Source organism: Pipistrellus kuhlii, unplaced genomic scaffold (assembly GCF_014108245.1).
Source record: "Pipistrellus kuhlii isolate mPipKuh1 unplaced genomic scaffold, mPipKuh1.p scaffold_m20_p_2, whole genome shotgun sequence".
Lineage (NCBI taxonomy): Eukaryota > Metazoa > Chordata > Mammalia > Chiroptera > Vespertilionidae > Pipistrellus > Pipistrellus kuhlii.
Window position 1 is genome coordinate 141,584,517 of NW_023425515.1, and position 72,089 is coordinate 141,656,605.

The following is a 72,089-nucleotide window of genomic DNA, read 5'->3' on the forward strand; positions in this document are numbered from 1 at the left end:
ATGCACCAGCCACAGCCAAACTGCCAAGCTCTGTCCAAGTTGCATATTTGTAAGCAAAATCAATAACATTGTTCAAACCACTGTGTTTTGGTGTGGTTTATTACACAGTAATAAATAACTGGAATAGCCATTCAACAAAATAAGTACATTTTATGTTAACAAAGCATTTGTGAAGTTGAATAAAGTTGAAGGATAAGGGACATTTCAGTATCAAGATAAAGTGAAGACATTTTTTCTCATTCTCTCTTTTTCTCTCTCTATCTTTAAGGTCCTGTCCTTTAGTCTTTTGTTTTTATATTGTGAAAGACACACACACACACACACACACACACACACACATACACAATAGCCTGTAACCAGAACCTTCTGGTTACATGTGGTTTATTGACTCACATGGCTCTCTGAGACCTCAAAACATTAGAAAGAATGACTAAGCTAGGCATGTAAATAGAGGCTCACATGTACTAGTCAGTTTGTTCCCAGTGTGCCTGTTTGCCATTTGTCACTGTAGTCTTCAGACAAGCCTTCCCGATAGAGGTGTCCCTAGAGGATGTTTAAACTGACATTATTTTTATTCTTGGTAGGCTCTGTGGCGCAATGGATAGCGCATTGGACTTCTAAACTGACATTATTTTTATTCTAAACAGCTAGTCCAAAACATTTCTATGAGCACCTTCCTAGACATTTGTGCAAGGCCTACTTGGTTTTCTTTATTGTTTTCAATTTGAAAATCAGCAACAAGAGAAAGAATCAAGGTAATCTGATAAGTTCATTGAATAGCCTATTTTGCTTCTGTGTGTAGAAACACTTGTATCTTTGCCCTCTCCACATAGTGTAGCGAGCTTCCCTAGGGCATTTCCCACAATGCTCTGCAATGTTTACTTATCCATCTCTCTCATTGGTCTGCCCATGCCTGGAGAGGAAGAGCCAGACCTCACAGTCTATGTATATCTAATTCTTAACAGTGGTTGGCATATAGTAAGTGCTCAACGTCAGTTTGTAAGTGATCTACCCAATAAAATAAATAATATGCATATTAAAAGGTAGTCTAAAGTTGCCTGCAGATGAGCAGGCATCTCCTGGAGAAGAAATAAGAAAGTAGCATTCTTTTAGAGCTCTGCAAATGACTCTAAACACAAATATGAATCCTATCCCTGACTCAATATCTTTGGGTTGTACTTTGATTTTAAGTTTTATGACTATGACCAAAATACAATATTTATTCTGTATAATATATCATTTTTACAAATTGGGGCCACTTTATTCTAACCAGAGCAGAGGATGAATTAGACATGTGAGAAGGTTAGACAATGGATCTGCATTTGACAGGTTTCTGGCTTCTATTTATATTTTTTTTTTATTTTTTAATTAAATTATTATCTGTGTACATATTTTAACATTGCCCCCCTTCCCATACATACCCTCCCTCCCCAGAGTTTTGTGTCCATTGATTGTACTTATATGCATGTATACAAGTCCTTCGGTTGATCTATTATCTCCCCCAGATCACCCTACCCTCCCTGCTGTAATTTGACAGTCTGCTTGTTGCTTTACTGTCTCTATATCTATCTTTTGGTGCATCAGTTTATAATGTTCTTTATTATCCATAAATGAGTGAGGTCATGTGGTGTTTCTCTTTTATTGACTGGCTTATTTCACTCAGCATGATGTTCTCTAATTCCATCCAGGTTGCTGCAAATGATGAGAATTCCTTCTTTTTTATGGCAGCATAGTATTCCATTGTGTAGATGTACCATAGTTTTTGGATCCAATCATCTGCTGACGGGTACCTAGGCTGTTTCCAAATTCTAGCTATTGTAGATTGTGCTGCTATAAACATAGGGGTGCATATATTCTTTCTGATTGGTGTTTCTAGTTTCTTAGGATATATTCTTAGGAGTGGGATTACTGGATCAAAGGGGAGTTCCATTTTCAGTTTTTTGAGGAAACTCCACATTGTTCTCCACAGTGGTTGCACCAGTCTGCATTCCCACCAGCAGTGCACGAGGGATCCTTTTTCTCCGCAACCTCACCAACACTTGTAGTTTGTTGATTTGTTGATGTTGGCCATTCTGACAGGTGTGAGATGGTACCGCATTGTTGTTTTGATTTGCATCTCTCGGATAATTAGTGACTTTGAGCATGTTTTCATGTGCCTTTTGGCCTACCTTCTGTATTCTTTTGAAAATATTCTATTTAGGTCCATTGCCCATTTTTTTAATTGGATCATTCATCTTCCTTTTATTTAGTTGTATAAGCTGTTTGTAGATGTTGGAGATTAAACCTTTATCAGTGGTAACATTTACAAATATGTTCTCCCACACAGTGGGCTTTCTTGTTGTTTTGTTGATGGTTTCTTTTGCTGTAAAAAAGCTTTTTATTTTGATGTAGTCACATTTGTTTATTTTCTCTTTAGCTTCCATTGCCCTAGGGGAAGTATCAGTGAAGAAGTTCTTTTGGCGTATGTCTGAGATTTTGCTGCCTGTGGATGCTTCTAGTATTTTTATGGTTTCCCGTCTTATGTTTAAGTCTTATATCCATTTTGAGTTTATTTTTGTACATGGTGTAAATTGGTGATCTAGTTTCATTCTTTTGCATGTATCTGTCCAATTTTCCCAACACCATTTATTGAAGAGACTGTCTTGACTCCATTGTATATTCGTGCCTCCTTTGTCAAATATTAATTGAGCATAGTGATTTGGGTTGATATCTGAGTTTTCGATTCTATTCCATTGATCTATATGTCTATTCTTGTGCCAGTACCAGGCTGTTTTGAGAACAGTGGCTTTGTAATACAGCTTGAAGTCTGGTATTGAGATCCCTCCTATTTATTCTTCTTTCTCAGGATTGCTGTGGCTATTCGGGTTCTTTTATTGTTCCAAATGAATTTTTGGAGAGTTCTTTCTAAGTCAGTGAAATATGTCATTGGTATTTTAATGGGGAGTGCATTGAACCTATAGATTGCTTTGGGAAGCATGGACATTTTGATGATGTTGATTCTACCAATCTATGAACATGGTATGTTCTTCCATCTGTTTACATCTTCCTCTATCTCTTTTTACAGTGTCATGTAGTTTTCCGCATATAGGTCCTTTACTTCCTTAGTTAAATTTATTCCTAGGTATCTTAATTTTTTTTGTGCAATGGTAAATGGAATTGCTTTTTTTAGTCTATGTTTCTGTAATTTCACTGTTGGTGTATAGAAATGCCATAGATTTCTTGGCGTTAATTTTGTATCCTGCTACATTGCCAAATTCATTTATTAAGTCAATTAGTTTTTTAATGGAATCTTTTGGGTTTTTTATGTACAGTATCAGGTCATCTGCAAATAAGGATAACTTAACTTCTTCTTTTCCAACTTGGATGCCTTTTATTTCCTTTTCTTGTCTAATTGCAATGGCTAGTACTTCCAGTACTATGTCAAACAGGAGTGGCAATAGTGGGCATCCCTGTCTTGTTCCTGTTCTTAGAGGGAATGATTTTAGTTTTTGCCCATTGAGTATGATGTTGGCTGTGGGTATATCATATATAGCTTTTATTATGTTGAGGTATGATTCTTGTACTCCCACCTTGTTGAGAGTTTTTATCAGGAAAAGGTGTTGGATTTTATCAAATGCTTTTTCTGCATCAATTGATATGACTATATGATTTTTATCTTTCATTTTGTTTATGTGATGTATCATGTTTATTGATTTATGGATATTGTACCATTCTTGCATTCCTGGAATAAATCCTTCTTGGTCATGGTGTATGATCTTTGTGATGTTCTGCTGGAGTCAATTTGCTAGAATTTTGTTGAGGATTTTGGCATCTATGTTCATGAGGGATGTTGGCCTGTAATTCTCTTTCTTTGAGTTGTCTTTATCTGGTTTTGGTATTAGGGTGATGCTGGCTTCATAGAAGGAGTTTGGAAGTGTTCCTTCCTCTTGAATTTTTTGGAATAGTCTAAGGAGGATAGGTTTTAGTTCTTCCTTGAATATTTGGTAAAACTCTCCTGTGAAGCCATCTGGCCCTGGGCATTTGTTTGCTGGAATATTTTTGATGACTGTTTCAATTTCTTCCCAAGTCACTGGTCTATTGAGATTTTTAGATTCTTTCTGATTGAGTTTTGGAAGTTTGTATTTTTCTAGGATTATGTCCATTTCCTCCAGGTTGTTCAGTTTGTTGGAATACAGTTGTTCGTAGTAGTTTGTAACAATTCTTTGTATTTCGGTGGGGTCTGTTGTTATTTCACCTCTTTCATTTCTGATTTTGTTTATTTGAGTCCTCTCTCTTTGTTTCTTGGTTAGCCTGGCTAGAGGTTCATCTATCTTGTTTATCCTTTCAAAGAACCAGCTCTTGGCTTTGTTGATCTTATATATTGTTTCTTTGGTCTCTATGTCGTTTATCTCTGCTCTGATTTTTGTTATTTCCTTCCTTCTACTTACACTGGGCTTTTCTTGTTGCTCTTTTTCTAACTCTTTGAGATGTAGAGTTAGATAATTTGTTACCATTTTTTCGTTTTTTGCAATAGGCTTGTAGGGATATGAACTTTCCTCTCAAAACTGCTTTTGCTGTGTCCCATAGATTTTGGATTGTTGTGTTTTCATTATCATTTGCTTCCAGGATGTTTTTAATTTCTTCCTTGATTCTCTGGTAATCCAGTCCTTGTTTAATAACATGCTGTTTAGTCTCCATGTGTTTGATTTCTTTGGATTATTTTTATTGTAGTTAATTTCCAGTTTTATGCCACTATGATCTGAGAAGATAATTGAGATGATTTCTATCTTCTTGAACTTGAAAAGACTTTGCCTATGTCCCAAAATGTGGTCTATCTTTGAGAATGTCCCATGTGCACTTGATAAGAATGTATATTCTGTGGCTTTGGGGTGGAATGTTCTGAAGATGTCGATTAATTCCATCTGGTCTAGTGAGTCATTTAGGATTGATATTTCTTTGCTGATTTTTTGTTTAGATGATTTGTCCAAGGGAGACAGTGGGGTATTAAAATCTCCTACTATGATTGTATTGCTATTAATCTCTCCCTTAATGTCCTCCAGCAGTTTTTTTTATTGTATTTGGGTGCTCCCATATTGGGTGCATATATATTTACCAGGGTTATTTCTTCTTGTTGGATTGCTCCCTTTAGTATTATGAAGTGGCCTTCATTATCTCTTGTTATGTCCTTCACTCTGAGATCTAATTTGTCAGATATAAGTATTGCTATCCCAGCTTTTTTTCATTTCCATTAGCCTGGAAAACCTTTTTCCATCCCTTCACCCTCAGACTGTATGTGTCTTTTTTTCTGAGGTGGGTTTCTTGTAGACAATAGATGTATGGGTCTTGTTTTCTTATCCAATCTTTTGATTGGAGCATTTTATCCATTTACATTTTGATTGGAGCATTTAATCCATTTACATTTAAAGATATCATTGATAGATACTCATTTGATGCCATTTTTATTCTATACCGCTGCGTTCCTTCTTCACTTCCTATTTCTTTATTTCTACAGAAGACTCTTTAGCATTTCTTGCATTGCTGGTTTGGTGGAGATAAATTCCTTTAGTCTTTTTTTGTCTGTGAAGCTCCTGATTACACTTCAATTTTGATTGATAGCCTTGCAGGGTACAGTATTCTTGGATTCAGACCCTTCCTTTGCATGACTTTGTATATTTCATCCCATTCCCTTTTGGCCTGATGAGTTTCTGTGGAGAAATCAGTTGCTAGTCTGATGGGGTTTCCTTTGTATGTAACTTTCTTTCTCTCTCTGGCTGCTTTTAAGATTCTTACTTTGTCATTGGTGTTTGCCAGTTTAATTATAATGTGCCTTGGTGTCGGTCTTCTGGGGTTCATTTTGCTTGGGACTCTGCGAGCATCTTGGATTTGTGTGGGTTTTTTCTTCTCTATCTCAGGAAAGTTTTCTGTCATTATTTCTTGAAATACATTTTCCAAGTCTTCCTCAGTTTCCTTTCCTTCTGGACCCCTATTATTCTAATACTGTTTTGTTTTGTGTTGTCTCAAAGTTCCCTTAGGCTCTTCTGCTTTTTAATTTTTTTTTCCAGAAGCTGCTCTAATTGGGTATTTTTTTCCATCTTGTCTTCTAGCTCACTGATGCGATCCTCTGCTTCTTCCAGGCTACTCTTGATGCTTTCTATTGAGTTCTTCATAGTAGCCATGTCATTTTTCATTTCTTCTTCGTTCTTCTTCATTTCCTCTTGTTTCTTATTCATATCATCAAATTTCTCTTCCATTCTTTTTAGCCATCCTATGAACATTACTCTGAATTTTTGCTCTGGTAGGTTACTTGCCTCTAACTTGTTTACTTCCTTTTCTGGTGATGCCTGCTTTTCTTTCATGTGCGGGCTATTTCTTTGTCTCCCCATGGTCTCTCTTTTTAGGATGTCTGGTTATGTGGTATTCCTTCTCCTTTCCGTGGGTGATTGAAAAACTCCCTTGAATTCATGTGTTTGTGCCGATTGGGGCGTCACAGCTACTCAGAGTGTTGTGGCCCACAAGACCTGGTCGAGGCAGGGCTCCAGATGGCTAGAACACCCTGTTGAGGCAGGACTCCTGGCCAGGGAGGAACCTCTATTTAGATTTCTTCGCATTTTATAGATAGTAGTATACATTATAAGAACATTAAAATTATAAAACATTTTCAACTGAAGAAAAATGTATTTCCAAAGGGTTATTCCCCCTAATTTTAGAACATAATCCAATTTTCAGAGGTAATTTTCATCAAGGAAAAAAATGTAATGATGATTTAGTGCTACAGTACTCTGACCCTTTTACAGAATAGTGATAGCAAATTTAATAGACTTTTCTCTATCCTAGGGGTGTCGAACTCAATCAGAGAAGGGGCCAAAATCTAAAATCCAGCCTAAATCGCGGGCCGAATGGTTTACTGAACAGTCATAAACTGTCATTGTGATGGAAACGCAGCGGAGTGCAGTGATGACAGCAAGGTGAGGGCCACATTGCAAGGCCTGGTGGGACGGATTTGGCCCGCGGGCCTTGTGTTTGACACATGTGCTCTATCCCTATAAATAACTGCCTCAAGTTTTTTTTGTATAATATTCATATTGCTTCCTGAACTTTCTTTTGGTTATTATTAGCCAGTATATCATTTCCATACCTTTAATTTTGGGTTTATGTATGGGTTTTCTTTAGATATTTGCTTTATAAGCATTACATAATGCTGGATTGTTTTACTCCAATCACATAAATGTTAATATATGTAAATATACTTACATTTATTGTGACTACTTACATATTTAGAGTGATTTCTACTGTCTTATCTTAAATTTTCTGTTTTGTACCCTCTTTCCTTAATATCTTTCCTTTTCTTCCTTCCATTGGCTGGATAAATATTTCTATGATCCCTTTATTCTTTCTGTAAGTTTGGAAGTTTTAGATTATAACTTTATTCTTGGTGCTACGTTTAATTTTTAAAATACATGCTTATGACAGAGACTAAGTATTTATAAAACCTGTTCCCTTTCTCTCCTGGGAACATAGCTAAACTATATTTTTCAGGCTTGCCTGAAGTTAGGTGGGTATGGCTATTGAACTGAGCTATAGTCAAGTCAATGGAAAGTGAGAAATGCCCCTCCTAAATTTGGTTCATTAAAAACCTCCGCCCTTCCCTCCCCCAAATCCTACCCCTCTTCAGCCTTATGTCAATGCCCTAGGGCTGTGGTTGGCAAATTTTGGCTCATGAGCCACATGCAGCCCCTTGAGTGTGGCTCTTCCACAAAATACCAACGCCTGGGCGAGTCTATTTTGAAGAAGTGGCATTAGAAGATGTTTAACTTTTAAAAATTTGGCTCTCAAAAGAAATTTCAATCGTTGTACTGTTGATATTTGCCTCTGTTGACTAGTGAGTTTGCCAACCACTGCTCTAGGAGACTCTGTATGCCTTATATTGAAAATGGAGCATTTATTAGCCTGGTTCACTGGATGAACATATGAAGCAGAGACATCACTACCACCTAGCTTTTCCACTAATTGGATTATAGGTTACCAAGAAACAAATCGCCTTGAACCACTAAATTTCCACAGGTCAAATTACTTCAAATAATCTAATACTTCATTGTAAATTTTCATTTAAACATTAGACTTATTATCTCTGGTTGACACTTAAACAAGAACTTAATTAGATATAACTACCCACTCAACTCTTTCTTCAAAGTATTATTATTATTATTATTATTATTATTATTACTATTATTTAGAACTTCTTGTCATAATCTTTTTCACAGTCATTAATTGCATACACTTAGAAAATTATGTTTTCTCTTTCAATTCTTATACCCTCTATCCTTTCTCTAGGTTCACTTTTTTACTGTTAAAGTATAAATAATTTTTCCATGAATGTCTATGAGTAATAAATTTTCTTATATTGTCTTCACCTTGAATGATAGCTAAGCCAATATGAAATATAGGTTAACAGTTATTTTCTCTCAGTTCTTTAGAGATAGTCTATTGTCATCTGGCAATCTGTTGTGACTGATGAGAAATCCGCTAGTGATCTGTTGTTCCTTTGTAAGTAAATTGTTTTTTTTCTTTGATAATTCTTTAGGTTTTCTTTGTGTATTTATGTTCTACAGTTTCATCACGGTGTTTCCAAGTATGGGCTTATTCCTATTATCCTATTAAGTATTCAGAGTGCACTTTTTAATAGAGATTTGTGTATTTCTTTAAATCTTAATAATTTTCTGCCATATTTTTTCTCTAATTATGCTTCCCCACTGTCTACCCTATTTCTTCTGAAATTCTCATTAGATGTATATTGAAGCCTATCTTTCTCTTAAACTGATTTTTATATGTTTTTAACCCATTGTTTGTCTGTAATGCATTCCAGTTGAATTCCTTATACTGATCAGTTATGTTCCAACTCATTTATTCTCTTGTCAATTAAGACCAATGTAGACTTTGTTCTCTTTGTTGAGTTTTCATTTCAATAATTACATTTTTTATTTCTAAGATTCTTAGTTGGTTCTTCTCACATTCACCCATTCTTCTTTTTTCATTTCTGCCTGCTTTATTTCAAGGTATGTCTTTTTGTCATTGTATTGTTGTTTTTGCACATCCATGTCAAGTATTTATTCTACAAATATTCTCACACATGTGACATAATGTTGAATAGGAAAAAACACAGATTCAAACATTGCAACAGAGACCAGTTACATGGATTACTTCTATTCACAGAACAAAATATTTTGCTATTGTTAGAAAGAATGAAACAAAATTATATGTTCTGTGTCAATATAATATTTCAAATATATTTTCTCTCTTTGTTATATATTTGGATCAGATGGTGAACTTCAAAGAATGAACTTGAAACCCTGTTTTGACTAAAGGTCTACAGAGGCCAAAGTGCAAAAAAAAAAAAAAAAAAAAAAAAAAAAAAAAAAAAAAAAAAGGAAATTCAGAGTATAGTGATTCAAACACAATGGAACTTTTGTCACTGTTCTTCTTTGTTTTCTCAAGTATAGGTGTGACATGTTGGCAAGGATCAGGAAGGCGGTAGGTCTTTTCTATCCAATCATTCAGAGACCTGGCTTTCAGAAGTACTGCAATCCTCAGCATATGGCTTCCATAATCACTCTGGATGTTGCCCTCCTGAGTGGTTCAATGGGAAAGCCCATGGAGGACCACACAAGAAAGGTTTTTTGGCCAGGCTTGGAAGTATCACGCCTTATTTCTACTCGTATCCTATTGGAGACAGCATGGTTATATGACCATCCTAACCACAGGCAGAAAGGGAAGCTAAAAACACAGGGTAGCTGTGCAGCTCTATGTCTTGCTAATAGAAGTGAAACAACTTTTACTAGCCATTAAATAGATTCTGCTACAATATCCAAAGAGCCATCCCACTGCAAAATGTACTAAGCATTACTTGAATGATTTCTTCTAACACTCTCCAGGACCTTAAAATAAAAGCAATTCAAGTATATTTTTGAGTATAGTGTCTGTGTATTCATATGTACATTCAAATATACTTTTTGTTGTTGTTGTTAATCCTAACCATGTGGTATCTTTACATTGATTTTGGATAGAGTGGAAGGGAGGGAGAAAAGGAAAAAGAGTCAGAGAGAGAGAGATAACATGGATGTGAGAGTGACACCTGGATTGGTTGCCTAGTTGCCTCCTGCATCTGCCCAACTGAAGCAGGGATGGAACCTGCAACTGAGGTACATATATTTGACCGGAAATCAAACCTGCAACCCTTCAGTGTGTGGACCAAAACTCTAACCACTGAGTCATGCCATCCAGGTCTCAAATATACTTTTTAATTTCCTATTTTAAAGTAATAAAATGTCCCCTAGGATAATTTTATGCTTATTCTTAAGATCATGAAATGTTTACATAAAACCAGATATGTTGTTCAAATGCCTGATCCTAATGTTGTTTTCCTAATATTCCCTCCATCCATCATGAAATGAAACCAGAAGAGTTGATCCAAAAGAAAGGCTACCCAAGATACATTTTTGGATTGAGTTCTCCTATTTCTTTTTTCTATGTATGTGTTCTCTGTAAGATCTTATATGTTATTTCTAAAATTACTTATTGCTTCCAATTAGTTTCTGAAAGTCTCATATCCTCATGACTCCCAGGAAGAATTTAACTGGTAACTAGGAACTCAGTTAAGTTATAATCATAATAGCGGCAATTTATTAAGAGCCCATTCCGAAGAAGGCACAGCTGTGCTAAGAGCTATCACAGTCATTTTCTCATTGAATTATCTCAGTAGTCCTCAGGATTCTCACTTTTATTCTCATTTCACAAATGAAAAACTAAGGTTCAGAAAGCTTAGGAAATTTGTTCAATGCCCTAGTTATATATGGCAAATCTGGAACTCAAAATCAGTACTGATCTAAATCATAAAGTTTACTTTACAAACTGCTCATGAACTTTCTAGGTAAATGATGGTCTTATTAGCTAAGATTTCAACTCCAAATTACTATCAGCTTCTTTTCTTTGTTGAACTAAGCTGAGCATTGTGTATTTCAAATATCCGTCTGACACAGTGGTCAGCAAACTGCAGCTCACGAGCCACATGCGGCTCTTTGGACCATTGAGTTTTAAGCAAAGGCCAGCTTAGGAGTACCCTAATTAAGTTAATAACAATGTACCTACATACTATATAGCTTAAGTTTAAAAAAATTTTGCTCTCAAAAGTAATTTCAATTGTTGTACTGTTGATATTTGGCTCTGTTGACTAATGAGTTTGCCCACCACTGGTCTGGCACATCTTATATAATAAAGAGGTAATACGCAAATTGACCATCATGCCTTCACACAAGATGGCCTCCCCCATATGGTCAAAGATGTCTGCTCCCATGTAGTCACAAGATGGCCAACAGGGGAGGGCAGTTGTGGGCCATCAGGCCAGCAAGGGAGGGCAGTTGAGGGCAACTGGGCCAGCAGGGGAGGACAGAAAGAGGTGACCAGGTCAGCAGGGGGGGCAGTTAGGGATGATTTGGCTGGCAGGGGAGGGCAGTTGGGGGCAATTTGGCTGGCAGGGGAGCAGTTAGGGGGTGATCAGGCTGATAGGCAGAAGCAGTTAGGGGCAATCAGTCAGGCAGGCAGGCGAGCAGTTGGGAGTCAGCAGTCCCAGATATAAGAAGGATATCCCAGATTGGAGAGGGTGCAGGCTGGGCTGAGGGACACCCCTTCACCCCCAGTGCACAAATTTGGTGCACCAGGCCTCTAGTTTAGAATAAGATGTAGACTAAACATACATCTGGTAGTTCTTAGCTGTCAGGATCTTTCCACTCTAATGTGAAAGGAAGGAAGGAAGGAAGGAAGGAAGGAAGGAAGGAAGGAAGGAAGGAAGGAAGGAAGGAAGGAAGGGAGGAAGGAAGGAAGGAAGGACAAAAAGAGAAGCTACCCTTCCTCCTAAGACTTCACTTTGAACATCCCAAGCAAGAGGAACCTGTAGGTTCCCCAAATGCTAAGAGCATGAGAGAGAAGAAAAGCCACAGAATAAATCATACAAATGTTAGTATTTTAACTCCACTGTATTATACCCTTTTGCATTGAAGACCCCTAATGTGACCTTGATAACTCCATTTTGTCCTTGACCAGGCCAGAGCTTCTCTATTTTGAGGTATAAAGAAAAAAGGAATGCCTTGAGGGCCCCTAGAGCAGAGCTGATGAAATATTTTCATCCCCATCTCCAGAGATTGTGACAATGATCTCTCTTGGAAGTAAGTGCCCCAACTGAGAATCACTGATGTCTCTATAACCACACCAACCAAGATTCTGTTGAATTTTACTTTTTTAATTTGTATCATTAAAACTATAGATTTCATTTTCAGAAATAAACTTATGTACTGAATGTAGTTTTCAAGCTATACATGCATCTCACAACAGAGACTAGTGTTATTGTTCCATGACAGAATCACTGCTCAGAAAGACAGAGTAAATAATGTTGTTGTGCCACTAAAATACATTACTTTATGAATTTTCCTTAAAGCTTTAGAAATGTGAGACTATAAAATGAGGTTACATAAAGAATTCTAAAAACAAAAAAATTCTGATTTTTTCTCTTAGCCTAAAATTGCCAAAACATCTTAAAGAGTCATGACATTCCTATTGTGGATTTTAGCACAAATAAGTTTAATTTCCATTATACAAAAAGTCTAATAAAGCTGACATTTATTAAGTGCTTATACGAGCCAGACATTGAACCATGGGCTTTCATACTAAGAGTTATTCGAAATTCTCTCTTTCCCTTACTTCTAACAACATGTCTATTAGCAAGTTCTGTGGGCTCTACCTACAACATATACTGAGTTCATTTCTACCTATCTTCACTTTAGCACTTAAGCTCCAGCCACCATCCTTTCCTGCCTGAATCACTATGATAACCTCCTAATTATTCTTTCTGCTTCCACACTGGATGCCCTACAATTTATTCTTTATAGTACATTTTTATACCATAAATAATATTATACCATGCACATAATCCCAATCCTTCATACACACATACACAACCCAATCACACCCACACAAGACTAAATGGCTAATTATAGCACTTTGAATAAAATCTAAACTTTCCCTGGTTTAGAAAGTCTGACGTAATCTAGCTCTCACTTACTTGTCTAACTTTATCTCATGCTACATTCCCCTAACCCCATGCCAGTTACCTAACTCCAATAAACGTTGTCTTTCTTAAATAAACTAAGTTCTTTCTGCCTCCATCATTTGCCCACCAGTTCTCTGTGCCTGGAATTCTTTCTCTGCTCATCTTTTAATAGTTGGCTCTCTCTCATCATCCAACTATCAGATCAAACATCACTTCCTCATAAAGATCTTTCTTATAGAATTGCCAGACTTAGAAAAAGTACAGGTCTCACCCTTGCCAGTTTAACTAAGTGGATAGCGCGTTGACTTGGGGTTTGATTCCTGTCATGGGCACGTACCTTGGTTTCAGGCTCCTCCCTAGCTTGGACCCTGGTTGGGTTTCATGCAGGAGGCAACCAATCAATCTGTTTCTCTCCCTTCAATATTTCTCTCTGTCTCTCTTCCACTTTCTCTAAAAATCAATGGGAAAATATCTTTGGGTAAGGATTAAAAAAAAAAAAAAAAAGTACAGGTCTCCCCAGTAAATTTGAATTTCAGATAAACAACAAAAAATTTCAGTATAAAAATTTAGTATGCCCTGTGAAAAGTTTGATATCTACTTATACTTTTTAAAATTTATCAATTATCTGAAATTTAACTTTAATTGGGAATGCTGTATTTTATCTGGCACCTTCTTCGTTGACCATCTAAAGTACTTCCCATGTAACTCTCCATCACGTCCTCTGGTTTTATGTTCCCAACTCACCAATGATATTATTTTGGGATTTATATGAAATTCAAATTCACTATAGTGAACCAATTTCTGTCTATTACACATATTCTTGTCCAGGGCTTGCTCAAGTTTGGGTGAGCTTTAATACACAGAAAGGTCTTGATAGCAAGATATATATAGAATACATATAACTCTAAAAAATTTAAAAGCTCATTTTTAGGATTTCATTTTAAAAACATTTGATATTTTCATATTCTCAAAAATATATGTTAACAATAAAACTTTTTAAATTACATAGTTATTCACCCAAAATTAACAAATAATTTTTTAATGATATATCAAATTAAGTTCTTGACATCTGGTAGAAAAAGTATATGGCAAGTCCTGCCAGCATAGCCCAGCCATTGAGCAATGACCTCTGAACCAGGAAGTTAAGGTTCAATTTCCTGTCAGGGCACTTACCCTGGTTGTGGACTAGATCCCCAATTTGGGGCTTGCAGGAGGCAACAATTCAATGATTCTTTTTCATCACTGATGTTTCTCTCTCTCTCTCTTATAGGACTCTCTTTCACGGCCCGCGTAGAAAGAGTTCCAATTCAGGGTTCAGCTTCTGGAGAAGGGCCGCACACAAATGAAGAGACTTGAAGAAATTCAATTTGGCGATTTGGGGGGCCAGGCGGTAGTCCAACTCTAGTGGGAGAACTACTCCTGCTCTGGCCCTGTCATCCCCTTTTATTGAGGCTTTGGGGAAAACATCTTAAGCAACATAAACAGAAATTTACATGTAGCCCTTGGGCAGGAAATAACAGAAATTTACACAGGACAAATAAGGTAGATTCTGCTTCAGCTAACATAATCTCAACTAAAGGTTTAGAGCAATTAAGGTTGTTGACCAGCCTTCCTGGCTTCCTGTCAACATCTCTTTTTCAGTGAAACTGATTTGGTTTCCAGCACTCTCTCTCTCTCTCCCTTCCTCTCTGAAATCAATAAAAATATTTTTTTTAAGTATATGGCAAAAATATTATCTTCAAGGGGATTTTAAAAAAAGAAAAAAGAAGCAACTCAGTCAGAAGAAAACATTTTAAAGGCATCTAAATGATAAATAATTAAATCAGATACCGTATTTACTGGGTCATTTCCAGGATTGTCAGTTCTCAACTTCCATCGTTCTGAACATGAAAAATATTCTAACCACAAGGCAATCAGAAAACAAAAGACTGCTATTCCTTACATGAGATCTAAAGATAGGCTGAAAGAAAACAATGTAAAAGAAACAAATGAATAAAATTCTGATGTCAAAAAAGAAAGTGTGCAAGGGAAATCACATAAAAGAGGGAAGGTCCTCTGGTAAAGTAGGCAAGGTTTTGATGAAACAACAACAAGTTGTTCACCTTAGAACCAGAAACTAAAAATGCAGGGAATAAAGTGGTTTTCATCATAGTCAGATTTCAATTTAAAACTATACAGTGAGATTGACAGGTTTTGTTCTCCAAAGGGACACTCCAAAAATATTGCACTACAAAAATATTTGCCCAAGCCCTCTTAAGCTTTAACACACACACACACACACTGCACAAAACACACAAAGGTCACATCTATTTGCATGATCCAAAACAGCTATTTTTCAACAAAATGTTTCCCTTGAATTTTATAAAGATAAAAGTATTTTGCACATAAAAACACATTTAATGTCTGTTACTTTGCTTTACAATAGGTAAATAAGATAATGAACCTATAAAAATGTTTTAAAGTTTGTTTTGAATGAATATACATGGGTATGCATGTGTGTACCTAGAAGAATCTTTAAAAATAACTTTATTAGAAAGTGAATCCAGAATTGAAATGACTTAAGAATCATATCAACTTATTCCTATGGATCACTTCTCTGTAGTGAACAATTTAATTTAAAAGTCATCATGTCGTCCTAACCCAGTGGTCGGCAAAGTCATTAGTCAACAAAGCCAAACATCAACAGTACAACTATTGAAATTTTTTTTTGAGAGCCAAATTTTTTTAACTTAAACTTCTTCTAATGCCACTTCTTCAAAATAGACTTGCCCAGGCCTTGGTATTTTGTGGAAGAGCCACACTCAAGGGGCCAAAGAGCTGCATGTGGCTCAAGAGCCTCAATTTGCCGACCATGATCCTAACTGGTTTGGATCAGTGGATAGAGTGTTGGTCTGTGGGCTCAAAGGTCCCGGGTTCGATTCCGGTCAAGGACATATACTTTGGTTGTGGTCTGATCAATGTTTCTAACTCTCTATCCCTCTCCCTTCCTCACTGCAAAATAATCAATAAAATATATATATTTTTTAAAATAAGTCATTATGTTAAATGTTAAAAAAGAAAAAAATTTTATATACAACTAATCCAATTTTTTTTATCCATGAATAGAAAATATGGGAGAGTAATTACCATCAAGAACTCTGGAGTGTAGTGTAGGTTTAATTCTGAATCCATCATACAATCTCTAAATTCTTGGAAAATTTATTTAACTTTTCTAAATCTCAATGACATCATTTTTAAAACAGTTCCTTACCATGTGTGTACATATTGTGATGAGTGTTAAATGAGGCATCACATATTAAATGTTTACCTGGTGCCCATCTTATTTTTCGTATTATCATCATAAAAGAAAGTGCATATCAGCCCAATAGACACCATGAAATTTATCATTTATAAGAAGAAAGTAACCCTCAACAAGTAGCTCACTTGATTAGAATGTCATCCCCATATGCCAAGATTGAAGGATCTCCGGTCAGGGCACATATAAGTAGTAACCAAAAAATGCATAAATAAGTGCAACAACAACAAATCAATCTCTTTCTCTCTCTCTCTCTTTCTCTCTCTAAAATAATTGAATATTTTTTAAAAGAAAAAGAAGAAGAAGAAGAAGAAGAAGAAGAAGAAGAAGAAGAAGAAGGAGAAGAAGAAGAATGTAACCAAAACTGGTTTGGCTCAGTGGATAGAGCGTCAGTCTGTGGACTGAAGGGTCCCAGGTTCGATTCCGGTCAAGGGCATGTACATTGGTTGTGGGCACATCCCTAGCAGGGGGTGTGCAGGAGGCAGCTGATTGATGTTTCTCTCTCACCTACATTTCTAGCTCTAGCTCTCTATCCCTCTTCCTTCCTCTCTGTGGAAAATCAATAAAATATATTAAAAAAAAAAAAAAAGCCAAAACCGGTTTGGCTCAATGGATAGAGCGTCGGCTTGGGGACTGAGAGGTCCCGGGTTCGATTCTGGTCAAGGGCATGTACCTTGGTTGCGGGCATATCCCCAGTGGGGGGTGTGCAAGAGGCAGCTGATCGATGACTCTCTCTCATCGACGTTTCTAGCTCTCTATCTCTCTCCCTTCCTCTCTGTACAAAATCAATAAAATATATTTTAAAAAAAAGAAAGAAAGTAAAACAAAAAAATTGACCACAACTGTCAGATTCAATCAACATATTTGACCACCTATTAGATAGCAAACAGTATCATACTTAGTAATTTTATATGTAATTTTATTTTATTTTTATTTTTTTAATATATTTTATTGATTTTTTACAGAGAGGAAGAGAGAGGGATAGAGAGTTAGAAACATCGATAAGAGAGAGTCATCAATCAGCCGCCCCTTGCACACCCCCTACCAGGGATGGGCCTGCAATGGAGGTACATGCCCTGGACCGGAATTGAACCTGGGACCTTTCAGTCCGCAGGCCGACACTCTATCACTGAGCCAAATCGGTTTTGGCTGCAATTTTATTTTTGATAATGTATGGATGAAACAGAAATTCTCATAACTTTATTCAAATATGGTAGAAATAATTTGAATTAAGGTCACATAAATAAGTAATAGTAAACTGGAATTAACTTTCTCATTCAATTTCAATCATCCTATATAATAAAAGCCTAATATGCTAAGTATCCAGTCAACCAGTTGGTCATTCAACCAATCAAAGTATAATATGCTAATGATATGCTAAGACTGCTCAACAGCTTGCTATGATATGCACTGATCACCAGAGGGCAGATGCTGAGACCAGTAGGTTAGCTTGCTGCTTGGGTCTGGCCAATAGGGACTGAACAAGATGGGCCAGACATGCCCTTGAGCCCTCCCACAGTCTCTCCCCAGCTGACCAACCTCCCTTGTCCCTCCCCGGCCCTGATCATACACTAGTGGGGATCCTTCAGCCTGGCCTGCACCTTCTCGAAATCTGGGACCCCTTGGGGGATGTCAGAAAGCCGGTTTTAGCCCAGATTCCACAGGCCAGGCCAAGGGACCCCACTGGTGCACAAATTCGTGCACTGTGCCTCTAGTAATTAATAATTAAGGATGTGGCATATATAACATGATAAAAATTTTAAAAATAGAAAAAATATGATAAATTTTCACATTTGCTTCTATTCAACATGATATGGTTATTTAAGAAAATATAAAGACATTGTAATCATGAATACAAAGTCAGCACTATATTATGGATAAAGCTTGAACTGAAAGTTATGAAACCCAGCTTTCAAAACAGCACTATAACAACATAAAACTTGGCCAAATCATGTCCTGGGCCTAAGTTTACTAATTTGTAAAACTAAGATATTGAACAAGCTATTTTCTCAGATTGTTTCTAGGTCAAATTCTAGGCCATTAACTGAAATTTGCAAATTAGAGCAAAATGTCAGTGATTGGATTTCAATCCAAACACCATGTCACAGTGGCTTAGCTTCATTACTCAACTGAGGGCAATGAGAAATGTAGTGTCTGGAGTCTGGAAAGGAAAATTTCTCTGCACTCTGCAAAGGAAAATCAGGCTCTCTGTTCCTGGTGATGTCTCTTTTCCAGTCACAGCAGGTGAGAACTCTTGTGAGTGCACCTCCCCTTCATTCAGAAATATCCACACCTTTTTATATACAAATAAGCCATTACCAAAAAGATATAGGGAAAAAAATATATATGTTTTAAATGTATCTCCTTTGAAAAAGCTCCTTACTCAGGACCCAATCAATTGAAGTTTTTCCATTCCACTGTCAAGTGAAGGTGTGTTCTAACTAATCGTCACCAAATTTTGGTGCAAGTAATGTTGAATTGGGCTAACTTCAGCTTTGTCATCATGCTTCTTTCTGTTAAGCAGCAATTACATAAATTCTGTGGACATCTATTTCCTGGAACACTAAAGTCCTACTCTGAAGCACAGAAAACCTTGTAATTAGTCTCTTTAGAACACTATTGTAATGCAAAAGAATCCAAAATTCAAAGACACTGAGTCATATTAATTCCTTTATTCTACCTTTATTATTAAAGCTCCCAACACCCACAAGCAATACCTTTTAGCCTGATAATAATAATACCTTCAGCACCAATATTCAATATTCATTTTCAGTAGTTATGGCTTTCCATTTCTGCCTCTTTGTTCTCTGAACCTTTTGTATTTCCTGCCTGTATTAGTTCCCTAGGGTGGTCCTAACTAAATATCCTAAACAAACTAGGTGACTTAAAATGAACTTACTCTCTTGCAATTCTGGAGGCTAGAAATAGACATCAAAATGTCAGCAAGGCTATGCTCCCTTTAAAAGCTCTACAGCTAATCCTCCCTTACTTCTTTCAGCTTCTAATAGGCCCAGCTTCCTTGGTTTGTGGCAGCATAACTCCAATCTAGTCTATGAGCTTCTCCTAAATGGTTGGAGCTGAAAGGATTAGAATGGCAGGATGGATGGGGACTAGAGATTCTGGTAGGAGAATTGTCCTAACTTCTTAGAAAGCTGATTAGCCTTGAGCTCTAACCCAGCCACATTGTGCTTTCCAAATAAGGTCTCCCCTCCCCACCTGCAACAGCTAAGTCATCCTAAGGGGTTGCAACCCTACACTATCTGCTTAGTAGTGACAATCACAATCCTAATAATAACCATCATTTACTGAATGCTCACTGTGTATCAAGCATTTGCTAAGTCTTGTGTTACATACATTATTTCATTCAGCCCTCACAAATGATCCTTAACTCTCACATTGCAATGTCTCCTATCCATTTCTCCCATAGGTGAGGGTCAGCGGGGAAGAGAATGCACTGCTAGATTTTTTTGTTTGTTTGTTTGTTTTGTTTTTTATATCTTATTGATTTTTACAGACAGGAAGGAAGAGAGAAAGTTAGGAACATTGATGAGAGAGAAACATCGATCAGCTGCCTCCTGCACACCCCATACTGGGGATGTGCCCGCAACCAAGGTACATGCCCTTGACTGGAATCGAACCTGGGACCCTTCAGTCCACAGTCCAACACTCTATCCACTGAGCCAAACCAGCTAGAGCTGCACTGCTAGTTTTTGTTTATTCCTCCCATTCACAGTGTTGCTGTCATTTTTTTGTCCCCATTTCCATCCCCATACATAGTGGTGTCCAGTGCAAAACCTGGAGAGATGAGCCACGCCTTCCCCAATCTTAGATCTTAGAAGGCTAATATGGACAAGCAATAGTCTTTCCTAGTCATTACGGATTCAATTTTTCAATTGAAAGCATCAGAGCAGATGTGATATTAAGGTAATTGAAATGATTAATAGTGTAAATGTTAAAAAGGTGGTGACTAAAGCTATAAACAGAAATTAAGATTGTTTCAGGCTGCAGTTAATTCAAGTATTTCAGAATATAAGCTTGTTATTTCAAGCTATTTTCCAAACTTGCCAAGCTAGTTATATTTAACCACATTTGCAAAAACTTGACTATTGGCCTCTATTGCTCATATTTTCAAAAGAATGTGGTTACAGAATCAGCCACAAAAAGATAAAGTTTATCTTGTGACCCAGAGATCTGGGCGCCTTGGGCTGGTTCCAGAGACCTGCTCTGCATCGTTTACTTAGCATCCCCTGCCCAAGGTGTAAATGCAGCCTACCTTCTTATTCGATGAAACCAGAGGCTTAAGGAATGCCTCTCAATGTGTGTGTGCTGAAAAACCTGAGAAGTTCATTAAGTTGGAGTCTCAGATTTAAAAGGGTCAATTGGGCAAACTACTCATTCTCTGTAGCATCACTGCCTGAGTAACTGGCTAACCCATTCTTAAATATTTGCTTCTGTAGAATTCTTCTTTGTGTTGAGCTGAAACCTATCATCACATTAGGTCCACCACTGAACCTAACACAACATTCACTGCGTTATAGTTCTTCAGACGTCTGAGGACAACTCTCATCTCAACTCTCATGGTTCCTTGTCCCCCACCCAGACACTTTCTCTCTTACTGTGCATCAATCTTTATTTGTGTTTAATACTTGTCACTACAATACATCATGTGGAACTTGGCAAATATTAAATAATAAATGACTACTACTTCCCTCATTCTGGACACTGTAATATTCCTAATGTAACAACTAATAGAGTTTATTTTCTTGGTAGCCATCTGTTGATTCACACTGAAGTTACTGACATCTTCTAGATAATTTTTAGATGGGCTTCAAACTACCAGTTATGCTATTTAGTTAGTGAAAATATATATATAATTTACATTTATTTTCATCAAACTTTATCATAGCAGATCTTGTTATATTTTTATATGAAGTCTCTCACACAATTTATTTCTATTACTTATCAAAGGCAAATTGAATAAGTATCAAATACCTATTCTGAGGTTACTGATAAAATTTGAACAGTTTAAACCAGCAGGAGAATTTTGCCACTATTTGCCTTAAAGCTCAAATTAATTCATTTATAGTAACTTTGGATATTGTCTGACAATTACACATTTATATAATTTAACAAATATCCAGACCACCATTTCTCTATTCTAATGCTTAATAAAAGAAAGTATTAATGTAAGCCAACAAAACCACACTGGTTCCAAACACCCTTTTAATAACACATAGAAATTTTCCTGAACCAACCCCTCAGTCTAACATCTGCAAAATCTCCCCCTGGCCCTTTTTGAAAAGCAAAACCATATTTACTTATTGCCACTCTATTTGCTCTACTTCTTCGACAACTAGTCAAGAAAAACTAAAGTTAAGAGTTTTTTCTAGTCATTTTCTAGTCTTTAACTGGTTGTCTCAGAATGTTAGCTAATTCAAGACAGAAAAAAACATTAGAAGTCAACCAATTTCTTTACTCTTCCTGAAAATTTGTTTCTCTAGTGCACACTTTATATTTCTAGTCCAAAGTTTGCTTTCCTTGACATTGATGTTAAAAACAAAAAGATCATTGAGAAATTCTGTTTCATATAATACCCATAAGCATTACACTTCAGTAGGTAAATATTCACTCAAAAGATGATGGAAGGCAGGCCTTCCCAAACATGGCACTGGCACCAAAGGCAGATATAAAGAAATTAACCTGCATACTTAAAACTCAAAATCACTGTGCACCAGAAATTGTCATATACACAAAATTTTCAAGAAAATGACAAATTTTTAAATGTTTACATGTTCATATTTTTATAGATATTTAATAATTTTATATAAAGTTTTTACAACTCAGCTGGAAAATATAGACACAACAATAAAGTTCAAGAAAAAAAATCAAAAAAAGGAGCCAAACAGATGGTCTTCTTTATTAGTAATCAAATAAATTAAAATCTGAGCAAAATATTTATAGTTAACAAATTAGAACAGTATTTTGTTAAATTCAAAACATTTTGTCCTTTCAAAAGTCAAAGATCTAGAAGCACTGACATTCCCACATACACTGCTATACAATGAAACTCTAAGAAGTAATTGAATATCTACCTAAAACCTATACAAAGTGTTTGACATGCATAATCTTATTTATTTTATTTTTAGATATACATTTATTTATTTTTTACAGAAAGGAAGGGATCGATGAGAAAGAAACATTGATCAGCTGCCTCCTGCAACCAAGGTACATGCTCTTGACCGGAATCAAACCTGGGACACTTTAGTCCGCAGGCCAATGCTCTGTCTGCTGAGCCAAACCGGTTACGGCCATAATCTTATTCAATGTATCATCAAGCACTCAGTTCTCTTATAGCTAATGTTTATTTTATGAACCAGAGGTCTGGGCACTAAGATGACAGTCACTTTGTCATACAGTTCTTATTATTACCACTTCATCAATCAGGTCAATTCTCATACCTATTGAGAAATGAAACTGTCACCAACATAAGTCCAATATTCTTCAATAGATGTTCTTGGTTTAGCTGAATAAGATTTTCAGTGTATGTCTTGACAGTCAAAGTGCCCCCAACTCTTGACACCCAATCTTATATTTTGTATTAGAGGAATATTAATCACTTTTTCTGTCTGCTTATATTGTCCCTAATAAAATCTTAAAATGGTAGTTCTTCTATGATGTTCTCACTTTTATCTTATAATTTTCAAAGCATGTGTAAACTCTACCATGGATTTCCACCTAGGTACTTTATGTATAGACTATTTCTTCTCTATTTTTTATTAAATCTGTATATTTTCCAACACAATATAATACCATAATTCATAATAAGAAATGTATAATTGGTCTTATGTTTCTGTCACAGAACTCCTAAAACTTTGGAAGGTCTTGTGATTAAAATGATTGAAATGTATTTTGTTACATCAATGAGGTTTTGGAAAGAATGGGGGCTGGTCAATAAAGGAACCAATCTCATAATTATAGAGTTGAATTTTCAGTCCCATGCCCCTATCTTCCAGAAAAGGAAGAGGGGCTGGCATCAGAGTTCAGTTACCAATGACCAATTATTTTTTAATCAACCATGTCTATATAATGAAGCCTCAGTTTAAAAAAAGAAAAAGACCAGGTTTAAAGAGCTTTCAGGTTGAAGTGTCATGTTTAGAGAGAGCATGGAAGCTCCACTTCTTTTCCCCATATCTTGTCCTATGCATTTCTTCCACATGGCTGTTCCTGAGTTAATGTCTTTTTATAATAAACTCATAATCTAAAATATTTTTTCTGAGTTATGTGAGCTGCTCTTGTAAATTAATTGAATCCAAGGCTGCTGGGAATGGCAATCGTTGAACCTTCAATCTATAGCCGTTAGGTCAGTAGCAAAGGTGACAACTGGATTTTGATTGGCATCTGAAGGGGAAGGGGGCACTTTTGTGGGACTGAATGGAGCCCTTAATCTTTGGATGTGTCAAAATTGAGTTAAATTGTAGGACACCCAGCTGGGGTCCAAGAATTGCTTGCAAGTGTGGGAAAACCACCTCCTCACATTGAAATTGTGTGTAGAATCATTATATAAATTCTTCATTTTATGTTCCATATCACTGTATATCATTTTCTTCTACTTACTACCCTGTGTTATAAGTCAAGTATATTTCATAATTAACTGTGTGCCTTTAGAGATATTGGAGACATAACTATTTTTATGCATTTCCTAGAAATTATTTTTTAGGTGGATTACCACAAACATTTCCTACTGCTGTTTTTATTTCTATAAAAAGCTGTTGTATAGCTTTACATGGTTGGCTTTCTCCTTCTGCATCTTGAATTGTTCTTTCTTAGGATGGAGAAAATCATTCAAAAAAGAAAGAAAAAAGATTAGAAGAAGGCAAACAAAAGTCAAGTCAGGATATGAGTAAAAATTTTCATGGCAAGTTAAAAGAAGGGACGTAATGTTGGAATAATTGAATATGAGTAAAATATTGCCCATGAAAGACTAATTACACTTTCTAAATAAGAGGCAATGGTCAATTCTACATGAAACATGAAGCAGATTGCACACACAAGGAAAAAGAAAACATCATGTCACCAGCTCAAGTTTTACTGGAACAGTTATTTCACATATAGTAGGGAAATAAAAACTAATATCCTATAATATTTCACACAAAAACTTTAACATAAATATTTTACTTAAGACTCTTAAAAACTGGACAAGGAACATACTATCTTGCAGGTAGCTTTCTTAGAGTTTTTATGATGCTAAGGCTATTTAGTGCTAAAGCTAGATAAAATTCTAATCCAAACTAAATTAATCCTGTTTATGTGATTATATCACTATACAAGACTGCCCTTTAAAAAAAAGCAATAGTAATAAATTAATAAATAATTTTTTAAAAAATCTAGTCCCAAGTTTTCTACCAATCACCTCTCCCAAATAATTCATTAGTAGTAGGTGACACAAATAATGCAATCAATCAGAATGGAAAGTAAACAAACCACCATGTGGGTAGATTTTGGATGCTTTTGTTGTTGTTGTTGTCATTGTTTTTTGTTGTTTTCATTGTTTGCTAAATGAACCAGTCTTTTGACAAAAATATTAATTCATCATTTTATGTGCTCCCAAAGATTTCAACAGTCATCTATAATATTTATGCCCTTGGATAACCTGAGCTAAGTACTTTCACTGTGAAAGAGTTTTCACTGTGGGCAGAATTTATTGTCCAGGAAATAAACACACTCTTGTTTGTATACCTCAAGTATCACTCCAAGATATCACATTGCGTGTGACCATGAAAACATAATTCAGTGTTTACTTTTATGCTTATTCATGCAATAATTAAATATCATTTATCCTAGAGTTAAGTGACTGATTTTAAGACTAGTAACCTATTGGTTCTGCACTAATTTTGGACAAGGCTTACACTGTTGCATTGGACTGTTGATTTTTAAAGTACCGCTAAGGATGAAATTCTGTGTTTCAGAGCTGGGCTAACCTGCAATTATTTTTATAGCATAATTTGGCCGGCAGTTGATTCTGTCTCTTATTCAGATCACCTGCTAGAGAGCGCACTCTGACCCCAGAGATGAAAGGGAAGTTGAAAACAAAGACATTTGGTCTTTCTGCATGTAGCTGGGCAGCAGAAGACAATCACACTCTGCTTTGCTAGTACTTGCCTTGTCCCACCAGTGTGTCCTGAGTTTTTCCTCAGTGCCCTGGCTCTCTGGAATCTAAATTCTAAATCTTTGTGGAGAACCCTAAGCTTCAAACAAAATTCCTAACACTGTGTGCTGAAGGGAAGCTGTTTCTCATCTAGTGCATCTTACAAACAACATTCCTTTTATGTGGTGCTGATGATGTGCCAAATTCTGTACTTCTGAGTACTGTTGATGCAATGCACAGAATCTGTAGCAAGAGACAAGCTTATTCTTGCCATCATTAAGGGCATTTTGCCTTAAATTAATTTCCTAAACTCCTTCAGTTCTCCAACAGCTTTCTAGTCACTCTCCATGGTTCCCCACCTCCATCATGATGGAAAGAGACCACTGGACTAAGAAGAGAATATAAAACACTGATACTGCTTCTTATATTGAGTAGTTGTGCAACCATGGATGTCATTTAACCTCTCTGTGCCTCTTTTTCTTCCACTGCAAAATCAGAGGTCAGACAAGATAGATGGTTTTCAAGTTGTTCTCCCTGGACTATAGAGACCAGGGTCTGGAAACAGCTATGGATTGTCTGTGGAAAAAAAGAAAAGGGAGAGTAAGGGAAGGAGAAGGACAATGAAGACAAGGAGAAGAAGGAAACTTATTCCACCCAAGAGACCTATCTATTGCTTTTATCTTTTTTTGTAGATTGAGGTTTTCATGATATTCTAATTAAATTTTATGGGGGACTATATGCATGTAGTTCTGCTGCTGAATATAGTATAATAAAGCACTGGATACAGTCATCTCTGGGGTTTGTCTTAGCTTCAAAATTCACTTAATTATCATGATAGCTACCTTTAACTATCATTTATTTAGTGTCTCCTTTGTGTCAGGCACTGGACTAGACCCTCTTTTTTCATTATTTTATTTAATCCTCATGGCAACTCTGCAAGGTACACATTTATTATCCCATTTTCCTTTCCCAAGGTTTACAGTTTGTTAGGTAAGGAGCCAGGATGTCCGCCATGATCTGTCAAGTCCAAAGCTTATATATTTTCTATTCTCGCTATAGGACCCTATAATTGGGGTTAAATTAAAATTATCTACAAGGAAATTACTTAGAATATTAGCAGGATGTGACAGGTAGGCTAATGACTTCCCAAAAATGTGCATATCCTAATCCCCAGGATATGTGAAACGGACCTAAAAGATTGATTAAGTTAATGGATTTAAGAAGGGAAGATTATCCTAGATTGTCAAGGTGGGTTCCAATAATCAAAAGGGTCTTTATAAATGAAGAGTGGGGCAGAAGAGTCAAAGGAGAATGTCATGATGAAAGGTGAGAACCAGATTAATCAGTGTAACAAAGACTCTGACCACCATTCCTGGCTTTGAAGATGGGGGAATGGGTCCATAAGCCAAGGAATAAGGGCAGACACTGATAAAGGCAAGGAAATGGATTCTCCCCTAGAGCTGTAGAAAGAGCAAAGCCCTGCCAACAACTCCTTGCTTTTATCTTGGTGAGATAATTTTATTCTTCAGAATTGTAAAATAATAATTTTGTATTGTTTAAGCCACTAAGTTTGTGGTAACTTATAACAGCAATAGAAAACTTGCCCGGACAGGTTTGGCTCAGTGGATAGAGCGTCAGCCTGAGGACTGAAAGGTCCCGGGTTCAATTCCGGTCAAGGGCAGGTACCTTGGTTGCGGGCACATCCCCAGTAAGGGGTGTGCAAGAGGCAGCTGATCGATGGTTCTCTCTCATCGATGTTTCTAACTCTCTATCCCTCTCTCTTCCTCTCTGTAAAATATCAATAAAATATATATATTTTAAAAAAAAGAAAGAAAACTAATACACACAGTACATTTACTAGTAAGTTATGGTCTGTGATTTTCCTTAAAGGACATCAGAATAGATGGCATGATATCACATTATTAAGCTGAGTTACAAGCCAGGTACAATTAGATGTTGTAATCAGGAATTTGTACCTCAGACGAGGTCAGCTGGCTTAATACACCTTAAGGCCATACTTTAGAGGTAGCTATTACAGTACTTCTGTTACCAGTTTCACTGATTATCAACAGATGTTTTATGTATTAAAATACATCACGTCAAAAAGAGGATTTTATTGTTAAAATTCAGGCTTGTTGGTTAGCGATGTGAATGTTAGACTACCATAAAGTCTAAAAGCCAAAATGTTTGTCAAGAAACCTGCAAGACAGACTGGTGCAACCACTGTGGAGGACAGTATGGAGTTTCCTCAAAAAACTGAAAATGGAACTCCCATTTGACCTAGGAGCCCCACTCCTAGGAATATATCCCAAGAAACTAGAAACACCAATCAGAAAGGATATATGCACCCCTATGTTCATAGCAGCACAATCTACAATAGCCAGAATTTGGAAACAGCCTAGGTGCCCATCAGCAGAGGATTGGATCCAAAAACTATGGTACATCTACACAATGGAATACTATGCTGCCATAAAAAAGAAGGAATTCTCATCATTTGCAGCAACCTGGATAGAATTAGAGAACATCATGCTGAGTGAAATAAGCCAGTCAATGAAAGAGAAATACCACATGACCTCACTCATTTATGGATATTAAAGAACATTATAAACTGATGAACCAAAAGACAGAAATAAAGACAGTAAAGAAACAAGCAGACTGTCAAATTACAGCGGGAAGGTTAGGGATATCTGGGGGAGATAAGAGGTCAACCGAAGTACTTGTATACATGCATATAAGTACAACCAATGGACACAAAACTCTGGAGAGGGAGGGTATGTTTGGGGGGGAGCAATGTTAAAATATGTACACAGATAATAATTTTAAAAATAAATAAAAATAAATAAAAAATAAAAAAGAAACCTTCAAGAGGCTAAGGAAAAAGGAAGTAGCTAAAAGCTCAGATATAAGAAAGCTCACATGTGAATATCTTCCAAATAAAAAAAAAAAAAAAAAAAAAAAAAAAAAAAAAAACTTGTCTACCTGTCTCATGTACTCCTGGGAAAAATATATCAAAAGCCAAGCCCAACTAAGATAAAATATAATTGACAAAGCAGTCACCTGTGTGAAGGCACACAGATCCTTAAGAAAAAAGTAGAGGAGATGACAGAGGAGATGATAAATTAGATTTTTCACACACACACACGAAATCATCCTAACAAATGTTGCATTGCAACATGCTGTTTCAATTCTCATTCTTTGCAATATTTTAGGAGACATTTCCAGGCAAAACACCCTATAATGGCTACCAACAGGCCATGTGGAAATGATGAACAAAGTGTCCGTGTTTGCTGTCACATGCATGAACCATCTAAATGAATTAACTTTACCAGACTTCTCAGTCAAAAAGAGAAACTGGAGTGAGTTGCTGGTTTGTTTTGTTTCATAGACATTAGACTAGAAAGAATCTTAAAATTCACCTGCCCAGCCCTTTTATTTTACTAAGTAATTAACTTGGCCAAAGCCTCATAATCCGGTAGTGTCAAAATGAAGTGAACATTCTATATTCCACTATATTTTTATCATATCTATGTGATGTATTTGTACTATTTGGTTATTTTTTCACTTGTTATTTGTATAAAACTAATAGTTAATCTGATGTGATCTAAAATAAACCTTTTCTTAACCTATTGACACTTTAAATAAACAAGAAATTATATTCCATTGTGGAGACATCTACTTTTATTCAAATACTACATGCAACACACTCTGCCACTTTCCTGTCTTGCCTATGATTTTTCATCTGCCGGGAATGTCATTGACCCTGTTCTTTTTCTGGTCAACTCCCTTCCTCACAAAGACCCAGGTCACATGTCAGTCTCTCTGTGCAGCCTTCCTGGAGTGCCTCAGGAAGAGTAAGCTTCCTCTGTTCTCCTTTTGTGCTCTGCACATCCTCCATAGTGTCCCTCCTGCAGGTTTTAGACATCTACATCTCCAACTCAACCATGAACTCCGAAAGTCTGAGATTGTTACTAACTGTTCTTTGTTCTACCCACCCTCTACCTCTTCCCTAGTACTTCAAACCCTGCTGATTATGTAACAAGGATCACAAAGTGAGTTAATCTTGATGATAAAGAGACACATTTTAATATCATTACAATTAACATTTAAAATGCAAAAATAAATAAATAAAACTCATTTATTTATGCAACATATGAAAAAAGGAAATACATTGACCCTCCCCATAGGAGCTCATATTAGTGGAGGTAAATAAACTGCAAACACCTGTAATATTGGTGTTAAACATGTAAAACTCTACAAAACTAATTAATTTCAAAACCTTTTCTCCTTGTTTGTCTATTTTCTTTATTTTCATACTTTAACATCAGAACACAGTGACTATTTATAAAATAAGGTAACCAATCACATTCTTAAAAGAATATAAATTTGAGCAATAGTATGCATATGTCTTTTTACATTTACATAATTTCTATTCCAAATTTACATTAAAAACTATTTTGGTATATATAATAGACACAATAATGTCTCCCAAAGATGTATTACATACCCTAATCCCCCAGCAGCAATATTAAATTATAAGATGAGAATTTAGCGAAGTAAATGCAATTGTGCATATAGGTCTTTCCAAATCTGAGTAAAGATAACCAGCACTTTTTGAATTACCATATTTCACAAATCACTATGATCATTTTATTCTTTAATTTTTTGACAAATATTTATCAACAGAATTTTACTTTTTTGTGGCAGTGCCCTGATTTTCCTGATGAGGGGTAGCTTATAAAACTATTAAAATTGAAAAATCAGTTGGGAGCCGAGAACCAGGTATTACAGGCTTTATTAGGAGAAAGACTTGCCGGGCTGTATTGCAACCAGAGAGAAGTGGCCCTGGCATAAGTGAGAAATGAAGAAAGAATGAGGTCTTAGGGTACTCGACGGGCACTGATAAGTGATTCAATATATAGTCCATATAAGGTACAGAATTGGGCTGCAGGCCGCAGGCTGCATCATGATTACCATTACTCCACCCATCACTTCGGGGAGGGATGATCTATCAAAAATGTCAATGGTATCTGGTATCACTAAGCAACTCTACTAATAAATCTTTGTAGACATGAAAAGGGAAACAATTTTTAGGAATAATTATGAGGTGTGAAGATTGGTTAGTAAAAGGAGCACTATAGAAGATCGTCTTTTTATTAATGATATGTATCTTAATCTATAAAGAAACTATGTTCTAATATGAGTTACTCTGATATGATCATTTTCATAGATTTTTCTACATGTATATATTAAAAAATACAATAAAGAAAACCCAAACAACCTCTGTACTTATTATATATATATATTTCTGCTTCCATGGCCAGTGTTGTAAAAATTGTCTCCAAAACTTTTTGAGAGTATGTTACCATCCTGTTAAAATAACATACTATTATTTCTTTTAATTTATAAATGCAGACATAACTAGTTTTTCTTTAATAGGAAAGTTTTGGCCTTGGCTCCTCAATCTATGGTATTTCACAGCTCCTGATCCACATTGAAATATATAATTATTGAGATTATAAATAATAAGAATAATTGATAGCCAACATTCATCCATCACTCTCTGGAATTAGATCAGTCAATAATGGTAATTACTTTGATTTCCATGCTCTGAATTCTAAAGTTTAAGTTATCTTGATTAAAAAGACATTCATACTCAACCCTCATCTTCCAAATATGTCAAAAACCACTAATATATGATATTTCAGTTATGCAAATGTCTTAGCCCATTTGGGCTAATATAATAAATACCACAGACTCTGTAGCTTATATACAACAACAATTTATTTCTCACAGTTAGAAGCTGTAAGTCTGAGAACAAATTATCAGCATAGTTGGGTAAAGGCCATCTTTTGGGTTGCAGACTTTCTGTTATATATTTACATCGCAGAAGGAGTTAGGGAGGTCTGTGAGATCTCCCTTATAAGACCATTAAAACTATTCATAAGGACTTCACCCTCATGTCCCAGTCACCTCCCAAGGACCTCACCTCCTAACCCCATCACATTAAGTATTAAAATTCCAACATGTGACGATGGGAAGCATAAACATTCAGACCACAGCAATATACTAGCCAACAGAATTATCAGCTTCCTCACTATTCTACCTGCACCCAAAACCCAATTAGTCATCCTCAATTTATGTCAGCATTGTTTCTCAAATCTATTCCCCAAGTTCATCCCATTATCAATGTTTTAGTTCAAGCTGTTTTCTTTTACCTCTAAACTTCTAATTGAGTCAATCACCCATACAACTCGAAATCACCTTTCTTCTCTGCTTTGATATTTCTATTGGTTATCTTTCCTATAAATTAATCACCAAATTCTTTATGGAAGCATGTAAAACTTGTACAATTTGGTGTCAATCTACTTTCCTAGCAGCAGCATTCATTTTTCCTTACCTCCTCCCTCCAACCAAGTAAAACTTCCCATTAAATCCTTCAAATAAGTAGCATCCTTCCACACCTTTGTGCTTCTACACATAGTGCTTCATATTCATAGATGACCTGTTTAGCAAAATCCTGGCATCCTTTTAGATTTGACTCAAATGAGACATCTTTGAGAAGAATATCTCTAGTTTCCCTAAGTATCAAATCCCTTCTCTGTGATTCCACAGATTTTGTTAATACTGTTATGGTAATTAACACATCAAATTATAATTGTCCTTTTACATATTGTCTTAATGAAATACAGAAAAATAAAACCTTAACTTGAACTGAGATCCCTTTCACTTGGACTAAATACCAAATGATTATTAAATATTTTACAGCTTACCTCTAGTTGTACAGAATATATAGAATATGGGATGGCCTCATGAAAGAATGCCAAGCCAAAGATTAAATTTGTATTTCTTTTTCACTTTTTTAGTAAAGCAAGTTCCAGTTATAGCTACCATGTGGGTGTGTGTGTGTGGGTGTGTGTGGGTGTGTAAATTACATATATGTCAAAATATCACTAAAGCTGAAACCAGTTTGGCTCAGTAGATAGAGTATCGGCCTGCAGACTGAAAGGTCCCAGGTTCGATTCTGGTCAAGGGCATGTACCTTGGTTGCGGGCATATCCCTGGTAGGGGGTGTGCAGGAGGCAGCTGATCAATGTTGCTCTCTCATTGATGTTTCTAGCTCTCTTTCCCTCTCTTCCTCTCTGTAAAAAAATCAATAAAATATATTTTTTTAAATATCACTAAAGGCAGCTTCCTTTGGAGGGTAGGCATAGTGGGAATAGTTTGGTAATCTGGGGAAGGATATGTATTCCTTTCGAGGTCTACTGCAAAAAAAAATTTACCACAAACTTGGTAACTTAACACAACAGAAATTTATTTTCTCACAGTTTTGAAGTCCAGAGGCCTGAAATCAGTTTCACTGAGCCCAAAATCAAGGTGTTAGCAGAGCAGCACTCCCTCCACAGGCTTGGAGGAGAGTATGCTTTTCCACCTCTTTCAGCAACTGGTAGCTACTGGCATGACTTGCCTCTGATTACATCATTCCAATCATTGCTCTTGTGGTCAGGATGACTTCTGGATGTAACCTTGAAGTGTCCCCTTCTTTTTATTTTATTATATAATTCTACATATTCCAGAAAATTATCTTCATTTGTCCAAATTTTTAATTTAATCACACCTGCAAAGAACTTTTTTTCTTATAAGGTAACATTTGCAGGTCCTAGGGATTTTGTTGGTGGCCCTTATTCAGTCAAATATAAGTATGCTTTAAAAAACAACTTTTGCTGATTAAGAAGAAAGCAGGAACAGGTGTTGTCAACAAAAATGGCAGAAGAAAAAAATCCTAATTTTTGTCCTTCCACAGTGTAATGAATAAGTTTATAAAAACTGTTATAATTACCTTGTTTGGAACTCTGTAATAAAAAACTTACAGCATCCAGAAATATGCTAAATGAAAAAAGATGCTTCTTCAGTGTTTAAGAAGTCTTTGTTAAAATCACTAACTGATGAAACAAAGACTTCAGTGGCTACACAAATCAAAGAATATGGAATTTTTAAAAATTGTTTAGAAAAGTCCCTAAACAAACAAACATTAACAACCTACAACAAGCAGCACACAGATGAAAGAGTATAATTTGAATTCCATAGTTGCCACATTATAACAATAAAATGTTCTTTTTCAGTAACATTTGCAAGTCATGCAAGAATCAAGAAAATATAGCTCACTCATAGGAAAAAATAAATTAATAGAATTGTCCATGAGGAAGCCCAGACATTGGACTTAGTAGACAAAGAATTTAAGTCAACTGTTTTAAATGGACTCAAGGATATAAAGAAAACCAAGTGAACAATGTCTTATCAAAAAAAAGAATATCAATAAAAAAATGAAATTATAAAAAGGTACCAAAAGAAATTTCTGGTTATAAAAAGTACAATAACTGAAATGAAATATTCACTACAGGGGTTAAACAAAGATTTGAGCTTGCAAAAGAATTAACAAAACTGAAGATGGGTCAATTGACATTATCCAATTGAGAAGAAAAAAGAATAAACACAGAAAAATAAACAGAGCCTAAGAGAGCTGTAGGGCACCATTAAGCATACCAACATATATACAATGGTAGTCCCAGGAATGGAATGTAAAATTTGAATATTTGAAGAAATAATGATCGAAAATTTCAAACTTTTAAAGATGTGAATCTGCACACCTAAGAAACTCAATGGGTTCCAAGTTGGGTAAATTCAAAGAGATCCCCAGCCAGGCACATTATAATCAAATGACATAAAAGAGAATCTTGAAAGCAACAAGAGGAAAGGAATTCATCACATACAGGAAGTCTCAATAATATTAACAATCTGTTTCTCATTAAAAAGCATGGTGATCAGAAGAAACTGGGTGATATTTTTTATTGCTGAAAGAAAAAAAAACTGTCACTTTAGACTTCTATATATTGCAAAACTATCCTTTAAGAATGAATGAGATTTTAAAACATTCTAAGAAAAACAAAATCTAAGGAAATTCATTAACAGTAAAACTTCCCTACAAAAAATGCTAGTGAGAGTCCTTCAAGCTAATACTGATAAAGGGTTAATATCCAAAATATATACTAAGAAACTCATGGAACTTAACAAAAAGAATACAAGCAATCCAATTAAAAAAAAGACTTAAATAGACACTTCTCCAAAGAGGGTATACAGATGACAAAGAAACATGAAAAAATGCTCAAAATCACTAATCATCTGAGAGATGTAAATCAAAACAACAATGAGGTACCATCTCACACCTGTCAGAGTAGCTATCATCAACAAATCAACAAACCATAAGTGCTGGTGAGGATGTTGACAAAAGGGAACCCTGGTATACTGCTAGTGAAAATTCAGACTCGTACAGCCACTATGGAAAACAGTATGGAGTTCCCTCCAAGATACTAAAAAAGTACAAGGGGGCCCTGCCTAAACTAGATTTGGGGATTTCATCCTCTTTCTGACAGGTGGGGTGCTCTAGCTTTTACACTCTATTAACTGAAATTGTTATGCTTACACTGTGTAGAGTGATGCCAAGTGACAGGAGAGGACTCGTTCGCTATCAGTTCCCCAAACAGTTGAGCTTGCCACTTTGTGTAAGCATTTATTTTTCATTTTGCTGAAACTGTGTATGAGAACATCACATCTTACGTGTGTTGCTTTGTGGCATCTGCGATCATCAAGGTTAAGTTACTCTAATGTTAACCACAACTAGAAAAAACAGAAAGTCAGAAATAGGTCAAGTAAGCCTTCAGTGCTTTTGTGCCCTTTGTCATCAGTCCTATAAGAATTAATAAAACTAATAAGTTATTTCCCCAAAATGGAGAAAATACAACAAAGAGTGCAGAAATGGCTGAGTAATGAGGCTTGCCCAAATGTCACCATGCTCATCCACCAGAGGGTCCAACTGAGGAGATGAGGAGCTGTATTCTCCTGAATTCAGAAAGACATCCACACTACCAGCCAAATTGCTTTCGCTGCTTCCTCCCTCTCTCCCTTTCCAGAGGCACTGTAAGGGTGCTTTGTTATGCTTTTCTTTGTTGCTGTTGTTGTGGTTGCTGTTATTGTTTGCAATAATGAAAAGAAAAATGCAAAGATAATTAATAATTTAATATTTTTCTCTGGATCTAACACAAAGACTAATTAATGTATTATATGTCTCAAAGTCTAGTACATACATAAGAATTACCTGGGATACTTGCTAATAATGTAGATTTCTGGGCTTTGCCCCAGGTCTACTAATCTATTGATAGAATCTGATATACAGAATGAGATCTCTGTATATCAGATTCTAGAATTTGCCTACTTGCTGTACTTCATAGGCCAACCTATTACATACTAAAGTTTAAAGCAAAGTCAATAGGCATAAAAGAGGTTCTCAAAGAAACCTTTATATGTGTCCTCCCACCTATTTATTTGACCCACTGATGTATAAACTCCTAGAAGTCATAGACCATGTATTTTTCACTTACCACTCATTCCTCAACCCATCACACAAATCTCCTTCATGAAGCACCAATTATATGCCAATCATTGGATTAGATGCTGAGTGTGCAAAGCAAAATAACCATAACAGATTCTCAATAAATGTTTGTTGAATGGATGTGTGAAAAAAAAAATGAACAAACTGAATCTTATTGGTAACAATCTTGGAAACATTATTTCCTTCTCCTATTGGGAAACCAACTCATCATTAATCTCCTGGTCAACTACTTATTTCATTAGACATCATTCCAAATAATTTTGGTGAATAAAAATAGCAACTATATGAGAACATGTATCCAAAATCTTATCAATGTCTCACTCTAAATGTCTAAGTGGAAATGAGCATTGCTGTCATTTATGAAATTTATTATCATGCTACACATTTTATAAGGGTAATGCTAACTAGAACTGTTCTTTACAGAGTGTGTAAGGTAAACATCATTCACCCAGATATCTTTATCTGGTTTGTGAAGACCTCAAGCAGCCTACACATTTTGAAAACTCATCTTCCTGGAAGGAGTACCCTCTTCCCCATTCTACTTGCATTGAGAAGGACATATCCATGGGTTAAACTTAAGAAAAATGTATAATTCATTCTTACACATCGCTTGCCTTATCTAACATAAGAATTTCTAGAGAGTTCTGTATAAATTGATTCATTTAAATGAGCACAGCATTTAAAGGAAATCTGTGGCAAGCCCCTTTATAATAAATAATATTGATACTTACTGATCACTTATTATATGCCAGATATTACGAAGCTAGGTGTTTTTTATATGCATTATCTCATTGAAACCTCAATAAAGTAAGAAATATTATTAGGGAGGGAGGGGATGTGTGGAAGGGAAGGAGGGGGGCAAAAAAAATCAATAAAATATATTAAAAAAAAGAAAAAATATTCATTGTTATTAAAATGTTCTATTATTTAAAAAAAAGAAATATTATTAAATAGAGTTTGTTGGTGGAGAAATTTAGGTTCAAAAGCCCAAAAGTCTAGCTACAAAAGAAAAAAGAAGTCAGAATTTAAACCCAGATCAGTCTATTCTTGAGCCTTAGCTCTTAACCATTAGGGTGTTTTGTTTTTTTAATAATTCCCGTTAATAAAACGCACCTCCTTATTATTACCTGTTTCACTTAACAGGAAGATAAATACTTCTAGAAATATAGTATAAGCTACATAAATAGTAGATTCCTTCCCATTTAGGAAAGACTTGTCTAAGTATTTTTTTTTTTCATAAAAAGCTAAGTCCCAAATAATTGATAAAGTAGTTGACTTGTAGATGTAATAATAAGGGTAAAAACAAAATTATGATGCAAAATACCTTCTTACAATAATCCTCATTTAGTCATCTGGAAGGCATATTATTGAATTACTTAATCACTGCAACAATCTTCTATATATATATAAAAGTCTAAGCAACCTATTTGACTGGTAGCTATTATGTGCATTGACCACCAAGGGGCATACAGTTCAGGAGCAGAAACCACAGGCATGGAAACATGGAACAGACTGATAAATCTCAGAGGGAAGGAGAGAAGTAGGAGGGCAAGAATAGATTAACCAAAGATTTTATATGCATACTAGAGGCCTGGTTCATGGATTCATGCACTAGTGAGGTACTTTGGCCTGGCCTGCAGGGATTGGGCTGAAACTGGCTCTCCAACATCCCCAGAGGGGTCCTGATTGCAAGATGGTGCAGGCCAGGCCAAGGGACCCCACTGGTGCATGAATCCGTGTACCTGGTTTCTAGCTTTCTTATAAATGGCTGTGTTTTATCACCATAGCTATTTGAATTTTACTTATGTGGGTGAGAAAAGAAGATATTCAGTCAGCAAAATTGTCCTGTGAGGCATCATCTACTTGCATCTTCTTGCTTCTAAAAGGACTTCAAAGTTTTGTACTGCCATCCAGCTATCTGTTTCTTAGGTGATTTACTGTTTCACCAACCAGAAAGGTTTGAATTATAATCACAATAAAGAATAGTGTCTATTTCTATGGAGGGAGTCCACAATTAATAAAGATTGTTGCAAATAAAATATTTGACATATCACAGAATGATGCTCCTTGAGAATTATCTTGGGAATGTTTTAAGACATGAACACCTTTCCAGGTTATGAAGAAGAAAAAAAAATCTGCAATGTCTCTCACTGACTGATAATGACTTCTGAAAAAAGTCTAGAACTGTCTTCCTTCATTCATTTATCTCAAGAATACTTATTAAAAGTCTAAAATATTCCTAATCACTTTGGCTCAGTGGATAGAGCGTTGGCCTGCGGACGGAAGGGTCCCAGGTTTGATTCCAGTCAAGGACATGTACCTTGGTTGTGGGCACATCCCCAGTAGGGGGTGTGCAGGAGGCAACTGATCAATGTTTCTCTCTCATCAATGTTTCTAACTCTCTATCCCTCTCCCTTCCTCTCTGTAAAAAAAATCAATAAAATATATATATTTTTTTAAAGTCCAAAATATGTCAAACACAGTGCCAAGGATACAGTGCTGAATAAAATAAACATATATGCTATCCACATGTTCAGAGAATTTGCCAATCTAAACAAGGTCACCTCCTCAGAAAGTTTCTCTCAGAAAATAACTTCAATTTTAAGTATTTAGCAATCCAAGTGACAGCTCTGTGTTTTCCAAAGATCCTTTCCCACAGTCTTTGTAAAAATCCCCTAACACTACTATTGTCAGAATAAACTATCCATCCAAAAGTTAACTAAAACAGAAGAGACAAGCCTACCTTTAACCTACCATAAACTCCAAATTCAAGCAAAATGGTAGTCAGATGATTTGACAGGCAGTATAGATGAATCACTTGGTTTGACTCAATCTATTGAGTCATTCTTACGGTAACAAGTCATTTTTCAATGTCATACTTCTTAGTTTACCCCAGGTCTGTAATAATACCACTATTGTTCCAATTTAAATTGAGGACACAGAATTGAGTCAAGTTCTCAATGAAATTAGTCACTTAGGCAATTACTTCCAAGTTTTCCATGCTGCAGATTAGTCAAAGATCTCTCTAATTCCTTTTCTTCCTTTTTCAGACCCCTAAATATAAACACATGAACACTCTTCCCAAGTTATTATCTATTTTCCTCTTCTTTTTCCTCACTTTCAACCTCCTCCACGGCTATTGTTTCTCTCCTGAAGAGAAAAAGAGTTGTGGTTGCTATAGAAGCAGATTTAATGAGTATGGAACTGACCCTGAGCCGCTGTCTAGCAGCCTAGAGGTGAGATGGGGATGTGGTACTGGAAGAGTTTAAGCCAGGCACATGTTTACTGGGCACAGATAGGGCCAAGCAAACCACAGCAGGAATTAGTAAGAAATCATGATGGCCTGGCAAGATTCAATGAGCAGGCAAATTGACTAAGGTTAGTCAGCACTGGAGACAAAAACCGAGATTAGGGGCAAATTTCAGTGCAAATAATTGTCCATTTCCATTTTCCTTCTCTTCTTTTCCTAAACAATGCCATTCTAAAGTCGTTAGTGAGGGCATAATAATAGAGTCATTTATGCTGAAAGTTGGACGTAGCCTTGATGACCTTGAAAAGGATGTTAAAGCACAGCCAGGTTGAGAAAGACATCTACCCAGAGGGGCAGACTCCTGTGGGGTATCATTATCTGGACAGATTAAGGAGGACAACCATGTGAAAGGAAAATTGGATGAGAAAAGCATCTGCACTGATCAGAGTGGGGTTTCAAAGCCCAAACAATATGCTGAAGACATCAACAAAAAGAGCAAATTGGCATGAGATGTTGGGGCCCAAGCAGGGTAAGGAGGGTATCTAGGCAAAATGACCCACTGTGGTGACACACTGTAAGGCAGTGTAGAGAGGGCATCCATATGAAGGGGGTGATAGGGAATGGTAGCCTACCATGAAATATTAAAGTCCATGGAAAGGTAGAAGGGGAGCCTGATATGTGGTGTCAAAATCTGTGTAGACCCAGAGGGCAGCCCTGCAGGGGAAAGGGTGACATCTGAAGTAGGAGGTTAGTTATATTCAGGGGACCCTATCACATAAGTCAAAATATTAGCATTAAAAGGAGCCAGGTCAGAAAAGGGAGGTACAAATACGGAAAAGAGAAAAATAGAATGATCCATGGTATTGAGTTGGAATTAAAGAAATCTGTGTCATGTAGGGAGCGGTTATAGGGTTAAGCCTGGGACTGACCTGCTGGCAAAGCCGTAAACAAGTCCCAGTTTAGAGGGCACAGCTCTTTTAACATAATTAAGCTTGATCTTGTGACTGCTCCCTAGATCTTTCCTGGGTAGCTAATGGGCTGTGAGAGGTGCAGCAAGTGCTGCCAAAACAAGTGAAACTAACAAGAATGTTGTAAATTACCTTGTTTATCTCTGAGTATAAAATAAAGCTTACAGTCTGAATCTGTTCTGTGGTCTCAGTCATGCACAGAAGATCCACCATGATCCAGCTTATTCTCTTTGTCTTTTCTTCATCCTTTGCCACTCCTCACTGAACCTTTGGCTGTGCTGGCGTGGCACATTGTCAATTCTTGATTTTCGTTATACAGATCTATATTAAAATATCGATATCAATGTATACGCATATATGCATTTTGTGTACATATATACACATTTATATGGAGATGTGCATGTGTGTATATATGTGTGTATTTATATATATGTGTATATATATCACCTAGCCTTGTCCACTAATAAGGCCTGGCAGCAACACTGTAATAGTAATGAGTATGCCTAATGCCCAGGTCTTGCCTTTAAATACTATTCTCCAGTAAAAGGAAGATGGAATAAATTTCTTTTGTTTGTGTCTTTGTTGGTATTTTTTCATCAGTGTTTTGTAGTTTTCAATCTTTTGGCTCCTTGGTTAGTTTATTCCTAGATATTTTTTATGCTGTTATAAATGGGATTATTTTCCTAATTACCTTTGTAGATAGTATATTGCTAGTGTATACAAATGCAACTAATTTTTGTATATTGATTATGTATCCTACCTCTTTACTGAGTTCATTGACTAGTTCTATCAAGTTTGTTTTGTTTTGGTACAATAACTTTAGGATTCTACATTAAAGATTATGTCATATGTGAAGACAAATCATTTTATTTCTTCCTTTCTGATTTAGATGTTTTTATTTTTTCTTATCTAATTGCTCTAGTTATGTTTTCTATATGTTGAATAGAAGTGGAAAGAGAGAAAAATTTTGCCTTATTCCTGATCTTAGAGGAAAAGCTTCCACTGTTTCACTGTTGAATATGATGTTAGTTATGGGCTTTTCTATCTGAATTAATTATGTTGAGATAATTTTCTTCTATTCCTAATGGTGTTGAGTTTTGTAATTTTTCTACATCTAATGAAATGAACATGTAATTTTTACCTTTCATTCTGTTCATGTTTTATCACATTTACTCATTTATGTGTATTGAAATTTGCCATGATTTTATGACTAAGAATGTAGTTAGGTCAACCATGAGTTCCAGTGGAAGCTCAGAAACTCCTGAGAGTTGTCAGCACTATATGATACTAGAAGGACAAGAATAGGTCAAGATAAGGGTTAAAGTTAAATAGGCAGAATCTCATTACTGATATTTTTATGAAACTAAATTCTTCAGCATTCTTTTAAACTTAAGAGAAGAAGACATGGGGAGACATGGATTAAAGAGAGATGGGATATAAAATATAGCTCAAAATCCTAGGGAGGTGGATAGGGTTAACTGTGGAAAAGTATAATAATTTCTTTCCAAGGCCATCATAATAACAACAATAAGAACCAGTCTTGCTAATCCATGTACTTACTTTGTGCCAAACACCATGTACTTTGTGTACATGACCTCATTTCTCCTCATATCAAGCTTGTGTGGTAAAGTCTGTAATTACCCCATGATACAGAAAACTTAGGCACAAAGTGAGTAAGTAATCTGCCTAAAGTCACACCTATCAGATTGAAGAGCTGAGGAGCTCAGCCTGATCAGAGCCCCTGCTTTTGACCACTCCCATGCTTCCTCTAAGGAAAGTATATTTAATGTTACAAGTGATTGGTGAAATATTAAAGAAATGCTCACCTGATGGTCTATCTAGTCTGAGTCAAGGTGGAACCACTGTCCCCTCAAGGTAAGGGACAAAGATGAGCTAAGAATTGAGAAAAGGAACAGTTGTTTACAAAATCCATATATGACTAGAAAAGGGACCCTGCGGTGAATTAATAAAAGAATTGCTAAGCAGAAGCCCAGCTGAGTTTGAACCCTGGTCTCTGGTATTGAACATAGTTATGCAACTTTCTCAAGCACTTCTCAGAAACTCAGAGGCAGGAATCAACAAGACAGATTATTGATCCATAGTTGGGGACCTGGAAAAGGGGTAAGGTAGACAGTAAATAATGTCTTAAGGGATTGAAGATGATGATGAGATTAGTTGAAATAATTGATTATTGGGTCCAGGCCAAATTGAAAGGGAAGTAATGCTAATGAGTTAAATAGTATGACTGAAAGGTACTTTCCTTTAAGTATGTAGAAACTTTTGAAATTACCTTAATCATTTTCTTTTGAATCTTTAATTACATAAACCAATTTTATCCATGGTTAAAAGTTACCTTACATTTTATCCTTTAGTTGAAAAAAAAAAAATATATATATATATACACATATTGATTACTAAGTACACTACTAGGTCAAGAATCAAGAAATTTGGAACTAGTCCAGCTCTTTACTAGTGAATTGTGTAATCAGTTAAACTACTTAGCTACCCTGTGTCTCAATTTGCTTATCTGAAGGAAAAAAGGGAGAAAGAAACTTAATGATTTAATGATCTACTAGTCCATGCTTCATTTCTTCCTTTCATTCCTTGATGAAGATAAATTACAGAAATTTTCAAGCTACTTCTCTAGCTTCAATATAATTGGAAAGCTACTTTTCTGAATATGTGTTAAAATAAAACATTTTTAAACCAAACAGCTCCACATTCTTTAATATCAACTTCATAGTTTTAACAACCAGTGAAATCATCCACAAAATATAATAGAAACCATTAGCTGCTCAACACTTTCATCTTTAGGGTTTCATTAGTCTTAAAATATAATAGTAATTATTTACATAGCAACATGTAAGACAATCCCTAATCTTAAAGTTGACTACACTAGGTTCAATGTCAGCACCATGCCAATGAGTCTATGTTTATTTTTCAATTATTTAATTTCAATTATTTTTGCTTTCCTTTAATTTTCTCTTCGCTGCTTTATGCCAAATAATTTGTATCATCCAAAACCATAAACATTTACTGATCGATATTTATCAAATATTTTCAGAATTCAAAACTATTTTAAACTTGGAGTTTATTCATTCATTAAATAGTCTTCATTGAGTTCAGAATTGCCCAGGTCTGTGCTGGACTCAGGGAGAGAGAAGTACATTTAAGGGCCCTTCAGCCACCCTAATGGTTGTATGAACAGTGCCTGGTGTCCTTGATGGAGCATCAGCTCTGGATTGAAGCAGATATGACTCAAAATCTCAGTTCAGCCCTAGATGATTTGGCTCAGTGTATAGGTCATCAACCTGTGGACTGAAGAGTCCTGGATTCAATCCCGGTCAAGGGCGCATGCCAGGGTTGAGAGTTTGATCTCCAGAAGCAACCCATCAATGATCCTCTCTCATCATTGATGCTTCTCTCTCTTTCTCCCTCTCCCTTCCTCAACCTGAAATCAATAATATATATATATATATATATATATATATATATATATATATATATATATATTTTAATCTCAGTTCAGCTGCTTACTATTCCTGGTGAAATCTTGGACAAGTTTTAGTCTTCTTATTCATTAAAATGGGGAAGATTTTGTTGTCTTAAAAGTGTGGTCATAAGGATTAAAATGTGTAATGCATACTCTCTAAAATCTCTACAGTGACAGAAAATATATATTTGTTCTCTCTTAAGTCCTTCATAAGGAGGTAATAAAATATTATCTTTACAAACATGAAGATTTATACACAAGACACTTATATACTCTTTTTAAATATAGTTTTATTGTTGATAATATTACAGATATCTTCCATTTTCCCCCTCTATCCCCCCTCCTTCCAGGCCCTACCCACCCACCCCCATGTTTTCACTACAAGGTCTGGTTTAGCTCTTCTCATCCCCACAACCCCACATCAAGGTATATCAGTCTGTTCCATGCCTCATGCTTCAGATCATATTTTGTTGGTCAATTTATTCTGTTCATCAGAGTCCACAAATAAGTGAGATCATGTGATTCTTGTCTTTCTCAGATTAGCTTATTTCACTCAGCATAATATCTTCCAGGTCCATCCATGCTGTCCCAAAGGGTACCAATGGAATACTATGCAGCTGGAGAGAGGGGGGGGGGGGGGGGGGGGAGAGACTCATATATTCTTAAAAGGCATGCTAAGAACATGACCAAGCAAAGCTTCCACAAAGGCAGTGCTGCCTCTAGTGGGCTGCCTATGGAAGTACAGTACTTCCCAATTATGCAATGGATTAAAATGTTGGCAAGTGAAAAAAGTTTTTACAATTAAAAGAAAAGCATCTCTATGAGGAAATTATTACAAATTTATTTAGTTAGTCATTTAGTTTCCTACAATGTGCCAGAGATTGTATTTAGCATTGAGAATATAAGGCAGTTCTACTCTCAAAAAGATCTCAAGAAAATTACTATACATTCCCATTTATATAGATGTATTCCTTTTTTAATTTTCTTTATTGATTAAGGTATTTAATATGTGTCCTTAACTTCCCCATTGCAACCCCCCTCTACTCATGCTATAACCCCCCTGTTGTCTGTATCCTTTGGTTATGCTTATATGCATGCATATAAGTCCTTTGGTTGATCTCTCCCCCTTTCCCCTATCCACCCCTGCCTTATTTATATATTTCTGACAGCTGTGTCAGGAATCCCAACTTGGGAACTCAAGTTATATTGGCTTTAGCATTAAGATATATTTAAGATTCGGGTATGTACAGAGGATTAGGTGGACCGAACTAGCTAGCTAGCTATCTAGAGATCAAGGAGCATTTTGGAGAAAAAGTAATCCCTAGTTGCTACCAAACTTGGTCTAGGGATATTGATTAACGGTTGGGGGAAGGAGTTGAGGAAGGGTGATGTTGAAGTTGAGCTTATCCTCTGGCCCAAATCATAAAGACTAAAAACCTGAATTTCAGTAAAAAGGAAGCTGTAAAAAAAGAGCAATTGATACATAAATGTCACTGAACTCTCATCGGATATTTTTAAGGAAAAAGTAACAACACTAGAGCCAACAATGTTTAGGAGTAAGGGAGTGAGGAGGGAGTCCCTCTGACTTCCTAATATAAATATATACTCAGCATTTAGCCCAGTTCCTACCACATACTGTAGTAAGGCTCCATAGATACATGTGAATGGATAAATATTGAGTTCCTTCTTTTATGTTTTGTCAACTCTGGGAATAAAAGAATATGAGACAGATTATATCTTTGAGAGACTAATTAAAATAAGCACTGTAAAAATATATATGTGAAAGTAGTTGTAGAATTACAGAACCAGAAGAAATTAATTTATCTGGTGGGGCTAACGTGGGCTTCAAGAGAAGAATTTAGACTTGAGCAATGAAGAGTAAAGAGATCAGATGGACAAAGGGGAAGCCAGGTAAGAGAAAAACACAAACAAGGGATTTAAAAAGCTTGATGAATTAGGAGCAATAATATCTCACTAATGGATACAGAGAATTTGGGCTTTCTTCTATATTGGTGAAAGTGAATGAAAAAATGTTGGGAATTATAACTCACTTTTTTATGGTTTCTCCCATAGTCATTTTATGATTATGTAAATATTCTGAATTTTTATTTTTTAAGTATGCTAAGAATAACACAGCCCTCCATAAACATGTTATATACACTGGATTAAATCAATTCATATTTTCCTTGGGAAAAATATCTTTTCCCAAGGTAGCACCACTATTCTTCAAGAAAGTAAATCCCTACTGGGCTCTTCCTCCAGGTTTTATAGTTAAGCTTCTACAAATGGTTATATCAGGGTCACTTGGTTCCTTATGCAGAATTTTCCTAGCAATGTTATCAGCACATCTAACTCAAACATTATAGAGAATTGAAGAGAAAAGAAGGGAAAGATAGGGAAGAAGAGAGGGTGGAAAAGTATGGCTATATGGCTCAGTGCTTGAGCATCAATCCATGAATTGGTTGGAACGTGCCAGGATTGTGGGCTCAATCACTAGCAGGGGGTGTGCAGAAGGCAGCCACTCAATGATTCTCTCTCGTCATTAATGTTTCTAGCTCTTTCTCCCTCCCCTCTCTCAGAAATTAATAAAAACATATTTTAAATAAAAAGAAGTAGGGAAGTGAAGAAGAAAGGCAGACAGGAGATGAAAGGGAGAGATAAAGAAAGAAAGAAAAAAGAAGACAGGAGAAAGGAAGAGAGCAAATGAAAGGGAAAAGAGAGTAAAAGAGGAAGGAAAAAATAAGAGATTAGAAGAAACAGAGAGAGAGGGAAGGGAAAGGAAGAAAAAAAGAACGGAAGAGACAGAAGACCAAAAAGACATAGGAAGAAAAAAAGAGTAAAAAATTAACCTGATGAAGACTGGTAAATTTATCTTTGGAATAAATACATTTCTATACAGGGTGGGGCAAAACTAGTTTTACAGGTATAAACATATGAGTCACAAAATTTATTTTTGCATTATTTTTTAATTATTGTAGTATTTTCCATATGAACAACTGTAAACCTACTTTTGCCCTGCCGTGTATATAAGATTTGTGTGAATAGTTTTCATTTAATAGAATCTAGAAAGCCTTGGGATTCACTTGCTAAAAAAATTAAATGTTTAATATTATATTCTTTGGGCATTACTTTTTAAAAATGTATTTTTTAATGTTAACATATTTTAGTTTGGTAGCATACATTAATCTTTTCTTTGGCTTACATTTTCTCTTTATGCCCTTCTTTAAGAAAAACATTTCTAGAGTTCTATTCCAAAGGATATCACAGGAAATATTTTTGTCATAGATTGACTTTGGAATAGGTTTATTCTTCTTGCATTTTGTTTCAACAATTTTTCATGAGGCACATGGGATTTATAAAACTTTAACTTTTTCTAGACAGCATGTTCAAAGAGTCTACATGCTGATGTGGCTAATCTTTTTGTGTGGTTATTCATTATTAACTAATTTCTACAGCAAAGAATCTAAAGAGATAACAATGAACTAGCATATCATTGCAAAATATGTTGTTTTATTAACTCAGTAAAGAAAAACATGTCCAATTATGATTAATGTAGAGTCTAGGACATTGTGCTACATTTCACTTAAATGTAGCACAAACTAGAGCACAGCCTTCACATGTAAGCATCTAGGAACTAAAGCTAGAAAGTGTGCTAAACATTGTAAGTTACACAAATGTTTTATATTCACTAGTAACTGTATCCAATATGAAACTCAAATGTTAGTCCTACTACCAAATCATCATCAATAAAGGTTACATCACCAAGTGACAAAGAAGTGACATCACCAAGATGGCAAAATTGGTCATTCCTCATTTTGCTCCTCCTCACAAGAAGAACAACTAACAACTATTCACGAACAATACACTGAGAGAATCCTAGAACACGGAGTGAAGCTGAATCGCCTGCCTGCACCACAGACACCAAGACAGATTGTATGAAAAGAATGAGAGAAGCAGCTACACACCAACCACATTGCCCCTCCCCCAGGCCGGCCAGAGAAACCTGGGGAACAACCATCCCCACAGCACTGGGCTTGCTTTGTGGGACCTCCTACTCTCATCTTACCTCATGGGATTGCAAGGGAATCTGCAGGGCTCAACCACTGGGAATCTGACTATGATAGAGAAGTGGGGAGAAGTTGGCAACAACCAGCATGTGGATCTTAGCAAGTCGAAGTTAATACCAGCGGTGCCCCATTAGTAATAACAACCAGCAGCTTTGCTCATTTGCAGAACCAAGTCTGAGGAACACTCTGAACAGGGAACTAAGAAGGATGAAAATCTGCCTGATTTGGATCCTCATACGTTGCCTAGAGTCTGGTTTGCCCACATCACTCACAACAATGTGTAGATCATCCAGACAAGCAATAAGGAAACAGCAGATTTGAGAGGGGGGAAAAAGAAAAGGAAAAAAAACAACAAAAAAAACAAACAAAAAAAACTATAAACCGCATAAACCTAACAACAGAACAATCTATCCAATAACAACATAAATACACATTGTTCTCAAGCACACATGGAACATTTTCTAAGATAGACCATAAATAAGATCATAAAATAAATCTTAGCAAATTGAAGATTTAAATTATATGCAGTGTCTTCTCTGGCATAAAACTAGAAATCAACAGCAGGAAAACTGAAAAATTTACAAATACATGAAAAGTTAACAATACTCTCCTGAAGAACCAAAGGATCAAAGAAGAAATTAAAATGAAAATTAAAAAGTTTCTTAAGACAAATGAAAATGGACACACAACATACCAGTATTTATGAGATAAATCAAAAGCAATTCTAAGAAGGATGTTCATAGCAATAACACCTGCATTAAAAAGCAAGAAAGATCCCAAATAAACATCCCAATTCTATGCCTCAAGGAACTAGAAAAAGAAGAACAAACTAAGCTCAAAGGTAGCTGAAGAAAAGAAATAATACAAATTAGAGCAGAAATGAATGAAATTAAAAAAACAACCTATTATAATAATTTCACAATATATGGAAGTGAAATCATCATCCTGTATGCCTTAAACTCATACAGTGATTATGTCAGTTATTTCTCAAAAAACTATTGAAACTGAAAAAAAATGTGTTAAATCAGATCATTATTTTCATTAATTCAAAAACAATTTACCTTTCTACTCTATTTCAAAGGAAAGTTGGGGGCCTGAAATTAAAAACCTGACTTTTAATAAATGGCACTCTAAATCTGATTATTTTGCCTCAAACTAATATTTTCTTCAAAAGAACAAAATATTATAACTATTTGACTCTAATTTTTCAAACATGAAAAATATTTAGTGATGTTATGAAATCTTATCTCCAACAACAAAGAAAGTTATGACAACCAATGAAACAAATAGCAATGTCAAAGAAAACACTGGCAAGCCCATAAAGAAATCTTAAAAGTTACTTCTCTTTTTCAGAGGTGTTTCGTGTGTGCTTTTTCCCCCAAAAGAGATAGACTGTTTTCCATAATGACATCACTTAGCTAAATTGCTATTGTGTAGTTTTGACTTCTAAGTTAGATTCAAGTGCCAGAGAATATCCAGATTATATTATCCCATTTCTCTTTGAAGTGAAAATGAAAAACAATTATGTTTTTCAAAAATGTCTTCATCTTTTTATTAATATTTTGTCAAAACTTTACAAGACTTTACATATAATAGATCATGCAATGAATTATTGTGCTCGACTAAATATTTAGGAGTAAAATTTCTGGATCAGATGGTAACCCTATGTTTACCATTTTTAGAAATGCCAAACTGTTTTCTAAGGTGGCTGAACCATTTTGCATTTCCACCAGCAATACATCAAGGTGCTAATTTATCCACATTCTTACTTGTCTATATTGCACCCATTAGCGTGGGTATAAAGTGGTATTTTGTGGTTTTAATTTCCATTTCCCTAATGATTACTATTGATCATCTTCTCATGAGCTTATTAGCCATTTATATTTCTTCTCTGGAGAAATGTCTAATTCAACTCGTTTGCCCATTTTCAAATTGAATTATCTTTCTATTATTGAATTATAAGAGTTCTTTTTCTAGTCTGTATATAAGTACTTCATCAAATACACAATTTTCAAATATTTTCTCCCATGTGTGGGTTATATTTTCAATATCTGATTATGTCCTTTGAAGTACAATGAAGCATATACACACTACACACAAACACACACACATATGAAAACATGTACATGAATGTTCAAAGTATTATTATTCAAAATAGCCAAAAAGTAAAAAGAACCCAATGTCCTTCTGACATTGGTTGAATAAACAAAATGTGGTACATCCATACAATGGAATATTTGGCAATAAAAAATTGCAACATTGATGAATCTCAAAAGTATTACGCTTAGTGAAAGAAACAAATCAAAAGAGGCTACATATTGTATCATCATAGATATTTAAAATGTCCATAAGGGTGCCTTTTATTTATTTTTTAAATACATTTTATTAATTTTTTACAGAGATGAAGGGAGAAGGATAGAGAGTCAGGAACATCAATCAGCTGCCTCCTGCACACCTCCTACTGGGGATGTGTCAGCAACCAAGGTACATGCCCTTGATCGGAATCGAACCTGGGACCTTTCAGTCTACAGGCCGACACTCTATCCACTGAGCAAAAAGGTGTCCTTTTAGATTTGTGAAGCCACAATCCTCTCTGTAATTACAAAATGTCTGAAATCAGCAAATATATATGGAGACAAAATATGAATTAGTGGTTGCCTAGTGCTGGGGAGGGGAGGGTGGGAGGTAAGAAGGGGTAATGAGGAGTCGCTGCCAATGAGTACAAGGTTTCTTTGAAGAAGCTGAGACTACCTCCCGGCCACGTTGGGTTCCTCGTACCAATAAATGAACAGAAAACGGAGATAATCAGAGTGAATGATCTTAGCTTATCGAAACAAAAATGGTTTGCTACTATAAAATGGCAGCAGGAAAGAGTATGTCTAAAACGTAGGAGTTTCCCTGGAGTACATCTTAGTAATTGCAAGAGCTGTGATTTAAGACAATAGAAAAACTACAACTCAGTGCAGAGAGGACTGCTGATGGCCCAGACCTTTCAATTAGGAAGATTTGGGTCACCCCAACAGACAAAGAAGTGTGTCCAGCTGAAATACTATAAATTATTTTTTAAGTATACTTTATTCTTTAAAATATTACATATGTTAGTACAAATATCTCCCTTTTTTCCCATTGACCTTCCCCCAGCCTTTCCTACCCCCTGTTGCATGCCCTCATCCCATCCTCCCAGTGTCTTATGTCCATTGGTTGTGCTTATATGCACGCATACAAGTCCTTTCGTTGATCTATTTCCCTCCCTCCCCAACACTCCCCAGTGAAATAAGAAATTAAGAATATACAACTCATGTAAAGACTGCTGTTTGAATTTTAAACCCGGCTAAGGCAATTTTCCTGTGCCTGGGACCATAACCTTTGGAGATTAACCACTGAGTTCTGCTACTGCAAGATAGGGCCACATTCCAATGTCCAGCAGGATGTGACTGGAAATGACCCTATGGGCGGACCCCAGTTTTTAGAATATAGTCTTTAGGATTCAGAATTTAGAACAAAGGAAAATTCCTGTGGTTTGAACTGTTGCAGAGTTCCCGAGTGGTTGGTGCAGGGGGAAAATTTGAAGAGACTTGCTTTGTTCATCGCGCGATAGGCTTGGGGAGGATGAGTTCAAGTTCTGGGCAAGGTTACAGGCAGAACTTTCTTTTTCATTAAAGAGCCAGCCCTATGTACACTTAGTGGTTATCTTGATGCTGGCCTCGAAAACAATGCTGTTCTATCTAATTAAGAAAAGTGCACCTGGCATGGTATTGAGATTGTGGGCATGTCTCGTCTCTGGCCTGCAAGGTCAGACAGCTATGTTTGTCTTCATCATTCTTCAAGCGGGCTAAAGCAAACTAGAAAGCAACATTTTATCTAGGAAGAACAGCAGAGAATTCCAAACAACAGTTTGTTATAGAATGAGGATTTTCCTTCTCAAAACATTTAAAAATAACTACCTGCCTCTAAAGTGGCGCAGTCGTGTGGAGACTACCTGCGTGTGGTGCTCTCACGTCTGTCCTGGCCAGATATTTCAATAAATTCTTTGCCTGCTTTTTTAATTAATCATCAGTCTCTGGTGGTCTTATTCTGGACCCAGGATTCGACCCCACAACACCCAGCCTTCTCGCTGTAATTTGACAGTCTGTTCGGTGCTTTACTGCCTCTGTATCTATCTTTTTATTCATCAGGTTATAATGTTCTTTATTTTCCATAAATAAGTGAGATCAGGTGGCATTTTTTTAATATATTTTATTGATTTTTTTACAGAGAGGAAGTGAGAAGGATAAAGAGTTAGAAACATCGGTGAGAGAGAAACATCGACCAGCAGCCTTCCGGGGATGTGCCCTCAACCAATGTACATGCCCTTGACCAGAATCGAACCTGGGACCTTTCAGTCCGCAGACCGATTGCTCTATCCACTGAGCCAATCCGGTTTTGGCATGTGGCATTTTTCTTTCATTGCCTGGCTTATTTCACTTAACATAATGCTCTCCAGGTCCATCTATGCTTTTGCAAATGGTAAGAATTCCTTCTTTTTTATAGCAGCATAGTATTTTATTGTGTATACTATAAGTTATTTTTGTTTATATTTTTCCCTTTCCCATTTCCCTATTATGGAACATGCAATGTCTTAGTGGTGATTGATTTTATATTGCAGTATTTGAGATACAGGCTACCAAAAGGGAAGTGTAACTCAGATAGATGAGGAGTGAACATCATCTAAGGGTGGATAAAGTGGGTCTTCGTGTAAACTCCGTTGGAGAGAAGAAAACATACTTTAGGTTTTATAGGGAATGACCACATTATGTTAACTGGAAGAATAATTTTACTATTAAGTTTTGTTGGATGCTAAACGTGGTCAAATGAGGTATAAATGCCAAGTTAATAAGACATAAACTGTGTTGAATTATGCTATTGCTGATTTGGTTAAAATGCAAATTAAAACTCCCATAATCCTCTTCCCAGCACAGAATGGAAAAGGAAACATGTGTGAGAATTTGAAGGTAGAAGAGAAGCAGGAGTTACTATTCTTGGAAGTTCCTCACAGACACAGTGAGGGACATAGGCAGAGGTGCACAGCATATAAATCTCTCTCATCCACTCCTCATTCAGTTTGCCTTCCAAACTACTGGCCCTGCTGACCAGCTGCAGCCCCAGGCCTAACACCAGAATCTTGGCTGTGGGCCTACAGAGGCAACTGTTTCCAATAGATCTCACCACAAGCTCCCACTTTGAGATCCCACTTCAACAGTTGAATGTACTGGTCTCTTAGATGTTTTCGCAAGTTGTTCTCTACCCACTCCAATGCTTCAGAAAGAAAAAACATAGTGATTTATTTTGTGGTTCTCTAACTCCTTTTCAGACCTTCACTTCCTTAGCTTTCCCATATTTGTGTGTCTAATTCCTAAAATAAAACCCTTATTCCCATAATATTAATAGTGGTTTGGCTTCACTGATAAACACTGACTAAAGCCTAAATTGATCCTGTTTCTAGCCACAGGGACTAATTGCTCACAAGGAATTCCAGGAATTATGTTGGGTGGAGTAAGGACCCAGTTTTTGTAGCTCTAACCTAGCTATTCCAGCTATGTGCTCCATTAGCATGTTTGAAAACATTTTAAGACCCACAATTATGTCATCATATTTGCCTCCATTCCCATAAGAAAGTGCCTGTTAATCCACAATCACCTTTTGGGAGAGCATGCATTTTTTAAAATATATATATTTTATTGACTTTTTGCAGAGAGGAAGGGAGACAGAGAGAGTTAGAAACATCGATGTGAGAGAAACATTGATCAGCTGCCTTCTGCACACTCCTCACTGGGAATGTGCCCGTAACCAAGGTACATGCCCTTGACCGGAATCGAACCCAGACCCTTCAGTTCGCAGGCCGACGCTCTATCCACTGAGCCAAACCGGTTTCGGCGAGAGCATGCATTTTTGCACAGTATCTTACGACACTGAAATATTCATGCCTGGAATGTCATATGAAGTTCTAGACACTGATTGAAATTCTAGACACTGTGATTAAAAGTTCTAGATACTTTCATTAAAAGTTCCAGACACCATGATTCAAAATTCTACTTTAGGGGCTTAGATTGATCCACTTGGTTTACATCTTTTACATTTACAAACTCCAATTTGTTAATCCTCTGGAGGTACACCCTCTAAAAAACTTAAAAGTGAATTAGCATTGATACAAATATAATTTTATAAGCCATATTTTAACTACCAAAGTGATTATCATCTGAAGAATGAGATAATGGTAATAGATTTATTACATTTTGTATTTGATGTGTTCAAGCACTGAAATCCAAACTCATTTCTAAAGGTCTCTTAACTTCTATCAAGTCAGTAACAGTTTTATGACTTTGAATAAATACTAATTAATCATTAGAGTGCTTATCTGATTTTGTCTCATTCGTTTAAAAATAATGTCATGAACTTGAAACCATAAATATTAATAGCAGGAAATCCTGACATAGACGTATCTTTAGAACAAATGGCTCTGACAGAGTAATAGAAGTCTCTGTGTTCTCACAATTTTATATGCTAGAAGTTACTTTCTCTTCTTAAGACTTGTAGCACCTTGTGATGTTAAGGAAGCAAAGATAAGAAACAAATAGGGTTGGTTTCTATTCTTCTAGCAATCTAATGGTGTGCAAAGTCAGATGGAATGCACGGGAGTGGGTAATGGGGAAGAGGCTGAGACCAGTGGGGCATCATGTGAGATGACTTAAAGATGTATTCCCAGGATGCAAGAGGAGTTCATAGTCAAGAGCAACCATAATCCCATTAGGGAAGATGGCATTATAGGCTAACTCAAAATTGAAACAAGGAAAGAGGTTGTTGTCCTCAATATTCAAAAGAAAAGTGTGGCCGAAACCGGTTTGGCTCAGTGGATAGAGCGTCGGCCTGTAGACTGAAAGGTCCCAGGCTTGATTCCGGCCAACAGCATGTTGGTTGCAGGCACATCCCCAGTAAGGGGTGTGCAAGAGGCAGCTGATCGATGATTCTCTCTCATTGATGTTTCTAACACTCTATCCCTCTCTCTTCCTCTCTGTAAAAAATCAATAAAATATTTTTTAAGTGTGGTAAAATAAGAAGTGCAATAGATTAAAATGATTTGGAATTTTTGTCTTTAAACAGAATTTGTCCATTTTATATGACGTTTGAAGAGTGAGGAAGAAAAAGGCAAGCATGGATGTTTAAGAAAACCATACTGGATTGCCCTGGACTAACCTGGACTGACCTGTGGAAAGAAATTCTTCAAATTTTGTGCTCATTATTCCTGCCTGGACTCATATTCAAGTCTTGGAAGCATTTCTGTGTATAAACTGCACCACACTGCTACCTCAGTTCACAAAAATTTCTGGCGTGGGATTTCAGTATGCATTTCATTTTGTGAGTATTTGTTTGGAGCTTGCTATAACTCACCAAACTGAATTACATCAGAAGGTTGAAGATCTGGTGAGTGGAAAATTCTTAGGTTCCCTGCCTTTGACAAGACCAACGTGAACAGAGCTGTGAGGTCCCCTCCTACAAGAAGGTAGAAAGAACCTGATGAAGGCTTTCTCTCCAATTTCTAATGCAGCTCAAAGCAAAAGTTACACTGCTCACATGGAAGGCATTCAACACACAAATGTTGAATGACCACACAAAGAAACTGAGATACTAAGGTAACTCTGGGGGGAGGGGGGGGGGGGACTAGCAATTGCTATATTAATCTTTGATATTGTGTTTCTGGAGGAATTAAAGATTTGTTGCATCATTAAGGACTTGAAGGATGAAGAGGTAGTGATTTCCTTAATCTCCCCATTCAGCTCATCTATGTAGCCTCTAAAGAGGATAGGTATATACTGGAAAATAACAGTAGATTTTCTTACTCAGATAGTGTTTCCAAATTCGATTGCTATTCCAGATATTGTTTCTTTATGGAAGCAAATCAACACATCCTCCTGGTATACAGCTATTGATCTGTCCTTTCTTTTTTCTCTAAGCCTGTTTATAAAGACCATCAGAAGCAGTTTTCGGGGGGGACTGGGGAATGAAATGGATAAAGGTGGTCAATAAGTACAAACTTAAAATTTTTAAATGTCATGGTATGTTATGTACAGCATGGTGACTATAGTTAATGACACTGTATTATATTTTTGAAAATTGGTAGGGAGTAAATCTTAAAAGTTCTTGTCAAAAAAATTGTAACTATGTATGGTAATGAATGTTAACCAGACTAATTATGGTGATCATTTCATAATATAATAATTAGGTGGGCAAAAGGACCCATTCTGAGGATCTGGGGCAATCTCTTGCCTCCACATAAAAAAAGAGATGAAAGTTTATAAGGCCTTTTTGTTTTGTGCTTATTTGAATTTTTTCTTGATAAGTTACATCTGAAGTATTTTTTCTTGATAAGTCACATCTGAATGTTAACTATATTGTTAACATTCGAAAATCAGCTTTTGTTTTAGAAAATTTTATCATATCTTTTCTTATGGCTGAGTAGTATTCTATTGTATATATGTACCACATCTTCTTTATCCAGTCTTCTGTCCAAACAAACAAAATTTGGTTGTTTCTGTGTCTTGGCCACTGTGAATAATGCTGCAATGAACATAGGGATGCATATACCTTTGCAAATAAATGCTTTGGAATTTTTCAGGTAGATACCCAGAAGAGGGTTTGCCGGGTCATATGCTAACTATATTCTTAATTTTTTGAGAAGCCTCCATAGTGGCTGTACCAGTTTACTTTTCCATCAACAGTGAATGAGATTTCCTTTTTCTCAACAACCTCTCCAACACTGTCCTTACTTGTCTCATTGATAATAACCATTCTAACAGATGAGATTTGGCATTTTATTGTAGTTTTGATTTGCATTTTCCTATTAGCTAGTGAAGTTTTCATATATCTGTTGACCATTTGTATGTATTCTTGGGAGAAGTATCTGTTTTAACTTACTTCCTTCTGTCTCTATTTAAAGCTATAACTTTTCTCAATGTTAGTGTTTCTTCACAAATCTTAACATACAGATTTTTCATTATCATTCAGTCCTAAGTATTTATTCATTTCCTTCCTTATCTAATAATTATTTTGTACTATATACAGTTAGTTTTCAAAATTATGGTGGATCTTTCCGTTTGTTTGATTGTTTGTTTGTTTGAGCTAACCTTTTGATAATAATTTCTCATCTTATTGCATTGAGATTAGAGAACATAGCTACAATCACTCATTTGAGACTTGTTAAAACATCATGTATGACTGGTTGAAGTTACATTTTTGTAATGTTCTTGATTGCTCAAGAATATGTTCTCTTGCCCTCGCTGGTTTGGCTCAGTGGATAGAGCATTGGCCTGTGGATTAGAGGGTCCTGGATTCAATTCTTATCAAGAGTACATGCCCAGATTGCAAGCTTGATCCCCACTGGAGGGCTTGCAGGAGGCAGCCAGTCAATGGTTCTCTCTCATTATTGATGTTTCTATTTCTGTTTCCCTCTCCCTTCCTCTCTGAAATCAATAAAATCATATATTTTTAAAAAGAATATGTACTCTTAATAAAGTGTATAGTCTTCAACAAATCTAAAACAATAAGCTTATTAATTGCATTTTCTAATATATCAAGGTGGTTGGGTTTTTTTTTTGGGGGGGGGGGTTGTTTTGTTTTGTTTTGTTTTGTTTTTGTTTTACTGTTTTAACTGTTTGTTTCCAAAAGGGGTATATTAAAATATTCAATTCCAATTGTTGGTTTATTTCCCTAAAGTTATGCCACTTACTGTTCTCTCTCTCTTTCCATATATATTTTTCCTTTGTTTCTATTGATTTTCAGAGAGAAAGAAAGAGAGAGAGAAGCATAGTTTGGTTGCCTCCCATACACTCCCTAACCAGGGATCAACCTAGATATGTGCCCTAACCAGAAATCAAACCTGCAACCTTTTGGTGTACAGGATAATGCTCCAACCAACTGAGCCCCTCAGCCAGGGCTCTGTACATTTTGACATGACATTTTAAGTACATACGTGTTCATGGTAGTTATATCTTCTTGCTCTAATTTCCCTTTTACCTATATGTAAAGTATATTATTATGAATATGGTATTTTATTACCATTAATTCTATTTTGTCAGCTATTAACCTCTTACCCCAGCTTTATTCTGACCTATGGTTGGCTGGTCTATCTTCTTTCATTCTCTTATCTGTCTTTTTTTTTTTTTTTTTTTAAGTGTGTCTGATGAAGATTATATGTTCTTGGGACTTTGTTTTCTTTTTTTTTAATGTTTTATTGACTTTTTACAGAGAGGAAGGGAGAGGGATAGAGAGCTAGAAACGTTGATGAGAGAGAAACATTGACCAGCTGCCTCCTGCACCACCACCACCACCCCCCAAATCGGGGATATGCCTGCAATCAATGTACATGCCCTTGATCAGAATTGAACCTGGGACATTCCAGTCCACAGACCAACTCTCTATCCACTGAGCCAAACCGGTTTCGGTGGAACTTTGTTTTCTTAATCCAATCAGAGATTCTAGATTTTTAATTGATGAGCTTAAATCATTTCTATGTATTTTATATTTATATATATTTCAGCCATCTTATTTCATATTGTATTTTTTTTTCTCTTCCATGATTTTCATTTAGATAGAATACTTTTCTTCTGTTGGTTTAAAAGGAAAAGATTTTATTTTTGTGCCTATAGTAGGTGCTCTTAATGGAAGACTTAATTATTTATCCATACTGATTTCTTAAAGTTATCAACATGGATATCTTTCCAAATCAATAAAGATCTTTTAGCATCCTTTGATATCCCTTTAATTCCCTATACACAGCCCATTGTTAATATTTAGGTGTTCTGGTTCACTCTCTTTGTACTTTCCTTTTTTTTTTTTTTATCTCTTTGACACTGGATTTTATTTTTTTTCAATAAACTTATATGCTATTTTATTAACCTTAACCCCCAAATCTCTTCTGACTGATGACTTTCTCCAAGATTATTTGGTGGTGGTTTGTAGGACAAGGCCTTGCAGGCTGACAATATTTTTTATTATATTGCCTGATTTGAATCACAATTTAGCTGGATTTTTTAAAATTCTAGTTCAGTTACTTTTCTTCAATATCTTAAAAATATCACTTCATTGTTTTCTTATATCCAATATTGGTGCTGAGAAATGTAGTGCAAATCTGGTTTATTTTCTTTGGTGGGGAATCACTTTCTGGAAGCTTTTAGAAATATTTCTTTGTCTTCAATGTTCCTAAATTTTGCTATTAAATTTCTAGGTGTAGATATTTCCTTCTCTCTCCTTTTGATTCTGTGTGAACTCTTAAAGTTGAATTTTTTCTATCTTTACTAGTGGAAAATTAATCCTTATTATTCATTTAAATTTTGTTCCTTTTTTTCTTTTCTCCCTCTATGAATCCTATCAACTGGATGTTTACACTTCTGTCTGTCATATTTCTTAGTCTTTATTTTATTTCCTTCATTCTATCTTGCTTCCTCTGGGTAAATTCTTCAATTTTATCTTGTTCACTAATTCATTCTTCTGCTACCTCCTTGCTGATACCCAAATGCATATACTCTGTTTTAATATCACATCCTTCATTCTGGATAGTTTCCTTTGATTACTATTTGTCATTTCTTCTTGCTTCATATTACTAATAAGTATGTTTATCATGCATATTTTAAGTTCTTATTATGTCCTGTTTCAATAATACTGCTTCAGATGATATATGTTCATAAGTTTATTATCTTTTGTTTATAACACTTCTACTCATGAGGAGTCTAGTGGTGTGTTTTTTTGTACTGTGGGCTTCTGAACAGGAGAGCATTAGCTGTTCCATCTGGTGTTGTGTAATAAGAATGGCTTGGCCCTAACCAGTTTGGCTCAGTGGATAGAGCGTTGGCCTTTGTACTGAAAGGTCCCAGGTTTGATTCCGGTCAAGGGCATGTACCTTGGTTGCGGGCACATCCCCAGTAGGAGGTGTGCAGGAGGCAGCTGATCGATGCTTCTCTCTCATCGATGTTTCTAACTCTCTATCCCTCTTCCTTCCTCTCTGTAAAATATCAATAAAATATATTTAAAAAAAAAAAAAAAAAAAAAAGAATGGCTTGAAGGCCAGGCTGTAGTTGTCAGTCCCAGTGAGTTAAATGAGAGTGCAGGAGATGAAAGGAGGGAGGGTAGAGAGCCCCAGGCACTACAAGATCCACTATTGACACTCCCCTTTGCTACTCCTCCACAGGCCAATTTTCTCAATAGGATATCACCCTTAACTACTTATGAAAAACCACCATTGGAAGGAGGCAGTAAGAGGAGTTAGCTTGACATGCAGGCAGACAGGACAGGGTCCTGTGGAAAACAACGGCAGGTGGAATATAGGCAGGGGCAGACATGGCAGTTTGAGCCAGCCTCACCACAGGAACCAACCATGTAGAAATCATAGAATGTTTTTGGACTCAGAGCAGGAGGCATGTGAAACAAGGGAGAGTCTGCAATAATATGGTGAACTGACACATAGGAATAAGGAAAGTTCAGGTCTAGCTGATGGGCAAGAACAATTGGGGAGTCAATCAAGTGGTGACATAAGTAGATACAGAGCAGGCTTGTAGCAAATATATACCCCTAGACTACAGAAACCCATTATTGGGGGGCCCTCCCCATGCAAGGAGTCTTAATCTACTTGTAATAAATTTGTCATGCTTTTGCTTAAATCTTCTAGTCCATGGTGCTATTCTTTGGCTTTGCAAGACACCACCCTGGGGTTGGGGGAGGGGAGAAACCTCAGCTCACCTTTCCAGTTATCAGCAGTTTTCCTACATGATAAACCCATCATCCCTGGACCTTTGAGAAGGAAAGGATGGAGGAAAGAGGGTCCATGATCTCTCATCGGCTGCTTTTAGCCATATCTAACCCCAGCAGAGCTTTTATGCTACTCTCGATTACCCATGTGAAGTTGCTATCAATTTCTGTGGTTTATAGGATAGGCATTTACTTTCCAAGGAAATGGGGAAGAGGTAAGAACATAACTTGAAAGCTTCCCTCCATCCTCTCACTGCCTCTAGCAGCCTGCAGCCTGGAACTGCAGCCACCCCATCCACCAGTTCAGCATAACCTTAGCCCCATTTTGTAGTTGCTTCAGGTTGATTTCTTCATCTTTACAGGAACCGAAAAAACAGTTTTAATTCTTTCTGGAAGCCTCATGCCTCATACCCATGTTACTCTTGATCATCATCCAAAGTACAATTCCAATGGTCAACTCTCCTCTCCCAGAGTTTCATTGCCATTTTGCTTTGGGCTTCTTTCCTCTAAACCAATCATAATGCTTGTCTCCCTCTAAAAGTTATTTATTATGTCTCAGGAGAAACTCCTCTTAGAGTAAATATAGCTTTACAACATTCTCACTTTCTTCCAACTACTTGCTCAAACCCAAAAGCAGCCCTTCCCCACAGCTCAATCAGGGGCCAGTGCTCATTCTTCCATACATGCCAGGTGTAAGTACTGGGTCAGCCTTTTCCTCATTCCCTACCAATGATCTCCTCCTCCTTCAGATGAAACTGTCTACTCCTTTCAGGATCATACCTCTCATATACCATGCTACTATTGTTTACCAGCCTCCAACCACACCTGCCTGATTACCCAAAGACCTTGGCAGACGACTCAGACTTTCTACCCCTCTCCTGAGTGACTTCAACATCTACTTGGACAACCCATTCATCACTGTCCTTTCAATACCTTTGATTCCTATATTCCAATGCCTTCAACTCTAAGCCACTGCAATTACTATTCCAGTATTAATAATAGCAAAGATCTTGTCCATTTATTAAGTACTATTTGCTAGGAAGGATCCTTGGTATTTTATGTGACTGTCATATTTAACGCTAATAGCATCACTATGAATTATGTACCATTATGAATTGTATCAATTTCCCAAATGAGAAACTGAAGTTTTGAGACTTTAGGTAACTTCTCCAAGGTCAGTCACATAGTTTACAATGAAAAGAGCCAGAACTCGCCGAAACCGGTTTGGCTCAGTGGTAGAGCGTCGGTTTGAGAACTGAAAGGTCCCGGGTTCGATTCCGGTCAAGAGCATGTACCTTGGTTGCAGGCACATCCCCGGTAGGGGGTGTGCAGGAGGCAGCTGGTCCATGTTTCTCTCTCATCCACGTTTCTAGCTTTCTATCTCTCTTCCTTCCTCTCTGTAAAAAATCAATAAAATATATTAAAAAAAAAAAAAAGAGCCAGAATTCAGGGAAGAAGTGGGGGGGAAAAGGTTAGTTGAAAATTTCAAAGTCCAAAATGTATGAATTTTTATTCTCATCTCTCATCCCTTTAGCACTCAAAAAGAATCAAGAACTTATGCACCAACAGTTTGGAATCTGCAGCATCAAAAGCAGCTGGATAAGTATGCAAACGAATTAAATCATTTTTAAAAAATATAAAACACAGGTCAATCAGTTGCAGTCTTTGTTGGAAGATACAGCTCTTTTGCTAGAAATTTCTGGTGTTGACATTGTTATTACCAGAATATTTATGGAAGTTGAGCACAGTTGGTCCCAAGATAGCTAAAACTAGCTAATAGGCTAAAAAAAGAAAGTCAGTGTTCTGCAAACCCTGATTCATGAGAGAACTCTAAGATATCTTGCCCATGCTTTCTCTTTTTTAAAAATAGTGATGTCTAATCTTATTGTGTGAATTATTTTAAAGTATTATTCACTGACTAGACTACATAATATGTATATGTGTATACATAGAGGCATGAAGAAATAGAACAACAAAATCAGTATTATCTCCAGCTTTGAAGATGTTCAGCCACACTTTTGAATGTCTGCCAATCATCAACATTAAGTGGAAAAACGTAAAACATAAAAGTGATCCGAAATTTGAATGATCAGTGGAGAGAAGCCATAAAACTATTAGAAATGAAAAATATCTAATTTTGAAATTGAGTAAGGATGTAATCATCTAAGAAAAAGGAAAATTTTGCCAGAATTTATCATTTACTCATATTGAATAGAATTTAGTTATTTTAAAATTATCCTACCTTGACCTTTTCCTTAATTAAGATAATTAAAAATAAAAAAACATAAAGTTTAAAATTAGTGATTTGATATTTAGTCAAGAAGAAAATAGAAAATTTTAAATTACTTTTAAAGATAAGTGTTGTTGTTTTTAAATAAATCTTCCTTTTATCTCCAAACCAACAGAATATTTATGTCAATCATAGTCTTTTTTCAAATATATGTATGAATTTTTATTGATTTTTTTACAGAGAGGAAGAGAGAGGGATAGAGAGTTAGAAACATCAATGAGAGAGAAACATCGAACAGCTGCCTCCTGCACACCTCTGCTGGGGATGTGCCCCCAACCAAGGTACATGCCCTTGACTAGAATCAAACCTGGGACCCTTTCATCCGCAGGCAGATGCTCTATCCATTGAGCCAAACTGGTATGGGCTCAATCATAGTCTTAAGGTGGTTTTGTCTCCTAATGTCCTTCTTAAGTTGAATTATTTTAAAACAGACATACTTTAAATATTAAATGCATGACATATTTTTCTCTTACATATATATAAACACAAAATATTTTCTCTTTCTCATTTTTCTTGACATGTGCAGCCTTCTTGGTCTTTTACTTTGCCTCTTTTGCTAGAGACAAAGATACAAAAAATATTTCACTTCTCTCTTATTAAATGGTGATTAATGCTCAGTATCAATATCAGAGGGACCATATAATGCAGCAGGGCCTGGAGCAACTCTAGTCTTTACCTTCAGCCAATAGTTGTGATGGGGGAATGTGGGTTTACCATTGTCAAATATCTTGATGTTTCAAGAAGTACCAGAAATGCACACTTAATGTTTTGTTTTGTTTTTAAAAATCATAAAAGGCTCCCAAGGAAACACAGGACTGTGGTGGCAAGTAGTTAAAGTCTGGGTTCCAAAACTCTGCAAAAAAAAAAATAGCTGTACTCCACGTTAAGCAGAAAAACCACAAATCTCTGGTCCTCTGCCAATGCAAGTTCACCTTGGCAGTATTTAAAGGGAAAGGGAAATGAAAAAGGCCAAATTACCTTTTTTCCCCTTAAATCTTTAACTCAGTGAGGTTACCATTCTTCCCCTTTTCCTCCCCTTTTCCTACTTTATCAAATTTGAAAGTGTGTTTTTTCATGGCATTTTATGGCTTTCCAATAGCAAAAGTATCAGAATGTCTGAAATCAGGTGAAAACAAAGAAATACATATTGTCCAAGCCATAAGGAATATAAAAAGTAGTTAATTTAACTCATGTTTAAATTCAATAATTCAGTCTTAAAAGTTTAACAAAAACTCTATTTGAAAAAGCAGCAAAATAAAATCATTTCTGAAAAAAATTTGTGTGACTGATCATCGAATTGTGCATATTTTTTGAAGAATGACTACCCTTTTAGTAGTTCGTTAAAACCCATTTAATGAAAAATTTAAGATGTTAACATTATCTCCAATTCCAGATCCAACTTCATCGAAATTTACAGAATTTATTCAGCAAGATTATGTCCTTTAATGTTTAATTAATGTTAACTTTAAAACACATTTCTATCATGTTTTACCGAATTAACTTTTATGATACAAAGAAAAAGTATAAGGTATAAAATCACAGACAGACTTCATTTAGGAAATTTACAGATACCGATGATAATATTAAGAGCCTCTTAACATTGTTTCTTAGGTTAAGGCCCTCCCATTAGCTTTAAAAGTTCTTAATTGACTTGCTATTGTAGGTCAGACAGATCCAATAAAATATGTAAAACTAATGTTAATGCCTGTGAATAATATTTTGTCCCACCAACTTACTCATTGGCATATAGTTGACCCTTGAATAACATGAGTTTGAATTGTGTGGGTATACTTATATGCAGTTTTTTTGTTGTTGTTAATTCATTGGTTTTTAAAGAGAGTGTGGGGGGGACAGAGAGAGAAACATTGATGTGAGAGAGGCACATCCTTGTAGTCATTCTACATTTTCTGATTGAGCATGTGGAAGTTACAAGTGTATGAAAATGATATCCTGTTAACAGCATTATGCACATATTAGAGGTAATTATGTGTTCTCACATAAAATATTTGAAACCCTTTGGGATTCATTATTTAATAAGTGGCTCCAGATTCAGCTGGCATGTTCTTAACCAGCTTCTTTACTCTACCTAAATATGCTTGTGTACAGAAAACAAACACTGAACTTGAAACAGTTCCATGAGATATTTTATTTTAATAAAAAACATATCCAAGTACATATATACAAACACACACACACATACACAGTATATGTGTATTCCTAACTGTCAATTGAAGAAGCATAGAAACTGATCAACACAGTAGCAGAATTTCCATTAAGGCAATTAATTCTCATTTCAAAAAGCTAGAATTTCCCAGAGAGAGTGTTGATTTCAAGTCTAGGATAGAAAATTTACAGAAAGAGCCTAGAATATCATGACATATCAGACAGCAAGGATGCTATAAGCAGCACTCAAGAGCCAACTTGAAAAGAATACCACTGGTCAAAGATGGGGAAAGTTGGGCTTCGATTTTTTAAAAATTAAGTTCATTATAATACATTTTTATTACAAAGATGGTAAAGAACCAATTTATTATCTTAAATAAAGGTTACAAATATTCAGCCTTGATGAGGGATCAAAGGATTTATTTTCCCTTTCTTCTATATATTGAACAATGGGCAACCAAATAAATGAAGAGAGAAAGCATTTGTTTATAAAAGTATTCCAATTATGAGATAAAAAATGAATTTTAGAATTAGAATATCTGCTTCCATTGAATTAATAATTTAAGGCATTAACAGCTGCTGTCAAAGGAAATCAAAACCAGATGAAAATCAAAACAGGATGTGCCTTCTGATGAAAGAAAACAGCACCACCTATAGTCTTGCTCACAGGTTGGAACCTCAGTCTGATCATTTATCTTGGTACAGCTGCCAATTTTCAGCAGGTTGAACTGCACCATGCGTGTTCAATAAGTAAACTCCTGATGATGGGAAACTGTAGAGGTCAAATAAAACAGTTCAGATCCTTCAAAAGATAATTGGTAAGAAAAAGATAGGGATGAACAAGGAATTTATAAGTTGAAAGAGACTCAAAAACATATCCATTTTTCTTTTATTTACCAAGACTTTAGATGACAGGACCCAAAGTAATTGTAAGGACATGATTACTATAAAAGTCAGTGGCTGCTTTGGGGGAGAGAAGGGAACTGTGATTGAGATGTGACACACAAAGAGGCTTCTGAAGAGGCTTCTTTATCAGGGTGGTGGTTATGAGGGTCTTCACTTATTAATCTATACATTTGTTTTGAGTGAGTTTTCTGCACTAGTATTTTTTAGGCATTTCTCACAGTACAGAGAGAGCAATGGTACCACAGTGTTGATATAGAATTATTCTTGGGTTTAAACATCCAACATTCTATTCAGTCCTCTCTTTAAGGTACCTGTTATACACCCTCTCATTTCCATTTCCCATAATCTCCATTTTATAGTAAGGAACTAAAATTTAAGAAAAATTAAGTAACATGCCCACTTAGAGAATATGTGGAGTCAGGATTCAAGCCAGGTCTGTCTAAATCCATAATCAAAAATTCTTAAGTGTTTGCCAAAGTTTCTCAAACTGAGATTCTAATTTTCACAAAAGTACCCAATGCTATGCAGTGGCTATAAAAAAAAAAAAAAAAATCATGGTGTCCACATGGAGTATTTTCCTGGAATGACAATTGTATTAAATTGGAAATAATTTTGGACATATTTAATACTAACCAGGATTTACCATAACATGTTTCACAAAATCCAAGCACATGTATAAGATTAAATCATAAGACAATAATAGTTATTTAACTCTAGGAGGTGAGGAATCAAGTCTTTCTTACTCAAGGCAGATCATTTGTGCCTCTCCTATAATCTCCTGCCCTCCTTCTTTCTTTACCTAGAAAACTCTTCTCCATCTCAGGACTCAATTCAATCACCACCTTTTCTGGGATTCTTTCTTGCTCATCTGCCCCTGTAACTAGAGACTGAATCGGATGTCCCTCTGCCCTTTCCCATAGTGTGCTGGGCACTGCTAGTACTATCACTGCACTTCCTACATCTTCTTGAAATTGTCTGCTGATAATCAACCCCATGGCACAAAATGCAGGCCACCGCCCAGTCCAGCCCGGAAATGGTAGCTGTGGGCACCAGGTAATGACATCGCAAAGCAACACTTGGCTTCCTCTCCCTAGCGACTAGCTTCCTTGCAGCTTCTTCAGCCCAGGAACACAATTTGCTTTATAGCTAGGTGCAAACATTTCACACTGTAACCAAATGTCTTTGAAGCGGTTTCCCGTGCCTCATCTCATTTGATCCTCACAGAAGTCCTGGAGAAGACTGGGTAGAATCCTATTTTATTAGCAAGACAATGGAGATTTAGAAAGTTTATAAACTTGACCTGAAAAGAAGTAAGACATGGTGGAACTTGAAAATGACTTCATGTTTTCTCACTGCACAAAATATATTTTACCTTTTTTCCTCCAGCATGATCTACAATAATAATCTGCTTTTTTTAATTATTATTATTGCTGTGTTGTTGACAATTATCTGAAAGAAAAGTTGGATGTTTCACTGGGCTGGAAGAAGTTTAGCTAAATCAAAAAACAGGTCTAATTAAGCAAGTTTATCTACATGTATAAAAAGCTAAGTTGACTCACACATGCATAATACATATAAAACTTCCACTGTTGCCAAACGCTGGTATGTGTTTCACCTATCTGTCATTGTCCATCGTGAATTTGCTTAACACTTCTATTATAGAGAAAGGGCAAATAGCTATATTAAAATATTTATTTCTTCTAATTAATTTCCTTTCAATGTGCATGAATCTGTGCATTGGGACACTAGTTAATAATATCATTGCTGATATTTATTCTAATAAGCTCATTTATGACTCAATCCTCCAGAATTATTTTAAACAGAACCTTGAAGATCAATTTTTATCATATTATGAAGAATTGGCATGGTTCTGCTGGTTTGAAAAAAAGGGGGGTTCTAAAAAAATGAATAAGACATCTAAACTAGCCAGGTTTTCACTGTTCTAATTAATCAAATACTTAAATTAACATGATGTAAAAAAAAAAAATGTGTTCAAAACAAGAAAGACCATTGAATGGAATATAATGGTTTGAAAGTGGTGGAGCTACACTGACCAAATAATTTATGAGATCGTTGATAGTGTGTTGAGATTTCATCCTGTACTCTTCAGGACCAAGTTGTGAGCACCTGGATAAATCCAATATACATGTGGCCCAAAGGTTTTCATAAGTAGTAATGCAAAATAAAAGCTTGAGCAACACAAAAATTGTAAAAGTAGCAAATCCTTTTTATAAGAAAGTAGCTAGAGGCATTTACCTGATTCTGGCTACAGACTCGCCCAAGGGGCACAGCTACATTGTCTCAAGTTTGTGCCAAAGACCAGTGATGAGTGGAAGAGGGGAATAAGTCTCCACTACAGAACAGCCATCCCAAGAAAAGTCTGTGCCAGGAGTGAGCCAATCATTGATTGGGAAGTGATGCAGAAGGTTCAAGAGCCAAAAGAGTTTAACTGAGCTGGGACTCAAATTGGAACAGCCAAGCAGACAGAAAGCCAGAGAAAAAGGAGGGTAGGTCAAAACTGGGCAATCAGAGTTGAGATCAAGATACAAAAAAGTTAAGGGCAGTCTAGAAATTGGACTTAACACAACCCATTAGAACCATGCCCAACAACAGGCCAAGGACACCTCATACATTTCAAATCTAAAAAGTATCGTTACATATAGCACCTTTTGTTTGAATACTAAAAGTAGTTCTAAATATTTAACAAGTGCAGATCATTGAAAAGAATCCCTCTTTGTGGGGAGGCAAAAAAAAAAAATAAGTAAATAAATAAGCCAAAATTAATATAGTAGTTGTGTTTAAAACAGAACCTTGAAGATCAATTTTTAGCATATCATGAAGAATTACCCTCTATCCCACATTGGTCCATACATCAAGGGGGACATGCACTGTGTAATATTAAATAGGTAACTCAAAAGAATCAAATTCAGGTCACTTCGCTTTGAGAAAGTAATGTTATTTGGTTGCTTTCAATACCCCGTGTTGTTAGCACTGTGCATCACACAGAGTGGAGCCTCAATACATATTTGACAAATAAATGAAGGATGATTTTGCGTGTCTGGCCAATATAGCATTCCTTTGTCCTGATTCCATAGTGAAAATTATAATCTCTTTCTAATCTGAAATTCCTCCAAAGCTGTACTATAAAATAAAATTTTCACTCAAAATTTTCATATAAAAACAAGTAGGGCAGAAAAATTGAACTGTATGAAATCTGTTTCTAAAATGGTTCAATATAAAAAGAAATGTACCACAGGGATACTCAGTCTTTGGAAGTGTTTCATCCCAGATTTAGGATATACATCCACGGTGTTCACACCTTGGACAGGGATTGCTGCCTCAGAACCTCTCACTCCGTTGCTCCTTATTCTAGAATCAACAGAGGTGGAATCACTTGTACAATTAATAGTTGCAATGGAATTATCCTTCCTATATAATAAAAGGCTAATATGCAAATCAACTGGATGGCAGAACCACCGGTCACTATGATGCGTGCTGACCAACAGGAAGCAGACGCTCAATGCAGGAGCTGTCCTCTGGTGGTCAGTGTGCTCCCACAGGGGGACTGCTGCTCAGCCAGAAGCCAGGCTCACAGCTGGCGACCCCAGCTGCACTGCGATGGCAGCAGCCTCTCCCTCCTCTGAGGCAGTCTGACATCCGAAAGGGCTCCTGAAAAGGGCACAGGCTGGGCTGAGGGACCCCCGTGCCCCACCTCCACCCTCCCAGGCACCAGGCCTCTAGTAGGCATTAGAAAGCTACTGGTTTGCAGTTTACAGTTCGGTTTGTTCTTAGTCAGTGAACACATAAAATGAATACTTTCACATGTGACTGGTTAGGTTGTTTGTTTCTAATAGATTATAGTAACCCAGGAAAGCAAATCTGGATAAACTAAGAGGTACATGAGGGGCCTGCATTTGTTCAATATATTTTTTTTTAATCAATGCAGATCTTTCAGGAAAACTGCTCTATGGCAAAAACAAATTATGAGTTCGAGATATTTCTTTCAAGAAGCCAAGGACAGTCCAAACTGGATTCCTACTCTTTCAATCTGCTTTTCTGTAGGTCTTCCTGAAATCTCATTCTTTACCAAAAGAAAATTTAAAAATTTTTAAAAATCAGTCAACATAATGAGAAGAAAAATGTCCCACTGTGGGAGGTTTAGACCTGGGAAGAAGTAGAAAACAAGTTATCTTCATGACAGCTCTTTGTTTATATGTTTAAGAAACAATAAATTCTAAGAATATTTGCGGAGAAACACATTACTCTTAGCCATCAATCAAAAATCAGCATCTCATAAACTTTCCCTTCTGGCCAGGATGGAATAACAAGGACCCGTTTACCCTTCCACCTTAAACTGGAAAACCAAAGAGGGGGGGGGGGGGGGGAGAATGGTTTTCAGGCAACGGATAGCAAGCCATGTGAAACTTGATCCCTGGGAAAATAGAAACAGATGAGTCCTATTTACTGCCTAGAAGAATTTCCAGGGCTGTAGCAAAGAGCAGGGGTGACCTGAACAGAGATCAGGGTAGTATCCCTGGGTTGAGGAGACAGTTGTCAGAGTACAGGGAGGCCAAGGAAGCTAGAATCTGTGGGAAAGAATACCTAAGAGGGAGCTGCACAGAGAGAATGCAGAGGGTCCCCTCCAATCTCGCGGGTTATAGTGTGACTAGCTTAGCATGCATGAGAGGAAACTGCCCCGGGCCAGGCAAAGAACCAACAGACCAAATAATTCCCTGAACTCACACAGTGCTGGGAATATTTTGTGTTCCCACCAGCCAGAATGGGAAAATGTCCTAATGCCCATAAAACAATGGGTAGAATCTTCATAAGGGTATCATCTTAGGACTGAGGCTAAATTAGCCCTAGACCGGTGGTCAGCAAACTGCGGCTTGCGAGCCACATGCTGCTCTTTGGACGCTCGAGTGTGGCTTTTCCACAAAATACCATGGCCTGGGCGTTCCAATTTTGAAGAAGTGGCATTAAGTTTTAAAAATTTGGCCCTCGCCGAAACCGGTTTGGCTTAGTGGTAAAGCGTCGGTCTGCAGACTGAAAGGTCCCGGGTTCGATTCCGGTCACGGGCATGTACGTTGGCTGCGGGCACATCCCCGGTAGGAGGTGTGCAAGAGGCAGCTGGTCGATGTTTCTCTCTCATCGACGTTTCTAGCTCTCTCTCTCTCTTTCCCTTCCTCTCTATAAAAAATCAATAATATATATATATATTTTTTTTTTAATTTGGCTCTCAAAAGACATTTCAATCGTTGTATTGTTAATATTTGGCTCTGTTGACTAATGAGTTTGCCGACCATTGCCCTAGACCACATGTGTCAAACACAAGGCCCGCGGGCCAAATCCGTCCTGCCAGGCCTTGCAATGTGGCCCGCACCGCGCTGTCATCACTGCACTCCGCTGCGTTGCCATCACAATGACAGTTTATGACTGTTCAGTAAACCATTCGGCCCGCGATTTAGGCTGGATTTTAGATTTTGGCCCCTTCTCTGATTGAGTTCAACACCCCTACAGACTAAAGACTGCTCACGACCTGCCCTAATAAAGCTTAACAGCAAGCCTCAAAAGGATCAAGTTGATTTTAAGTAACTTAATTGCATACTAGAACAAAGTCTGGCACCACTGAAAGAAATATGACCAAGTCACTCTGGCCTGTGTTGTTCAGAGGTTAGAACATTTGCCCATGCACCAAATGATCTTGGGTTGATTTCCTGTCAAGAGCATGTACCTGGATTGCAGGTTTGATCCCTGGCCCAGTCCTGGTGCCTTGGGAGACAACCAAGTACTCTCACATCAATGTGTCTCTCTCTTTCTCTTCCTCTCTCTCTCTTTCTCTACCTTTCCTTCCCTCTCTCTCTTCTCCTTTCTTCCCTTCTACACTCTCTAAAAATTAATGGGAAAAGTATGCTCAGGTAAGGATTAACAAACAAACAAACAAACAAAAAGACAGAAATATGACTAAGTCTAGCACCCGATAACATAAAATTCACTAAGTCTGGCACCCAACCAAAAAATGCCAGTAATAGATGATCCACAATCAGGAAGAAAATCAAACAATGGGAACAGATTCAAAAATCAGAGATGATGGAATTATCAGAAAAGGACATTAAAATAATTGGTATAGCTATAATTTTTAAGTTCGAAAGGGAGAGGAAAACATGAACATGAGGCAGAGAAAAAAATGAAAGATTTTTTTAAAGACCCAAATGACAT